Below are 60,948 nucleotides of genomic sequence, written 5' to 3'. Positions count from 1 at the left end.
ATGTAACGTAATTTTGCTTTTAAGTAATTGATTTCCACATGAGCTTGAGTCCGAGGACCATGCAAGGCCTTGGTTCTGTCCAAAACTTGTGAGATTTCTTTTCTGTACTTGGTTTCCCCATAGGCTTGAGTCCGAGGACCATGCAAGGCCTTGGTTCTGTCCAAAACTTGTGAGATTTCTTTTCTGTACTTGGTTTCCCCATAGGCTTGAGTCCGAGGACCATGCAAGGCCTTGGTTCTGTCCAAAACTTGTGAGATTTCTTTTCTGTACTTGGTTTCCCCATAGGCTTGAGTCCGAGGACCATGCAAGGCCTTGGTTCTGTCCAAAACTTGTGATTTCTTTTTGTACTTGGTTTCCCCATAGGCTTGAGTCCGAGGACCATGCAAGGCCTTGGTTCTGTCCAAAACCTTTTTGTACTTGGCTTGAGTCCCCATGCAAGGCCTTGGTTCTGTCCAAAACTTGGCTTGAGTCCGAGGACCATGCAAGGCCTTGGTTCTGTCCAAAACTTGTGATTTCCTTTCTGTACTTGGTTTCCCCATAGGCTTGAGTCCGAGGACCATGCAAGGCCTTGGTTCTGTCCAAAACTTGTAAGATTTCCTTTCTGTACTTGGTTTCCCCATAGGCTTGAGTCCGAGGACCATGCAAGGCCTTGGTTCTGTCCAAAACTTGTGATTTTTCTTTTTTGTACTTGGTTTCCCCATAGGCTTGAGTCCGAGGACCATGCAAGGCCTTGGTTCTGTCCAAAACTTGTAAGATTTCCTTTCTGTACTTGGTTTCCCCATAGGCTTGAGTCCGAGGACCATGCAAGGCCTTGGTTCTGTCCAAAACTTGTAAGATTTCCTTTCTGTACTTGGTTTCCCCATAGGCTTGAGTCCGAGGACCATGCAAGGCCTTGGTTCTGTCCAAAACTTGGATTTCTTTTCTGTACTTGGTTTCCCCATAGGCTTGAGTCGAGGACCATGCAAAGTTCTGTCCCTGTACTTGGTTTTAGGCTTGTCCACCAAAGGCCTTGGTTCTGTAAGATTTCCTTTCTGTACTTGGTTTCCCCATAGGCTTGAGTCCGAGGACCATGCAAGGCCTTGGTTCTGTCCAAAACTTGTGAGATTTCTTTTCTGTACTTGGTTTCCCCATAGGCTTGAGTCCGAGGACCATGCAAGGCCTTGGTTCTGTCCAAAACTTGTGATTTTTCCTTTCTGTACTTGGTTTCCCCATAGGCTTGAGTCCGAGGACCATGCAAGGCCTTGGTTCTGTCCAAAACTTGTAAGATTTCCTTTTTTTTTTCTTTTTTTTTCTTTTTTTTATTATTTTTTTTTTATGCTTCGAATGTAAGCCCCTAGACCAGGGCAGGGAGAGCTGGTTTGTGGCCAAAAGCCCCTAGAGCTGCCCGCGCCGTTGGCATTGCAAGGCATAGCCCCTAGCAGAAGTTTATGTCGGAGCAACAGCTGTGTGTTACAGAAGACGTAGGAAACCTCACGAACCTCTGCTTGCTGGAGAGTCGACTCCATCGCCACCTGCGCCAACGCGCAAGCCTTTCCCACAGACGGCGCCAATTGTAGGGACACAATTTCTAACGACCCAAGGATGGGCTCGTATATAAAGGGGTCCAAACAATACGATTTGTAGAGAGTGGGCTTAGAAAGGCTGGACCTTGGTTGTCGGGCAGCGATTTAGTCAAGGTTTTTCATGGGAGCCCATACAAAGGTGAGTTTGGCCTGAATGACTCAGCCTTACACGGGTGTGGCGTGAAGATCTATCTCCTCGGAATTAGTCCGAGGAGAGTCTCGTCCTAGCCACCCTTCTTTTTTATGAGTTCGTTCTTCTCCCTTTTTCTCTCCCTTCTGGGCCTCCCTCTGTTAATGCAGCAAGCTTCCCTTTTATACTAGTATTTCCTTCCCGTTCTTCACCTACGTGTCCGTTTCTCCTTGTTCTGGGTGGTTACTTGTCTTGTCAATCCTCACGTCAGAGTGGTTGGGGATAGCTGGATAGCAGGATATGAGTATGGGTTTGTCAGGCGCTGGGCTCCACATTAGGGTGCTGGCAGCCTTCTCCCTTGTGCTGTTCCTGTGCTGAATCTGTCCTTTTCTTCCAGTGTTTCTGTGGGATATTGGACGTAAAGTCGTCCTCGGCCACATTCTTGGGCCTTCGAGGAGTTTCCATTCCGCGTCCTTGACAGTAGGGCTCCTCGGCTTGGGCTTTCGGCCCTTAATACAAAGTGGGCTGGGGCCTCAGATCTCGGGCCCCACAGCTATGTACAAATGGCAAAAGTCCTCTTGACGAATTCACATAAAGAGGAAGGGAAAAGCCATACATCAAACCAAAACAACACTCAAAATACGTTCAAGATCGTCAGAACAGTTAACAGATTGTTGACGAATAAACATAGCGCAAGATACAAAGATATGAACAAGTGCAAATCAACCAAAAGGGGTAAGCATGCTTCATTTTAACCCATAACCACTGGGTGATTAACATCGTTCTCAAAATAAATGATTGTTCTAAAAAAAAAAAAAAGGGGGCCCAAAACAAGAAGGGCATTCACCAAATACAACAAAAATTTTTCCAAGTAACAGGGTCAGGTATCAGCGGAAGCGTCCACAGCGGCAGGTGCGTCAGTGGCAGGCTCGGGAGCATCACCATCTGGGGCAGAGCACTGAGCAGCCTCGTCCAAAGCCATCTCCTTATCTACCTCCTCCAAATCTAAACTCTCCATGTTGACCCCAGAAGGATGCTTGATGAGATACCTCCTGAGCAGCTCGAAACCTTTAAAATACCAACTGAAGAGTACAGTATTGTACTCGTCAGTGGTCTGGAAAGCCTCCACCGACCTGGCAGCAATAGTTGCAAGCTTCTCCTTGGCTGAAAGAAGCTGCTCATCCTTCTCTTGGGTCAACTGGCGTTCAACCCTGAGGTCGTTATCTAACGCTTTAACCTTCTGCTTCAAAGTGGTCGCCTCGTCCATGGAGGTAATCAGGTTCTTCTTCAGATCGGAATTTTCTTTCTCCAGGGCTTCCATTCGGGTCGTCAGAGATGCCACCTTGGCCTCTTGAGTGATATACTCAGTCGTAATGTGGAGGCTCTCTCCCAACACCTGGAAAGAGGTTATAAGTCGTCAATAAAAAAATAATATATATATATATATATATAAACACATATGAAAAGGGAAAACGTGGAAGAACTCCGTACCTGGACGGGCTTATGAACATGACGGGAGGCAACGTCGTTCAAAGACATGTCTGAGAGAGCCCTTAGGTCCTCTGGGGTGACAACCTCATGAGCCTTGTCCAAGGCTAACCTCTCATTGTCCCATATTGTTGACGAACAAACATCAGCCTTCTTCTTCTCCTTCCCTTTACCAGCCACGCGCTGCCTTTTTGAGCCGGGAGTAACGATCTCCTCTATTAACGTAGTTGGAGAGGCAGTTCTCGTCGTCTCCAGAGCTATGGGAGGAATGGTACTAAGGGGAGTGGGAGCAGGGCCCTTCCCGGTCACGCGCACGACCTTCTTCCCTAGATTGGACAGGGGCTCGTCCTTCTTCGACCTCATCTTCGCGTACATATCCTTGTTAAACTTTGTCGTCATCTCTGCAAGAAGAAAACACTTATCAAAAATGCCTAAGTACACAAGAAGAATCAGCAGTGACGAGGATAATACTTACTCTTTTTTCCTTCAATACCAAGTTGACGAAGAACGTAAGGCGACGGGTCGGGACCGAGGTTGTAAAATGCAAGAGACCGGGGGTCAACGAATTCGTCCCAGCTCTCAATCGTCTCTGCGTACCCGATCGCAGTCTCGATGCGCTCCTTGTAACGGCTCTTAAGCCCAGGTCGTCTCTTAACTAGGCCAAACAAAGAAACAAAGGAGTTAGCAAAACCAGAAGCTCAAAAGTAGCAAAATTAAACGACGGGGAGAAATACTGATGCACCTAAGGTCGGGGTTCCCCACCGACGGAGCAACCTCGGGATATCACCCCAATCACTGCTGGATTGAGTCTCGAAGTCGTCCCCAGACACAAAGAAAAAGCGCGACTTCCAATACCTGAAGGACGAGGGCAAGCCCTTGACAATCCTAGTCTTTCTCTCCCAGGGGACTAACTCATAATACCCCCACTCTTTGGATTCTTTCAAGCGGTACAAGTAGGTGAGCTCAGCCATCCTGATCATATCCCCGTTGGAGGCCAACCATATTTGCATACAGTTGATCACGATCCTCCACGAGTTAGGCATGAGCTGCCTGGGGACAATATCGAAATGATCTAGAAGTTCCATCAGGAACGAGTGGACGGGGAATCTAAGCCCGCAGGTGAAAGTTGACTCATAAAAACATATTTCACCTGGGAAAAAGTGGCAGGCCCTATCTTCTTCCCTGGGTAGACGAACACGAACCCTAGATGGAAACTGAAACCTATCCTTGAATCTATTTACAGTTTCAGGGTCCAGGCCACAAACCTCCTCGAGGGCGTAAAAAGCCCTAACCACCCGTTGGCTAGAGACGGCTGTATCTCCTTCAGCCGGGTCGTCACTAGAAGACAACCCAGTCTCAAGATTACTAGATCTAACCTCAGACATTGACCCTCTCCTAGCTAAACCCTCGAACCAATTCAGCGATTGACGGAGCAAGGGCAACAAGTTGCCCAAAACCACGCTCAGACAATTGCCCTCAAACACAAAATTTTTCATAAACGGATAAGTGCCCAAAGACCCCCTAGACGCGCGAAAAGGAAGGAGACCGACGGACAAGCTATCCTAACCTCCAAACTATCAACCATGGAAATGCAGAAATCAAAGGGGCAGAAAAATACGACTCAAACTAAATCCCAAAAAAGAAGAAGAAAAACAGAAACCAACAACAGAAGAAGAATAAAAGGAAACATAGAATCAGAAATTATGAAAAAAAGAAAAAAAAGAAGGAAGTGAAAGGAAAGAGACACGCACCTCCAATGGCGGAACGGCGAAAACACAGCGCAAGGTGATTTGGAGAAGAAAGAAAGTCTCAAAAGAACGCTCAGGGTACCACTGGAAAATTTTCTGTCTTTGCTCTCTGAAAAGTGAAAGAAAAAATTAAAGAAGAGAAGTTTTAAACTTAGGCCAAAAAGCGATTGAAAAACCAGCAGGAAACCCAAGGGTCATACCATTAATTCCACGGATCGTCACGCGCCACGTGGCCATGATTGCCTGTAGCGCCGCCACTAAGCATTAAAAGCGGAACAGAACCCCAAGAGTCACAAGAGAAGCTTTTCATCTTCTGTGATCGTCATGACACGTCACCGACGACCCCAGAACCTGGGGGGCAATTGATGGGAATGACGATGCTGCATCCCTAGACGAAGATAACGCTAGTGACGGAGGAAGCATCCTTGACGAAGTCATCAGGAACAACGAAGAAAGCTATCGTCACTGACGAAGACAGGGAGTCACTCAATGCAGTCAATCAATGACCTGAGCGGTTACGAAATCAACTCAGCAGACCGTTGGGAACCTCTTAAAAGTCTCATTATTGGATCAGGGGCGTTACTTGAGAAAGCATTAACCATCCCAACGGCTAGCCCCCAAGGTTGCAGGTATAAAGCTCCCACACAGTCAGTAGGAAGGTACGAAAGATCAGAACACAGATCCACATCTTGATTTTCTACTATTTTTATCATTCTAACTTTGGCATCGGAGACGTTGTGGCAGGCACCACACCGGTGACCATCGTTGAGCATATTCTCTCGCACCACGAAGGATTCCATCCGCTCACCGTTACTGACGATCCTGTGCATCATCATGAATCATATCATATCGTAAAATCGTACGTATTGTACGATATATAGAAAAATGCTTTAAAATGAGATTTTTTGTTAAAATTTGTACTTTTATTTGAATCTAACAAGTTGTTAGACTTGTTTTAAACACAAAATTATTAGATGGACAAAGTTTAGCTACAAAATTAGTTGTAACCTTAGGCTACAAACTTACTTAATATCTTTTTATTGGATGTGAATTTTGACAAATCCACCATTGGATTACATCTTCTTTTTATATCCTCCATGCTTGCAAAATTTCAAGAAAATTAAAGATCAATAGCTATGTCATCAATAAATTTTTTAAATTGCAAGTTTTTGTAATTTAAAATTATGCACAAAATATAAGTTTATAGATCATATAGTAAATGATATCCGATTGACACAAAATTTAACATGTGTATTAAGGGCGTAAAGAACATGCAATCCAACGGTTAGATTTTCAAAATATGTTGTAGTATTTATTTTATTGAGTGAGTTTGTAGCCTTAAGTTACAACCAATTTTGTAACTAAACTTTGTCCTTATTAGATTACTTAATTTAACCTAATAAAATAACATATTCTTAAGTTTTTTTTCCCTCTCTTTTTTCTACAAAATTTAGACTACACAGTACATACTTACACTTCACTTTAATATTTACAAATTTATTTTCTATACTATGAATAAGATATTAATTGAAAATATAATTATTTTTTATTTTTTTCATTATCGTTATAAGTCCTAGAAACTAGAATGCCAAGAAGAATTTTTTTTTTTAATTATTAGAATAAAAAGAACAAGAAGAGATAGTAAATGTTAGTGACGATGAAGAAATAAATTTCCAAAATGATAAACATGATGATAGCATTGACTTAGATAGGATTGATTAGCCAATATGATGAAAATAAATTAATTTTTGGGTCATTTGTAATATATTATCACTTTTGAATTTAAGTAATTTGAATGCGTATGTTATAAACACGTGCTAGTTTTATTTATTTAGTTAGCTTGTTAAATATTATTACATGAGTGATGAATAAATTAGCCATTAACTGAATATATTCAAAATTTATAATAAATATACTTATATACTCTTTATATATGTATATCTATAATTTTTTTTATAAATTTTATTAAGTATTTGTGTATCTTATGATACACGATATGATACAATACACGATACGAAAAAATAAAAATCGATTCACGATACGATTCACGTTTTGACAACTATGGTCTTGAATAGCCTGTATAGTACCCATCAGTCATCACTACACCCTTTCGTACAAGTTTTTTCTATTACTCTATATTTCCAAATACACAATTTCTATTAGCTTTCTCTCTAACATATTTTTCTATAATTTTATGGAAAGACAATATTAGAAAGTTGTTCTTAAACCTCCATGAGTGGAAGTGCGTTCATCATGGAGGTTTATGCTATAATCAAATCCTGAGAGGTTATTTGACCAAGAGTACCAATCACACTGAGTTTTGCTCTAAGTGGCACAAATCAACCTTTAAAGACAATATTTTTGTAGCGTGATTCTATAGCATTGTGAGATTGTTCTAGACTTCTTTTTTATTTTATATTCTTGTAAATTATTTGAGTTATTAATTATCAATTGTATAAAACTTGTTTATTCACTAAAATATTTCTAACATGCCAGAGTTGTTAAGGTGGTTTTTAAGTGGGTGCACCATTAACACTACTTTTATTGAACACCAAGCATGACAAATTATATTAGCAATTATGAAAAATAAAACAATTTTTGGGTCTCCACTCTTTGATCTTAAGATCTGTACTCTATGGAAAAATATAACCTGGGTGTATATTTCCTTCCCCTCACAATTGGTGGGAACCACCATTTTTTTGTGAGTCCTACTAAGAGCATCCACAACAGTGGAGCTATTTTTATAGCTATTTGACACCACAAAAAACTACTTTATTTATTTTATCTATCCACTTTACAAAACATGCTGCAGCAGTGGATTTATTTTAGCTTTCAATACAATAAAATAATATAAATATCACAATAAAATAATATATCTACTATAATAAAATAATACATCGCACAAAAGAAAAAAAACACCACAAACTGATAATGGCACAATTCACAACCACCGCCAAGAACAACCACCCACAAAAACCTTTCAGCTAACTACATCCACCTCCACCACCACTCCACTAGCAACAAACCGCCATTTCAACCACAATCCACAGTCACAACCAAACCCACAAAAAAAATCAAACACCAAAAAACCCATGCGAAGAAGAACCAAAAACACCAGCAAAAAAAAAAAATATATATATATATATTTATATATCGGAAACCCACAAACCCAGCAATCCAAAACCCATGAACCCAAAATTCCCACCGTCGTTGATCATGGCACCGTAGGGACGAGTGATGTTACTAATTACCATTGACGTTCTGCGACGAGCTGGAGTTGATGTTACTGTGGGTTCAGTGGAGAATCAACCCTGCATCGATGCTGCCCATGTTGTCAACATCCTCGCCATGCTTTGGTTTCCGATTACACTTTGATCTCATCGCTCTATTCGTACATCTCTCTTTCGGCTTGGGACTTGGGGCTTGGGATGGCGAGCTGGGTCGGTGGAAGGGATGGGTCAGAGTTGGGCAGGCGAGCTGGGTCTGTGGTGGCGTGTGTTAGCGGTGTGGGTCGGGGGGTGGCGGCGTGAGAGGTCTGAAAGTTGAGAGAGAGAGTTGAGAGTTGTGAGAAGAAAAGAAAAAAAAAAAAAGGACAAAATAATATTTTAATAAGAGGGAGAATAAAAAATTATTTTTCTTTCTAGCTTTCAGCTATAGTGCATATTAAATAGATGTATACTGTAGCAAAAAAGTAAAAAAAAAAAAAAGGTATAACTTCACTGCTGCAATTCTCTTTTTTGTGTTTTGGTGTAGTTATTTAGTTACATTGCAGTAAATGCTCTGTCAAGGGAGGAAACGTACAACTGTAAGAGGTATACTTCCTCCACGTATTCTTCATAAACAGGTGAGGCCCATTAGATAACGTTTCTATACTTTGGGTTGGGGCTTTTCAGCAACCCAGATTATCTTGTCAAGTTGGATGTGGCTTGGGGACCGTCGGTCACATGGACAGGGGACATCAGGACATGTGAATTCCCATGAATGAAAGCAATTACTTGGATCATGACACGAGCGGTGAAAAACATAGGATCCAAAGTTGGGTGGGTTCACATTCGCAGCAAGCCCACAAGTCAGAGAGAAACAGCTAGCAAAACCATTCATCCGTGTCAAATCAAATTAGCAGTATATGAATTTTTCTGGATGGGAATAGAACGTAATGGATAGCCTCAAAATTGTCGACTAAATTTGTCGTATATATAGTCATAGGACAACCAAGACTTATGTGATTCTCTTGCTTGATTCCTAAACGTCTTTCATTGGCCGTTGTTAACATTAATTGCGATAACTTAGAAGAGAGACTAGAGAGTACTAGAGGGTCATACAAAGGGACAAAATATATAGTTTGTTGCTTTTCCAATTTTTGCTTTTAGGGTTGTTCTTTGTTGTTGCTGTTACTGTCATATACAGACTAGTTTTGCTTTTGGAGAACTTAGGATTTACTTGTATATTACTGCAAGCTATATTAGAAAGATGCATATATGCTATGTGGCTGAGCACAATTCTCATTCTGATACAAACTCTCTAACAAGCAGTGCAAGCAAGGATATACTATATATGGTATATGCTATGTGCAGTGGTTGTTATTTGTTAGAGTTTGTATGCTCCTCAAGTCCTCAAAGAAGCATGTATTGTTGTTCACACGTAATAATTGCCAACCACTATACTGTTTGCCGAATTGGTCTATCCAATGCATGGTTTTGTTTTTTTTAGAGAAGAAAGAAAAAGAAAAAGAAAAGAGCTAATCAAATTATTTTATGCATATAATTAATCATATGCAAATTACGTGAGCCTATGACCCAAGAAATTGCACCTTGTGATCTAGACAGCGAGTGCCTAACCCAAATATTCAAGTACTGCAAATGGCCTAATTTATACATTATCGATCACGTGTTTTATTAATTTAGAATTTTATATAAGGTATGTGCATGAGTAAGGCCTTTATATAACATAACATGTGATCTAATTATATATTCATAACCCAAGAAATGGTAATAACTTAATTTTTTTTTTTTCAAAGATTAATACAAATGGTAATAACTTGATGTGAAGAACGATGTTCAATCAAAATTCATCAATTGCATCCATGTGAAGCTGCTATATATATGTTGGGAGATTTTGTATCTCTATTGTGCCCCCATCAAGATCCAACCTCTAAATACACTTTGCATATGAAATTAATATGTGATCCAATATTTAGGAAAATGATTAATCTATGATAATTTAAAGTATTTTCCAAACAGTATTGACTTAATGTAGCTAACCATATGGCTAGCTAATCCAAATTCATGCATCAAATGGTATCTTTGTGAAGTTATGCTTGGAGATTCGGGACAAACTCTTTGAGTATACTGCATACATGAAGAAAAGTCCACACATATATAGGTTGGTCACGTATGTTTTACAACTTTAGAATTTCAACCCTATAATAAAGGATTAGATTTATATGGAAAAAAGTTATGACGGGTAGGTAAAAAATTTGTGTCATGGATATTCGTGGAACTAAGAATAGAAATTTAATTACAAATCGATTTTATTTGTGTCAAGTCAAATAATTTAATTTTCATGTAAAATGTGATTTAATAAATGTTGATAGTCTGACTATCATCTAAATTAAAAAAAAAAAAAAATTATTAAGTGTGTGTTTGTTTAGCAACGTGTTTGTGTTATTGCTGCGTCTGCGTTTTTTGATTATTCCTATGACACTATTCATAGACCAGTCAAAACACAAAAACGTGTGAACTGTAGTAAGTGGACAATATTTTGCCTTTTAATTAATATTTTACTACAGTATTTTTAATAATAAATTTTCAATTTTTAACAAATAATAAGTATCTAAACTGACCATAAAGTTAAACAATGGTCCATCAATTGATCTTATATGATAACGAGCTAATAATTAAATTTTTAATGAGATCCACCGTTCACATGAAACGTGAGACGAGAGAGTCCTAATTCATTTAGTTGTCTTCTCTATTAAGCTATGCTCATAAGCCACTCGGTCCTATCAAAATTTAGGTGCAAAAGTACAGGCCACACATGCGATCCCCGCCACTCTTGTCCAGCATATTCTTTTCTATTAGAATATACCCAATCCCGTACAATCCTCACCCAATCACATTTCGCCACCTCACCTTATCACGTGACTCTACCTCCACATCAGCACCCGCAAATCTCGTCGACAAGTACACCCATCCCACGTGGCTACACACGTGTACAATCCAGAAAGAAAAAGAAAAACGACACACACAAAGACAATGCTAGTTCTTTCTCAGCATTTTCTCGTTCTTTCTCAGAGAGAGAGAGAGAGAGAGAATTCAATTCTTTCAAGCCCTAGAAATTTTCAAAGAACGAAGAGAAACCTTAGCATTTTCAGGGTCAGCCATGGACAGCGAGAATCGAGCAACGACGTCGTCTTCTTCTTCGTCGAATTCGAGCGCGTTCTCCATCATATCCAAAGGTTGGCGAGAGGTTCGTGACTCGGCGGACGCGGATATCCAACTCATGCGCCACCGAGCCAACTCGTTCAAGAACTTAGCGACGTCGTTCGACCGAGAGCTTGAGAATTTTATCAACTCGGCCTCGAATTCGTTTTCTGTGTCGGCGATTCGATCGCCTCCGGCGGAGATCGATTTCGTGAAGAGGCTCCAGCCGAAGCTCTCGGAGTTCCGGCGGGCGTACTCGTCGCCGGATTTCAGCAAGAAGGTTCTGGAGAAGTGGACTCCGAGGTCGCGGCTTCGGATCGATTTGTCGGCGATAAGGAACGCGATTGTGGCGGAGGTGGAGGATGGGGATGGAGTTGTTGATTTCAATAGGGTTAGGAAGAGGAACGTGGTGAGTTTCAGAGAGTTTTGGGGGGTGTGGAAGAGTGAGGTTGAAGGAGACGAAGCAGCACAGTCTAGGGATTGGGAGCCAATTCGTGTGTTGAAGACGAGACTCAGAGAGTTCGAGAAGCGAAGCTCTTCGGCCGAGATTTTCGGTGGGTTGAAGAACAGTGAGTTTGTGGAGAAATTGAAGTCAAGCTTGGTATGTTCTATCTTTCTTTGTTTTGAGCATGAATTTCTATAAAATATTAGTTGTCTTTATTTTATTGTTAATAAGTCGGTGCTGAATTAGTGATTCAGTGGAAAAATTGAAACAACAAGTGAAGCAAAGCTATGGAAAGTTGAGCTTGTGATTTTTATAGAGCTAATGAAGTGTAGCATATTCACTTTAGTATACTTGAAAATTTTTCAATATATCATTCTGGGTCCAATGAAATGTATAGGTATAGGAAGACGTCTTGTCAAATAGAGATTTTTTTCTTTTGACCATATTCAAATTGTTACTACTACAAAGAGTTTTGAAAGCTTTTGGGTATGCATGGGTTTCCAATTATTCACCTGAGAACTTCAAAGTCGCTTAGAACTTCAAATTCGGGTTCAGATGGTTGTGTCTTATTGGTGAAAGTTAGCTTTTGAAATTTGGAGCTCGAGAGAGGTTACCGATTAAAAGGGTGTATTGCTCTTTTATTCTCAATAGTCATGTGATTGTTAACTAATTTGTAGTTGATGGTGGTGTGTTTAACTATTTTAGTTGTATAAAGTCATGTTAGACCCAGCAAAAGTGGAAGCTTTGGGTACGACCTTTTTTTAAGTCATGTTAGAACAAAAAATGGAGAAAAAGTATATTGATGGTCATATTAGTTAGTTCCCATGTCCTCTCTAGGTGCAGTTTCAGGGTTCTTGCTATGAGCTTCCACACTTGTTACATGTGTGTAATATATGTTATGGGAGCTGCAGAACATTTATAGAAACAGAAATGTGTATTAAGTTGCATTAAATCACTTGAAGCTTTATAAAGAAGTAGTTGTTGTATCCTGTGACATATGCACTCATCATAAGATGTAGATCCCTCAACCAAGTGTTCAACCATGGAGCTAATGCTTCCACCTAGCAAAGGAGGTTTTTAACTTTTTATTCTATTTTATTTTATTTTTAAATTATGTGGCAAGTGGTGAATGTTATACGTCTTATCTATGATACCATGAGAGGTTGTTTTAATTATTTAATTAAAGCTTTTTCGAGGATTTCGGAACTATACAAATGTTATTGTTATACTTTGACTACTTAATAAGTGGATTTTCTCTTGTGAATGAGTTGTTAGACATGTCTCTTTAACTTGTACAAAGTTACCTATAGTTTTTTGAATAATTATTTCTAGGGGCTTGTATATATTCTGTGGTTGTTGTACGCTTTCTGTCTAAAGTTGTTAATGTGTGCATATAGACTTAAACCTATATATAATATATCCATACATCACAACATCTGATATTTATATATATAATTTTTTTTTTGCAGAAAGCAATGTGCAAGGAGTCTCAGGAATCAAAGGTAGGTCCATGTGGATGATTTCTTTTGAAGCTTTTGGCTTCATGTGTTAATAAGCAACATGCTTTTCACAAATTTTATATGAATCAAGCATTCTATCTTCTTCTTGAGTCTTCCTCAAATATTTTACTGCTGTCTTTAGTGGTATGCAGTTTGAGGTTTGGAATTCTAATTGGATTAAATAGGAGGCCTCCTATGTAGAAAATCATGAAATTCATGTAGTGAAGCCCTCACTTTTATCCAATTCCAATGGTGCTTTTCAATTCCCTGCTGCCAAACATAGTGATCATTCTTATATTTAAAGCATCATTGAGTTGGTATGCTTTTTTCCATACCATAGCTGTCACATTTCATGCATCTTATCTGAACTATACTTTAGTAGTGACAATGGAGGGTACATAATTGTTTGAGGTGCTGCAAAAATGGAGCCTAAGGACTCAAGTACTGTGGAATGCCATTTTAGTGTATTTGGTGGCTATGATAAGGATCCTCCTATTTTTCATTTCTTTATGTAACCTTGCTAGAAGAATCTTTTGTATGCATTGGATTTTGAAACCTGTTTTTTTGGATAAAAATATTACATCCAAGTTTTTAGAGGTGGTTGTTTCAGAAAGCGAGTCAATGTTTATAAGGATTCCATTTTGTTTTATGCAGTTACTTTCAGTTATAGTCTTGCAGACTTGCAAGTATTTGAATGCATCTTATCATCAATGTGTCAGCTGCATCATACCTTGCATGTCCATACGTTCATGTGTTTGAAGACAAAAATAATGTTGTTGAGCAATACAATATTCAAATCTGAAAAACTAAACAACACTGTGCTCAAGGGCATTTCTAAAATTTTAACAATGGTAAGCTACACTCTACACTTTTCTGTTTGTGTTGGGGTTAGGGAATTTGTTTTGTGGTCATGAGACTGCTTAGGTTCCAGCTGCAAGCCTGGGCGTGTTTACACCCCATTAAAGCACCGGTCAAAGATTTGGACTATGGTTCCAGGGTGTCTAATGTGGTTAGTTTGGCAGGAATGCAATACCTGTACCTTTGAAGATAAAGAGAGATCTTTAGATCTCTTAAAATCTCTTCTTTGGTACTCTGTTTTAGTGGTCTCGAGTTTTGGGTTATACGCAATGTATTTTTATTCGTGCTTTTCTTCTCTCTATTAGGTTTACTCCTTTTGTTTTATGGATTTTTTTCAAGTTTAGAGTGTTCATCACGAGAACACATACCTTTTTTATCAATAAAATTTCTACTACCTATCAAAAAAAAAAAAAAACAAAAATTTAGTCTTTGATATTTGCTTTTTGGCCTAATAGAGGGACAACATTTGCATAAACTATGGAACGAAACTTGAAATTTTGGTAAATGGAGTAATTTACCATGCTGAGATCTTTTCTTTTTTATTTCTGTTACAGGAGGTTCCACCACTTGATGTGCCAGAACTTTTGGCATATTTTGTAAGGCAATCTAGTCCATTTTTGGATCAACTTGGTGTTAAAAAAGGTAAACAAATCTTTTAATTCTGTTAATCTGGTACCTTGAAATGCATAGATGCATAGGCTTTTTTTTCCCCAATTTCACCTGATGTTCAGGGTTTAATATATATGCATATTTAGACATTAATGTTTTCTAGCCAATCAGTAGAATTGAAAAGTGCTCTATTTTTTGCTAGATATTATTTCTCAGATATCATTTAGATTTAACAAAATCTAGTTGGCATGGAATAAATGATTTTTTTTATCACCCCTGTCAAATGTTAGTTCTCTTGAATGGGAATGGATATTTGGGACCATCCTCATTTCTTATCTAATGGATGCATTGCAATTGTACATTTGTGAACGATATTGTGAATTGGTGGATGTCTTTTTCGACATTTACTCAATTTCATTTAGAGAGAGGGATAGTCAGGTCAATTAATAGGCAGCTGCAATCAGCTTTTTGGTTCAGATCTTAGGACTTAGGGTTGTTTGGAAACTCTTTTTGGAACTCCTTAAGGTGGTCTGACCCAATCTTATTCATTGGCAATAACATGTTTAGGAGGATGAAAGATTTTGCAGGCCATTGAGAGTGTATCTATTTCTGGGCAAGGTTGGTGCGAGATCTGAGGAAACAATCCTGATATGGTTGGATATTTTTGTGACTAATTAACATCAAAAACTGAAGAAGAGAAATTTAAAACTCTGAACTAAATGAAAAAAAAAGGAGGCCCCCTGCTCTGTTGATCTTCTTTTGTTCATCTTATTATTCAAGCGGGCGAAATTTAGATACAGTACTTTAGATACAGTTCTTTAGGTACCCCTTTTATAATTCAGCCACCTGTCTAATACTTAACAGAGCAAACGGCGTTAAATACCCTTAGTTTTGCTTCTATTTTTTCCTTTTTTTTTTCTTGGAAGCATGAAAACGGTCTCTTTCTTTCTTCTTTTTCTCATTATTTTTCTCTTGGAAGAAATTCTCCTTAACCCACACATGATTGTGGTAATTTTTTAGAATCCACAACTCCAATATGAAATCACGTCTAAAGTTCTCATCTTTGAGATCAAAAGCCACCATGGAATCCCCATATCAGGTTAAACAAAACACCTTTCCCATCATTACCAGTAGAATCAAAAGGCATCACCGGGTAAGAGTCTGAGAGTATGTTAGATCTGGAAAGAGAATTACAAAAAGAAAAAAATCAGAAAAGAGAGGGATGGAGAGAAGCGGAGATCAGGCGTTTAACAAACTGTTTGACTGAAGACACGATATGCACAAGCCAACCCCTCCATCCATCTGAAATCTTGATTTCTTCAAAAATTTAGAAGTTTGAGAGAGTGTGAGATGCTAGGGAGGTTGTGGTTCTGGGTTTTCTTGCTGGTTTTCCATGGTTTTTAGTTTTTAACTTTTAAGTAAAGCATCAAAGAGAAAGAGGAGGAAAAAAAAAAAAACAGAGGAAGAGTCGGACGTTTGCTCTGTCAAGTATTATACAGGTGGCTGAATTATAAAAGGGGTACCTAAGGAACTGTATCTAAGTTTTGCCCTGTTCAAGCATACAACATTTGATGTAAAAAGTCGATTAAATAGCAAGAAAAAATCTCAATCAAACAGATGGCATCCTTTCTCATTGATGATAGCTGATGCTGACCTCTTAGGGTACTATCATCCTTGGGGAAAGTTCCATTTTCTGTACTCTGCCTTTTAGACTTTTTACCTGGATATAAAAATGAATTAATTGACAAGTGATGGGTTTATTAGAAACAAACACTGCCCATTATTTCAATTATTCAAAAAATATTGCGGAGATCAGCACGTGATTTTAGTTTGCATGATTGGAAAAAATTAAATTCCACATGTTTCTATTTTTTCCTCTCACGAAATGTCCCTTACCTATTTTGTCATCTCCACCAAGCAAATATTTTACATCCTCTATGCATTGTAGCTTCTATTAACAATTGAAAATGTATTGAATCGTTATAGCTTCTCTTATATTATTAATGTTATTCTAAATGGTTGCAGATATATGCGATAAGATAGTGGAAAGCTTGTGTAGCAAACGCAAGAACCAACTTTTACGGCACTCTTCATCTGCTGGGGAATCCTCTGTTATAGGGAATGATAACATTAATGATGAATTGGATTTGAGGATAGCCAGTGTCCTCCAAAGTACAGGTCATTGTTATGAGGGTGGATTTTGGACTGACCATGCAAAGCATGACCCATCCAATGGGAAAAGGCATGTTGCCATTGTCACAACTGCTAGTCTTCCTTGGATGACAGGAACAGCTGTAAATCCACTGTTTCGAGCTGCATATCTAGCGCAGTCTGCAAAACAAAATGTTACCCTACTGGTTCCATGGCTTTGTAGATCAGATCAAGAAATAGTTTATCCAAACAGTCTCACCTTTAGCTCACCAGAAGAGCAGGAAACTTATATACGTAACTGGCTCGAGGAAAGGATTGGCTTTAAGGCTGATTTTAAGATTTCTTTTTATCCTGGCAAGGTAGCTTCTGAATATATCAGCTTATTCACTTTCTTGTTGTATCATATAATGTTTAAATTAACATCTGACATCTTTGTTCTGGTTATTTTTCAGTTTTCAAAAGAAAGGAGAAGCATAATACCTGCCGGAGATACTTCTCAGTTTATCCCGTCCAAGGATGCTGACATTGCTATCCTAGAAGAGCCAGAGCACCTGAATTGGTACCATCACGGTAAGCGTTGGACTGATAAATTTAACCATGTTGTGGGCGTTGTCCACACAAATTACTTGGAATATATTAAGAGGGAGAAGAATGGGGCCATCCAAGCATTCCTCGTAAAGCACATAAACAATTGGGTTACAAGAGCATATTGCCACAAGGTATTAGTCTATTTTATTGCATATTCTAATTATCTGTTACTTTTGTATTTTGTTTATACTATGTTGTAGCTTGGTTTGTGAATAACTGGTTAAGAACAGAAAGAGTTCTAAATAATTTCTGATATATTTTTCTTTCTGTATCATAGGGTGTTTATTGCATGGCAAAAAACTAAATTTTCTGTAATCCTTATACAGGTTCTTCGTCTTTCTGCTGCTACTCAGAATTTACCAAAGTCTGTGATTTGCAATGTTCATGGTGTGAATCCTAAATTTTTGAAAATTGGAGAAAAGGTTGCTGCAGAAAGGGAACTTGGGCAGCAAGCCTTTTCAAAAGGAGCATATTTCTTAGGCAAGATGGTCTGGGCAAAGGGATATAGAGAGTTGATAGATCTCTTAGCAAAGCACAAGAATGATCTTGATGGCTTCAAGTTGGACGTGTATGGGAATGGAGAGGATGCCCATGAAGTTCAGAGTACAGCTAAAAGGTTGGATCTGAATCTCAATTTCCTAAGAGGAAGAGACCATGCAGATGACTCTCTTCATGGGTAAGGATTTTTCAGAACTCATTTTGTTGACACTGCATTGTTTGTGTGTGCCCCCCGCCCTACTTTTCTCTCCCCTTTTCTTTTCCTTTCCTTCTGGATTTAAACTTAAAATTACAATGGAGGTTGGCAAGACCTCAAAACTACTAAAATGTTTTTTATCGGGTATATAAACACCTAATCAGTGAATTTGATTGAATTTTTTTTTTGCACACCCACCTTCCCATGCTAACTGTTGGCCTCCTTTGGACATTTCTTTGTTGTTGAAGGTACAAAGTCTTCATAAATCCTAGTATTAGCGATGTGCTCTGCACAGCTACTGCTGAGGCACTTGCAATGGGAAAATTTGTAGTATGTGCGGAACACCCATCAAATGAATTCTTTAGGTCATTTCCCAACTGTTTGACTTACACAACATCTGAGGACTTCATTGCCAGAGTGAAAGAAGCACTAGAAAGTGAACCTCAACCTCTTACTCCTGAGGAAAGATATAACCTTTCATGGGAAGCTGCCACCCAGAGATTTATTGAGTATTCTGAGCTTAACAAAGTCTTGAATTACACTGAAGATGGTGCAAAATTCAGCAGAAATAATAGAAAGATCGTTAAGAAATCAGTTTCATTACCTAGTTTGAGTCAGATATTTGATGGAGGGTTGGCATTTGCCCATTACTGTCTCACCGGGAATGAATTTCTTAGAATTTGTACTGGGGCGATCCCTGGCACACGTGACTATGACAAGCAGCATTGCAAAGACCTTAACCTTTTGCCTCCACAGGTAGAAAATCCCATCTATGGTTGGTAAGCAGATCAACCCATCTGTAAGAGCGATTCCTTGTGTATAATCCTTACATTTCATATCTAGGAGCCTGCTTTGTTTAATTAGTCTAAGTTTTCCTTGATGATGTAACCACTTCTGTAGCACATATAGTTAGATAAATCCAAGTTTTGCAGTTTTCTCATGTCAATATAGAAGACTAATGGAAATAGTGTATAAACAGTTTGTAATGAAAAAGAACTATGCTCTGTTAGGGAAGTTGCAATAATGAAGATTTTAGCTCAAGCCTGAAAAGGCTCGTTTAATCCCTAATTGGTTTTCATGTTTTTGGTCTTGCCTCTTGGGAGATTTAATTGCCATTAGCCGGTTTTGTGCAAATAAATTGAATTGACTACATTCGGTCAAAGGGCTTTGTCCATGACAGATTATATCCTTTATACATTGGGCTTTGATTGTCTCACTCTCTCGGCATACACTCTCCTACCTATCATTTGTTAAATGTGGATATTCTTGAAAAATGTGGACACAGGAAATGTGAAAAAATAATTATTCTTTTAATTGTGCACTTGTTTTACAGGTGGCAGGCACAAATTGGCCTGCCTGATTGCATGCTCAAAATTTCGATAGATAATGTGTTTCTGAATTACTTGTCATTTTTGGTAGGATGAGCCATTTAAACCTGTTTTGTGTTGACGCTGAAATTGTTTACTACTAATATTGTTGTTCTAATTAAGTGTATTCCCTGACATAAGCCTCTCGAGTGATCTTCACATTGATATATTGTTGTTGTGGTTGTGTTAGAATGATGTGATTAAATAATTAAATTTACCATTTTTTAATTGTTTAAACTTTTGGGACAATTGATAATTTAAAAAATCCTATTTATTATTCATTGTTGTTGTCCTAAGTTTGATCATTGTTCTCTCCACTTTATATCCCATTTAAAATCTTACATGTTGGACTTCACCTATTAAAAAGGAGTTCAAACTCACATGTAAGGGGAAGTACTAGAATTATGTGGTTAAATGATTAAATTTATCATATTAATATATTTTTGTGTCCAATCTATTAAAGACTTGATTTTTTTTTTTTTTTTTGTTTTCTTTCATATATCTTATAGTGTTATATATGTAGTTATTTTGAGATTTGAGCAGCTGTTACCTTATTGTATCCAAATTACATTTTCCTAAGGGGACCTGAATTTCCAAACCAAAATCTCCACTGCATTATATGATAGATTTCCGAAGAACTTGCAGTTGTCTAGCTAATGCTCCAAATTGCTTAGCAAATCTGTCTTGAGCTCATTGCCCTTGGCTATCCGCACTCGGCAGTGCCTTGATCACCAGTTCATGGTATTCTTTTTGAAGATTGTTAGAGGAGCATTGAATTTTTGAACTACATAACATGACATAATTAAACGTGTAGGACCATTTTAAGAAGAGGGAGGTGGTTCTTATGACTGGCCAACCATGGCATCTTACACCAATTATTTTTAGGGGTGTTCATAAAAACTTTCAACTTTAATTATTTTTGGGAAATTGACGATGTTGTTACGGTACTTTCAAAAACTGGTTGACTGCATTGATTAACACATATAATAGCGCTAGCATCATATTTTATAGTATTTAGCACACCAAATAGAAAAAATCATCCCATCAAATGTGTCAAATGCCAAATAAATTTGGCATGAGCCACAGTAACATTCTAATAATAGTAGTGTACAAAGAGATGTGGTATAAAATATAAATATTTGGTTATTATTATTATTATTTTTTTTATATATTCAAACTCTCACTTCATGACTGTTGGGAATTAATTAATAATTATTCAAACTTTCTCTCTCTTCTATTTCTTCAATGACTTTGGGAACAACATAAAGGAAATAATTAAAAAGAAGAAATAAAGAAATTTAAATAAAGTGGTAAAAAAATAGAATATGTGATATAAGGTGTACTATAAAGTAGTGTGCTAAAATAAATAAAGTAATTTTTTTATGTCAAAATAATATTTTTTTTAGAATGTGTATGCTTGCTCTCATCATTTTCATATTAAATCTTTTAATATAAAATATCTTTTGTGTAGATTAGTAGTTGACAATCTTTTCTTATTAATACTGGTTTGAAAAAACCTTTAGAAAGGATAATGATTTAATTGGCTAGGTGACAATCTTCTCGTATTAGCATGGTTTGGAAAAACCTTTAGAAGGATTGATTGTTGTCATGGTTTTAAACTTCATCTCTTTTAGTAGCATACACTTTATCACAACTTATACATTTATCAATGGGTAAAACTTAGATACAGTACCTTATGTACAGTATGTTAGGTACCCCTTTTAAATTGCAGACACCTGTCCAATTAAATGACTCAGTTAACGGAAGTTAAAACTTAACACATCTTTTTTTTTTTCACCGTCTCTTTCAGATCTCCCACAGTCAAATTTCTCACAGATGTGTTGAACCCATTATTAGAAAACCCAGGAGAAAAGAAAACCATCGATCCTCTTCGACTTTTCGCACTCAAAGAAGGAGAAATTTGGCTTAAGTGAAGTTTCAAAAAGAATATCATTGAAACGTCCTAGCATTCTTTAGAGGGAAAATCTGGTGCAAAGAATGAGTTCAAGTGTAAATACAGGAAATAAGGAAGACGAACAAGTCAACCTCATAAACCAACATTCATTCACCACATGAACCAAGAATACAACCAGATCTGGCTTTGCATCATAATGAAAATAATGGGATTAATGGACAATATTGCCCTTTGTCCTTCTTTGTTTGATTTCGTTGAGAAATTTGAGAGTTTAAGTGTGAGAAGTCAAATACTGTTGAAGGATTGTCAATTTAAAGAAACCATTGGATTCTTCTGAGATTGTGCAGGAAAAATCTGAGTTTTGTTGTCGATGTGATGCACACAAGCCAGTCCCTTCGCCATTATTTGCTTGGTTTTGATTAGAACTCAGAGAGTTTGGGTTTGAGAAGCATAATGGTCATTGGGTACTTTTGAGTTCTGGCTTTTGAGATTGTGCGTGAGAAGTTTCAAGTTTGAGAAGCTACAGATTTTCTCATTGAAAGAGAGAGTGAAAAAAAGTAAAAAGAAAAAAAGAAAAGAAAAAGAAAGACAGCGTTAAACTTCCGTTAATTGAGTCATTTAATTGGACAGGTGTCTGCAATTTAAAATGGGTACCTAAGGTACTGTACATAAGGTACTGTACCTAAGTTTTACCCTTTATCAATTTGTGATTGGATTACATCGCTTACACATGAGACCATCATTGATACGTGGTGAAGAATAATTCAATCACTACTTCACATATGTATAAATTGTGAAAAAGTGTGTAACAAAGTGTGTGTCCATGGACTTTTTGTTTTGTCATATTAGTTTACTCCGTATATAGAAACTGCTATAAAAATGTATGTTAGGTTTGGAATCCTAGGTGAAAGGGTTCTATTGATTTGAATCCACGACAGATTGTGTTGCTTGGTACGTGGTAGGGGTAGGAAAATCATACTTTGAACTAAAACTTATCGTCAACATTACCTCCAAACGAAAATAAAATAGAAAAGTATGGGAAAAACAAATCATGCAGAGGACGTATGGCAGACTGGCAGTCCACTAACCTCTTTTGGTTTCATATCACATGCAGCCAAACAATTTTAAAGGTCGTAGAGAGTTTACATGGTGTTAATTGGTTTCACAGTGACCAGAGTCCACATGACCTGCATTTTCTAGGACTCATGGTTCTTCAATGGAGACCACACATGCAGTTTCGTACAGAAATGGAAAAAGACAATTGGAATATAGTGAAAGTAATGGAATATACTACTCTGAACCCTTGAATGATGCCTCGAGTACGGATGTACTAGACTTTCTTTCATCTAGGATTTGAATTATAATTCTAAAAAAAAAACAAGAACCAAATATTATAATGTTTGACAAGTTCTAATTGATACCATGATTTTGTTAGTTCTTCTGACAAATCCAGTCAGCTATTCATGAATCTGACTATGATTTTATTTGTTAGTTCCTCTGACAACTTCATTCAGTTATTCATGAATCTGACATATTCTCTTGGTTATGTTAGTTAGTCCCATATATTTTATCGGTAACTGGCACATTATTTTTATAAGAGAAGAAGAATGTTCAGCTTTCTAATGTGGCTTGAGCTATGGGATTGCAGCTACTGCTTAATGTGATGAAAGTATATTCTATTGGTTGACACAAAGAACGACCATTTTCCATGGCTGTAATTGCAATGTGTTTCCCATCTTCATCTCTCTTCTGGTTAATATATATTTCTTTGCCAATCCATATGTAACAGCAAAATGGCGCATGCAGTAGAATGTTCAGCTTTCTATTCTGGCTTTAGCAGTGGGATTGCTGCCTCTGCATTACTTTGTCAAAGTCTCTGTTAATTAAGAGGAATAAAGTAATTTGCACTCGTGTTTCCCATGTTCTCTCTCTCATTGTGCACATACAGAATTTTGACTGAATTGTTTTTAGCTGACCTCCAAGTTGGTTCACTGACATAGGTTGAGCCTGACTCATACAGAGACTTCGACCTTAATTAATCAGTTCGCTTACAGACACATTCATTATCACACATAATGAGTGATCAACGAAAAGTGATTGATTCATATAACCAGTTGTAAGTGTTCACAACAACAAATTGTGAAGTTTGTCGTGCGATGGATATGTATTTAAAATCATATATAATCAATACATAATTAATATGCCTTTGCTAATTCATATGTTTAAAAAAAATTTAAATCGAATAGAAAATTTTAAATTCAATCAACTCATATTCAAACAAAGAATGCGTGCATGGAAAAAAGAAAGAGAAAGAAAAAGAAAATAAAGAAGAAGGATGTTACATTTATATTTATAATCCATGTCAGATTTTGTGCTTAGTCACATGCTCTGAATTTTTTTTTTTAATGGGTATATCCTTTCTGATTCTATACCTTATTCAGCCTTTGAAATAAGATAACTGGTGCTTATATTCTTTTTGCCTAAATTGAGTCATAAAGCATGGTCTTGAGTGGTGGACCTATATGTTAATTACTAAAAGCCCCCATTAATATTGTCTGATGTCCATATTAATAAAATATAAGCAAGTTGCACCTTTGCTTTTGAACAAAGAAAGTGGAAGGGAAATTACAAATTTAAGAGAGAAAAGAGAGGGTGGGTCATGAATGTTGTGCTAATCATAACTAGGTTCATTTTTTTAAGTGATTGTAGCTAGGAATTTTATTCATTGTAAAAGTGATATGAATAAGACACTTAAAATCGAAAGTTGAGGTCCATGTTTGCTGCACGTGTATGTTGATGGATCCAACATGCATTCAGAATTTTAGTGGGAATTCCGAGTTATACGATCATTCACTAGACCAAATAAAATACAATGAAATCTGATTTTTCTTTTTCTTTTCTTATGTCTTTCTCAATGACTTTTACTTTCAAATTTTATTAATTTATATACAATTTTTTAAAACTTCACTTTTCGACTTCGAATTACACCTTAATCACCTTTCGATAAAGTTGCAACACTTTGATCATCTTTCAATAAATAAGTGAATCAACAAAGTGTTCATCCAAGCACACATTGGCGTGTGAAAAGTGAATGGCTAAATTTGGTTTGTACCAATTGGTATTTACAGAACTTGAATGTTGTTGATTGGTAAAATGATTGAAGAGTGGGGCTAGGAGAAAGTAGATAATGATTGCTCAATGACACTGAGTGGAAAGTGAGTGGCTCAAATTTGGTTCAGCTTAGTTTAGTTTAAAAGAGTTTGTTGTATCTTGTACAAATGAGAGTACCAATATATATATATATATATATATATATATATTGAATTAGAAAATATTTTTAAAAACTTTTTATAGAAAAATTACAAAAGTAATTAATTTTTTTGATATTTTTCATAAAAATTGTATTAAAATTTTACTAAGATGATTTATTAACAAATACTTTAAGGACACTTATATATTAACCGAACAAAATTTTTTTAATGTTGGTCTTTCACTCTTTCTATGTTCATAAAGTTCATGTTTATATGACCAGTATTTTTTACTTGGTTTGAGTTTTCTCTCTTTAATTATGAAACCTATATTCGTTGCATTTATTTATTTTTCCTTAGATTATAATTTGCATGCATGGGGTTTTCTGTTTTATAAAATCAAAATCATGACACGAAAATACGATGTTTGCTCAATTCAAACAAATTCTTGGAAACCAAGTCAGAGGCATGGAAAAAAACAAAGGAAGGATTTTATGGTGTTATCCACTGCTACCTACGTTAGCAAGTATGAAAATGAGAGTTCATATAATTTTGCTAGGTTCCAATTAGCTCAACTGGTAAAGTTCGTGTTTATATGACCAATATTTTATATTTGGTTTGAGTTTTCTCTCTTTAATTATGAAACCTATATTCGCTATATTTATTTATTTTTCCTTAGATTATAATTTGCATGTATGGGGTTTTCTATTTTATAAAATCAAAATTGTGACACGAAGATACGATGTTTGCTCAATTCAAACAAATTCTTGGAAACCTAGTAAGAGGCATGAAAAAAACACAAAGGAAGGAATTTATGGTGTTATCCACTGCAATGTACATTAGCAAGTATGAAAATGAGAGTTCATATAATTTTGCTGGGTTTCAGTTAGTTCAATTGGTAAAGTTTCTAATGGTTATATAAAAGATCTGAGATTCAATCTCCGCCTACATAAAAAACTGATTGGTGTCCTGATTTGATAATAAAGAGCTATCATCAAAAGCGGACGCCATAGGTTGAAACTCTCTCTTAAAAAAAAAAAAAAAAAGAGTTCATATAATTTTGATAATTTTTCAGCACACATAAAGAGAATCTTAATTAATAGTCTTTAATTAGTGAATGTCGCAGGTTATAGTATTTTCCAACCCAATTATTGCTAAACAAGGATTATCTCTATTATTTATAAGTATTGTCTGCGTTTTCCTTCTTCTTCTTTTTTTTTTTTTTTTTTCACGCGTTTCAGGGAGTAATGTGGCTACTGTTCATGAATAGTAGTCGCAAATGTTGACTTTTCAATGGTGAACAGTGTATCCGTGCACTGTTTATGGACTCACAAATTCCATTTTTCAACAACTTTTTCATTAAAAATGGGTCTTACGACACTATTCATACATTTAAAAATTATTTTACTATAGTGTTTTCAGTTTCAGCAAAAATAAGTTCAATCCAAACAGACCCATTATGGCGATATTTAATTTTGGCCACTCTATCTAATTTTGGACAAATTTCCCTGAACTTACTGCCTCTATATTTGGAATTGGAGACAACACTAGCTCGCATGCATGGGAAATCAAGTGGGAAACAACTCAAACCCCAACTTTGAAATCTTATTTTTCATTACTTTTCAGTTTTCCTTTTCTCTGCCCTGTCTTGAGCCAAGAACATGTTTTCTGAGTTTTCTCTAGACCAATTGCTTGTAGAGATAAGTGCCCTTTGCTATCTGGCTGATCATAGCTCATGTTTTCTAGACCCATTAGCTTGTAGAGATGAGTGCCCGTTGTTATCTAGTTGATCATAGTTGGCAAGTCTGTTTGAGAAGTGTTACATCCATAATATTTTTACAACAAATTTTAAATAATATGTTTTTATTAGTTTTAATTTGAACATATTACTGAAATTACTTTTTTACTTATTAATTATAGTCAATAACAATTTCTCATCTAGTATTTGTTATGAAAATTTTGTGTACATAAAGTCCATAAACTACGTTTGGACCAGTTTCCATGTCTACACAATTTTGAAAGAACAATACCATATGTGAATAAAAGAGTTCTCCAATTTTTTCCCCTTTCAAATGGGTATATCATATTTACAAGGGATGCGACCGAATTTATTGTTTTTTTTTTTTTTAGATAATCATAAGAATAAGAATATGAGGCTTATACGTAAAACCTTGGTGTATATTCTAACCCTTAAAATATGCACTTTTGTTTTATAGGCCTCACCCTTTTTCTCAGCTACTTCTTACAATTACATTGCAAGAGACCATGAACACAAAATTTATTGGTAAGAGAGCTATCACATTACGTTTTGCAACAGCGACACCTAAGTTATACTAATGAGTTTTGTTTTGATCCTAAAACAATGGGTTCCTGATTAAGTCTGTCAATTCTTTGTAATTCGATAAAATTCAAGTGGTAAAATTTATTTCCCACGCGTTTTGATCCCAAAACAATGGGTTCCAAAATCCTAATGGCTAATGGTCAACAACAATAATATCATTTTCAGGCATTTTGCGTGTCATCTTTGTAAAATATTTTCTTCAAAGCTCAACTAGGCTAGGTCCGAGTGAGCGTTGGTTCTTAAATAACCTTACCGGACCTGGCGGACCGTTGTTTTTGCTGAATGATTTTTGGGTGTTGCAATACAAAGTGAGTTTCTCTACGTTCAAGTGAGTTTTATCAGTATTACTTAACAGAGTTGCAAATCCAATTTAAGGATGCATGGGCTTATCCACAAGTTGGGTAGTGTTTGCTACGCACAACCTGATAATTTGTTATACACGCACTGTTATACATCTATTCTTTGAACTGAATTCATGGATTGAAAACACGATTTCACTAAAATCATGTGTGTGTATACGTAATAGGGTGTGTGAAGCAGTTTTTATTTTTACAAGTTATATTGTACCTCGGGTTTATTTTGTTTCCTACTACATGACCTTTAAGAGCTTATACTAAATCAACCTGTGTGCCCCCGGTTTGGTTGTAAAAGAGCAACCCATCTATACCCAATAACCTAAAACACTTGAACCACAATAGTAGATAAATTTAAAAAAAAAAAAAAAAAAAAAAAAAAAAACTAAAGTTATTACTAATTTTACAGTAAAATATTTACAAATTAATATAATAATGATTATGATTAAAATTATAAAACATTAATATTATTGCAGTAAATAACATCACTGCTGGATATACAAAGTGGAGGACAACACCAAACTTTTTAGAAATTCAGTGTTGATCAAGCTTGTCAAAAGATCTGTAAATTATTGTATTTTGACAAAAAATACTAATCATGCAATTACTCAACTTTTGGAGATTCAGTTGAAAAATTAATGCCTCATATAACCTAATTGAAATCGTATTCAATTCAAAAGGATAAATATAGTAATATTTACTAATGACTAGGAGTGGAGTTAGAAATTTTTGTTTAGGGGACTAAGTTACAGTATTAATATATTTATCGAAATAACCCTCCATACACACATATACACACACACACATACATATATACACTTTTTTATTTGATAAGTTATATATATACACACACCCAACAAAAAAAAAAAAAAAAAAAACTTAGTATTTTCAATTAAAATTATGTTTGATGGTTATCTTTCATAAAATAAAATTCATTTTTATCATTTTCATAGTGAAATTCTTAAAATGTTTTATTTTCAATACAAATTATCAAATTTTATACTAAAGTAAAAAATCTTTCAATTGAACCTGTAAGGACGCGATTCGTGGCGGACCGTAACAGTGTCGGGTTCGCACGTAAAAAGGCCCCTAACAATATCATTTGTAGAGCGTGGGTTTGGAAGGCTAGGCCTTGATCGACAGGCGGCGGGTTTTCGCGTTGTTCGTACGAGTTTAAGTTTTCCTTCACCCCTGGAGTCTTACTCCTGGAGGTGGGCTGGGAGGCTCTGGGTTTTGGCCATTTTTCCCAACTCCCTCTATAGATTACTTACTTTTCCTTTTATACTAGCTCGTGTCCACTGTCCTTCGTCCACGCGTAGGGTTAAACTTTCCAAGATTGATACTTGTCCCATCAGTCCATACTCAAAGTCGTTAGGGATGGTTGTAAAAGCCAAAGAATGCGGCTCTGTCAGGTTCAGAGCATTAAATGGCAGTAACAGCAGCTTTCCCTGGATATTTTAGATCTTTCTTCCAAGTTTCAGTCCTATACCGTCTTTACCCCTCTTTTAAGGGGGGGAACTTTGGGTCTGCCGAGGACTAAGCTGTCCTCGGCGGTATCCATAGGCTATTTTGTCGAGTTTGAGCCATAACCCTCCTCGGCTTGGGCCTTCGGATTCTCCCCGGGTAGATGGGCCTGACCCATAAATCATTTGGGCCCCACAATAGCCCCTCAAAACCCAGCTGTCCAACCTCTTGGTTGGAAAGGGGGGTTTTGGTGATGTCCAACCTCGTCCTACGGCCCAATCAATTTGGCCTATTAATAATGCTGGCAGCTCTTCATCTGTCCAAGAAATGCACCGGTCTATGAGACAGTTTTTTGATTTCGCGCTTGATGCGTTCTTATCGTTTGGGTATCCAAAACGCGCTTTTAATGACCACTATTCACGAGACTACTTTAATTCGGCGGTTTGTTTTGATGGGGTGGAGAAACGGAACAGGCATGTTTGTGTTGGCAGATTCCTTTGGAGATCTGAACCTATTAAATGTCTCCCGCTCCACCCTCTGTATAAGAAGGAAGGGAGGAGGTTATTGTTTTTTGTAAAGAATTTATTTTCATCCTTCTGAGATTTGAAATACTTGGCCTCCCCTAGGGTTCATTTTTCCCACTGGTTCACAAACTAAATCGTGATACACTTTACCTTAACAACGAGTGATGCAGGAGCCAGACCCCTCCCATAAACGCCATGTTCCAGTAAAGCTCATTATGGCTCGATCGGGACAGGGATGGCGAAGACTCAAAATCAACCTCATCCTTCTTTCAATCAAAATCCGAAGCAGGGACTCGTCACGTCAAACTTTTGGCGTGACCGAGTCGAGGACACCCATCATCAGTACCAACCGCTCTCCTATGAGCATACCTAGTATGGCTCCAGTGTGTTGGGAGTCAAGATCGAGGCAGGGACTAAGTGTCTCTACTTCTTCCTCTCTTCCTTCACTGGTGCTATCCTCTGTCTCCCTTTCTTAGTCTTCCCAGCACCAGATCCATCCTGGTGCTTTCACTTCTCCCTCTTTTGCTCCTTTTTCTTTCTTTTCATCTCTTCTCTCTTCTTCTCCTCCTTCTTTACTCATGTCCTCCATCTTCTTCATTCATCTCCTCCATCTTCTTCATTGATTTCTTCCTTACTATTTCCTTCTCCTTCATTTTTTCCCAAAGAAGGTTCTTATCGTAATATGAGCAGTATTGAGGCAGAGATTGGAGAGACTTTGAGACGAGTTTAAAAGACGCCTAACAGTTTACTTATCTGTACTACGGATGTAATTGTTGCTTAAGCAGTTCACATTTTGTATAGGCTCGTTTGAGCCCCTCTTTGTACGTTGTAATAATTTTTCGTATTAATAAAAATTGTTGTTATTTTATTTCGCATGTTTTGTCTCTATGTCTTTTTTTTTAAAAATTTACAAACGCTGCTCGGCACAATAATATAGCATCTAAATCAATGACGACTAAGACCAAAATACTTGATAATAAAAAGATGTCGCCATAACTTTAATAGAAATGCTTGGCACAATAAGGCCGACCAGTGAAAAGTAATACTTACCCCATGCTAGCCGAGGAGTAAAACGAAGGTTTGATGCCGTGTGAGGAATAACCCTTTGAAGATATATCACCCACCAAATGAACAGCCTTCTTATACGACTAAATGCTGGGGCGTTCCACCACCTTCCTTACAACGTTGTTAGTCTTAACCTTTTATGGTGTTTAAGCCGTGGATGAAGTGACCTGACATTTTTATCAAGTAACTCATCTTACGAAATTCAAACCCTTTCTTATCCAAGTATTTGGTTTCCCCATTGGCTTGGGTCCGAGGACCATACAAGGCTTTGGTTCTGTCTAAAACTTGTAATAATTATAATTTTTGTACTTGGTTTCCCCATAGGCTTGAGTCCGAGGACCATGCAAGGCCTTGGTTCTGTCTAAAACTTATAATAATTATAATTTTTGTACTTGGTTTCCCCATAGGCTTGAGTTCGAGGACCATGCAAGGCCTTGGTTCTGTCCAAAACTTGTGATTTTTTCTTTTTTGTACTTGGTTTTCCCATAGGCTTGAGTCCGAGGACCATGCAAGGCCTTGGTTCTGTCCCTGGGCCCATATGCTGAACGGGCTTGGGCCGCGAATTTACTGGGCCCACGAATTGAGAGGTATTTCCGTAGTCTTAGATCACGCGGTACTTTTTGGCGTCCCAGTGTTCGAGGTGCGCCTTCTCGAGACTCCTTTAACCTCAGGGTTGCAGACGACGTGGGAAATCGAGTCAGAGACGTTTTGTCTGTAGCGTTCCTTGGGACGCTACGTGAATTAAATGCCACCGGTTTACTTCTGGGTATAAATGGGATAGAGGATCACTTCCCTTGCACATGACCTCTCCTGTTCCCTTCAGAACCATATTTCTTCCATATCCGCGATCTCTCTTTCTAGTGCCACTGCCTCAAAGCAAGATGTTTGAGGCGCAGATGGGGATGAAAGGTCTCCGCACGCTCCAAAGGCACCGAATCCTCAAGGTGATATGGTACGGACAAGGATGGCACAGATTCAAGCCAGTCCTCCGTCTTGACAGGAGGAAGATGGTATTCCTCTTTTTTTTAGTCAAAATCCGAAGCAGGTTCTGGTCACGCCAGATTTTTGGTAGGTCAGAAAAAGGAATTTCCGCGATCAGCGCCGTCTGCCCTGTGGCAGGCAAATTTTTGCGGGGGCTCCCCAACTTCCGGCTCCCTGCACCCTTTCTGTAGATGGTGTTAGCCTGAGGTCAGGTTCCCTGCACCTTTTCTCCACCGGTGCAGGCCCCGAGTTGGGTTCTTTTGCTGCCTGAGTTATGGGCGTGTAAAGGCATTGAGGAGGAATAAGGTCTCGAGGCAGTAGCCAACTTCTCCTCTGTGCTACCTCCTCGGCTTTATCTTCACTCTCTTGTATTTTTCGTTACATATGTAGTTAGCTTCAGTGTAGGCTTTGTTTCAGCTTTTCATTGTACACTGTACTGTTCCTTTGTCTTAATAAAATATGTGTCTATTTCTCTATACATATCTTTCTTCTCCGTAACAACTACTTTATGCATGAATATTAAATATAAGCTTGCCCTTAATGATACTCCGGGCAGAAAAATGCTTTAACACAGATTCCTATTGGTTTAAACTCACAAGTATTATCAAGTATAACAATGGTAATCCTCAGTAAATTAAACTCTTAGAACTAACCGGGATAACTGTTGAGTGCTGCGCGATGCACGCTAGACCAATGTCCAAAACTTAGCTTTCCTCCTCCAAGTAGTTGGTTTCCCCATAGGCTTGAGTCCGTGGACCATATAATGCCCTAGTTCTGTCCAAAACCTAGTTTTCCATCATCCAGGTAGTTGGTTTCCCCATAGGCTTGAGTCCGAGGACTTTACAATGCCCTGGTTCTGTCCAAAACCTAGTTTTCCTCATCCAGGTAGTTGGTTTCCCCATAGGCTTGAGTCCGTGGACCATACAATGCCCTGATCTGTCCAAAACCTAGTTTTCCATCATCCAGGCAATTGGTTTCCCCATAGGCTTGTGTCCGAGGACTTTACAATGCCCTGGTTCTGTCCAAAACCTAGTTTTCCTCATCCAGGTAGTTGGTTTCCCCATAGGCTTGAGTCCGTGGACCATACAATGCCCTGTTCTGTCCAAAACCTAGTTTTCCATCATCCAGGTAGTTGGTTTCCCATAGGCTTGAGTGACCATACAATGGTTCTGTCCAAAACCTAGTTTTCCTCATCCAAGTAGTTGGTTTCCCCATAGGCTTGAGTCCGAGGACCATGTCCAAAACCTAGTTTTCCTCATCCAAGTAGTTGGTTTCCCCATAGGCTTGTCCGAGGAATGCAATGCCCTGGTTCTGTCCAAAACCTAGTTTTCCATCATCCAGGTAGTTGGTTTCCCCATAGGCTTGAGTCCATGGACCATACAATGCCTTGGTTCTGTCCAAAACCTAGTTTTCCATCATCCAGGTAGTTGGTTTCCCCATAGGCTTGAGTCCGTGGACTTTACAATGCCCTGGTTCTGTCCAAAACCTAGTTTTCTCATCGTGTGGGATCTTGGTTTTAGGGGAGTTAGCTCCTCAACCAAGCCCCTAGAGTTTATCCATACGATTAACGCTATCAAGTGCCTAGTTTGCTCTTTACGGGAGACCTTGGCTTTAAGGGAGTTAGCTCCTCAACCAAGCCCCTAGTCAAGAAACGTAGCCCCTAGCAGAACTTTATACTAGAACTCTATAACCAACGGTTAGAAATAACGAAGAAACTCTATCGACCCACATCCTATACCAACACACAAGCCTTTCCCCACAGACGGGGCCAATTGTAAGGACGCGATTCGTGGCGGACCGTAACAGTGTCGGGTTCGCACGTAAAAAGGCCCCTAACAATATCATTTGTAGAGCGTGGGTTTGGAAGGCTAGGCCTTGATCGACAGGCGGCGGGTTTTCGCGTTGTTCGTACGAGTTTAAGTTTTCCTTCACCCCTGGAGTCTTACTCCTGGAGGTGGGCTGGGAGGCTCTGGTTTTTGGCCATTTTTCCCAACCCCCTCTATAGATTACTTACTTTTCCTTTTATACTAGCTCGCGTCCACTGTCCTTCGTCCACGCGTAGGGTTAAACTTTCCAAGATTGATACTTGTCCCATTAGTCCATACTCAAAGTCGTTAGGGATGGTTGTAAAAGCCAAAGAATGCGGCTCTGTCAGGTTCAGAGCATTAAATGGCAGTAACAGCAGCTTTCCCTGGATATTTTAGATCTTTCTTCCAAGTTTCAGTCCTATACCGTCTTTACCCCTCTTTCAAGGGGGGGAACTTTGGGTCTGCTTAGGACTGAGCTGTCCTTGGCGGTATCCATAGGCTATTTTGTCGAGCTTGGGCCATAACCCTCCTCGGCTTGGGCCTTCGGATTCTCCCCGGGTAGATGGGTCTGGCCCATAAATCATTTGGGCCCCACAGAACCAATAAAATTTTCAAAAATATGAATGATTCAAAACTTGGAGAAATAAGTTAGGGTTCAAACATATTTGAAGATATCTTATTTTACCCATTATGTGGCAACTAAAGAGATATTTTATGTGTAGTTTTAGTGATAAGATTTTTTATAATGAGTCAATAACTTGTTAATCGCCACCTAACGAGAACAAGTTGAAAAAGATAGACTCAAACATATTTGGTGTTAAACTTTATCAAATATTTAACAGATATAAGAGCACATTTTATTATAAAAAATAGAATTGTGAAAAATAAAATTATATCTCTATATCTACTAAACTAATTATTTTTTTTTAAGAGCATAATTAATAATGCTAAATTCAAATATTTGAGGGGCCAAACTTTTATTTTTGTATACTAAATTTTCAAAACATTAAAATAATTATATATATATATATATATTTCAAAACCCCCACCTTGTACGGTTGTACCTAGCTCCGCCCCAGTAATTACTATCAAGATACCTTTTTTCGTGTTTGACTAAATAAACCATCAAGATACCCTGCATATATATCTGGAAAACTGGCATATAATAAGTACGTGTAAACATGATCTGGGTCACCTGGCATTGTCTTTTCGTTGGTAATGAAAGTTATATATAGTTCCATCTCACATTGTTTTTGTCGTTGTTGGTTTTTAACTTATTTTATTTTTATCATTCTTTATGCTGTGCTTGTGCATATTTTATTTCCGGTCCAACAATTAGTTCTTTTTTTTTATCATTTAAAGTTATATATATATATATATATATATACAAGACAAACATAAGTGGCAAATTCAAATTTGAAAAGAACTTTGTTACAAAAGAAAGGAATACATATAATTAAAGGGAAAGATTTGCTAACATGTATAATTTCTAATTCCCTCTTTAGCAGTTCTCAACAATTTGTGAGAAAAATACTAGATTAGAGATGATTTTACTCAAAAGGTGAAGTACAATTAAGTTGAGCAATAAATGTAGGGTCATGTTAATGGATACTCTTAGAACAATTGTTAATAAACTATATTAATAAAATTTAACACAATTTTTATGCGAAGTATAAAAGGCTATCAACATAATCAATTGCTTATCATTTTTCCATAAAATATTTTTAAAAATAATTTCTAAACCAATACCCTTAAGGTATTTGTTAACGTTTCACATAAATGTAACTAGCTACTCATTAACAAATATTTACACTTCCAAGTCATGATTGCCCGGGCTTTGGTAGCTGAGGAAATTCAGTTTGTAAAGAATATTCCTCGTTTGTCACATGCACTGTGATTATAACATGGTCATTATCACCATCCAAAACAGGTTTAATGCTTCCACAATGAAGTACTAGTAGTTGTGCTTGTGGTTTCTCTGGTGATACAGTGGATTCAACACTAGTACTCTTGAATTCTGCTAGGCAAGAAAGCTCATGGACTGATTCATAGATATTCTCCACACATTTTGTGATTTCTGTTAGTATTGAAGCAACTGAGGCAATTGGTACAATCGCTAGGAGGTCTGCATTCTCTAGTGAGACAGCTTTGAGAACCAATTTGAGTTCATCAATGGCAGTTTTAGAATTTTCCACATGGGATTTGGCTGTTGAAGGGTCTGTCATTGTTTTGATTGATAATGCTAATGCTTTTAGTGCCTTGCTGGCTTCTGAGCACATCTTTTTGCTTGGCTTTCGAATTTTATTTCTGAATTCCATTGCTGCCTGCAGAAGTATTATAAATTAGTAAAGCCCACAAATTTTAAATTTTATAATTTTGTTTAGTAAATTAATCATAGTCTTTTGTTAGTGATTCAAATAGTAAAAATAAAAAGTTTTCATGTATGTTTCTACTAGGTACATTTATTTCGAATAAAACTCTTTTGTCTCACTTTTATAGTATTTTATTTTATACTCCACTAAAGCAACCAAAGTTATATATATATATATATATATATATATGTATATATGTCATATTGCAGTTAATAGAGTATAAGGCAAAAAAGAAAAAAAAACAGTAGGATATGTAGAAGATTTTTATCCATTTCTTTTGGGACAAAAGTTAGGTATATAGTTTGTACGTAGAAAGAATCATGATGATGTACCTGTAAATCAGAGTTGAAGTAGCCATTAAGAGCATCAATCCGATAAGCACATTGCCTAGCAAGAACTCCAATCTTCAAATATTGTTTCCATGGATGACAAAAGTGAAAACGACCATGTCCTGGTTCCCATCTTGCAAAATTTGCCTACAGATAGTGTGTTATAGGATCACTAATCATCATTCTGGCTTAAAAAACGTAGTAGTAAAGTAAGAGCGAAAAGCTCAGCAAAAAGTGCAGATGTAAGTGGCATTTCATAAAGGTATAAGATTAGTGGAGGAGAAAGAAAATGCTAAAGGCGCTTTACTCACCAAGGATTCTTCAGTATTTTTTGAATTGAGGACACTTTTATACCCTTGAAGAAGTGCCTTGTCACCTTTAGAGGCCATAACATTCCCTTCATGATCCTCAGGATCCGCAAAATATTCACCTCCAAAACCTGTCAATGTCTCTCTACTTGTTAGTATCATTTCAAGATCAAACAGTAAAGTTTAATGAAAGAAAGAAAGAAAATTCAGGTAAATTTAGTTACGAGCAATGTTAAAGACATAAAAAGTTTCACAATTTATTGAGGTAACAAGTTATGATTAATATAATATCACTTTCATAATATGTGTGCTTACCACGCACTTACATTACTTTTAATTAATGTACACTAATCACAATTTTAGTTTATTAATAATTGTGAAAAATGTTATGAAATTCTATGTATCACCAGCCCATACTGAACAGGTGATACATAGAATTTATTAATAGTTACTAACTTGCAAGAATTTATTAATTAATGTTCACCGATCACAATTCTAGTTTATTAATAGTTACTTATGTACCTTCTAGATAACTTGCAAGCTTTTCTATATTGAAAGCAATCAACTTGTGAAGGTCTTCACCGGCCCATACTGGGCAAACAAATATGGATACAATTATGCAGGTTGCTCCACCTATTCCAATTGTTGAGAGTCTTTCATTTGCCAGCTCTAAAATTTTGTCAACCCGATAACCCGTGACTGATACCAAGCTAAATGTCAATATAAAAATCAAGACCCCATAATCATATCTTGCCTTAATCCGTGGAATGAATCGTGTGAATGATGAAGCTGCAGCTGCACACACCAAAACAACTTGCATAAATAAACCAACCTCAGAAAAATGCTTTATTTTGTACTTCTTTTCTGTTGCAAAAGAATACGAAAGAATGGGAAACTTGGGATTTCACAAATATTTAGTATTGAAATATATATTAGGTAGAGTCCAAACTGTCCTAGGATATTTCTAAATAAAGAAAATGTTAAAATTACTGTAAATTTTACTACACAAATTTTACTAACTACGTGATGCGGCCGACAATAAGAAAAAGTTTCAATTATATTTTATGTTAGAGGTACACATTAATTTGTAAAACTTACCGAGTAAAAAGACAAGGAAGGCAAGGACAATGGGCTCTCCTTTCTCTCCAAAGAGACGTGCTAAGTGGTGAGCTCCACACCCTAGAGCACCAGCGGATAATGTTGCACAAGCTCTATTCAAACCTTTGCTGAGAGTAGCACCTGGACAGGAACAAAAATAAATATGTACATTAATTGTTGCTTAGATATTTAACCATGTATATGATGGTTTGGTAAATCTTGCTAGTGTCTTAAATAACTTACCAACAGTGAATTCAAAGACAACTACCACTGTTAGCACAGCCCACATTCCTGAAACCCCAAAACCATTATATAGAGGTCTCCAGTAGTATAACAAGGACACCAGTGTGAGAGCCAGTCCTACTTTTAGTGAGTGCATGACTCGTCTTGGGTCGTCTTGTCCTAGCTTCTTTGTTGTCCTTACAAGGTTTACAGCGATGTTCTTGAAATTCAAAGGCAGGGCCTTAACCCAGTCCCAAGCAATGGCTAAAGGCCCAGCCTTCTCTTGTGTTGCTGACTCAATCTCCATAGCTATAATAGAGTTGGTGGAATTAAAGCTTCTTATAATTAACTGATGCAAAGGTTAATTACCAAGTCAAAAAAAGCCCAAAGCTAAACTTTTTGAGGTGGTTTTGTATTGTAAGTACCTAAAGCGAGGGTGAAGAGAAAGCTAGATGCTTGGAAGAAAATGGCTCTTCGTGGGTGTCTCTGTCTCTCACTGTGGCCAAAATATATATAGGAAGAGAACTTTGGTTTCGTGCGTTCTAGATTTTTTTTTTCCTTGATGAAGTTAAGAATATTTTATTGGACACCTGTGTTTGTGTCTTTTGCACAAAGATTTTCATAAATAAAGGGGCTTCAAAAAAGTGGTTAACTAGGCCTTAATTGGATCTGAGGTTTGTAATGTATTACCACAGTCCAGAAACAGCAGCCCACGAATCCTTGTAAAAGAATTCGGCCACTCTTCCAAACAAATAGTATTTTAGAAACCCTCCATTTGTTGGTTTCCATGGAAATATTTTTTGAAAAACAAAATTTTTTTTAAAATTGAAATTTTATTTTTATTTTTTGGTATTTGATTGCACCAACCCAAAAATGAATAAAAACTATTTTCTATTATTTGACTTGCACTAATATGCTCATGTCACTTGTTGGTCGGACTTAAATTGGGGGTTTAACTATTAGACATGATCTGATTGACTTAATACTTAGAAAATCATGATTAACCTCAACCCTTTTGCTCAAAATAATCTATAATCCCTAGTGGGTTGGGTTTGTCGAGCCCTCTTACTTGTTAAGCACTCTTAATTTTCATAGAAAATCATTAATATTTCTTTTAATTTTAAATAAAACAATGTTCAAATTCAAAATCTACTTAAATAACTAAGTGGGAAAGTGATGGGAAAACAATTAATTTGAGAAGAAATGTCGTATTGAAAAAAACTTAATATTCAATAAACATTGGTCAATAACTTTTCAAAATAGTTAATCACTAAAGAGATAGCGCAAAGATAGAAAAGTTTTCATTAACATGGTTTTATTTATTTGTGGTGTGGAATTTATTTATTTATTTATATTTTTTTGTAATATGTCTAACATTTAATAGTGGAAAACATTTTAGTTATTTATTTATTTATTGGACTTAATTAGTTTCCACTTTCCATCCACTTCATAAAATCAGTTTTCCATTTACTTGCCTTTTCTACTGTATCACTAACAAAACAAAAGTACTAATACCACTTTTTTTTTTTTTTTTGGCTGAAAAAAAGTACTAATACCACATAAAAAACAAATTTGCATAACTTTTATTATACCTTATATGTGACGAATTGTGAAGGATAGGAGAAAAATGTGGTAGGTCGACATCTAGAGACTATTTACCCACAGGAAAAAGTTTCCATGAACGCGTATAAACGTTGGCATCTGGCTTGTTGGGTCTCATTCCCATGCAAACTTAAACAAGACTAAAACGGAAAAACCTAAATTCCCTTAGGCAAGACCTACCTAAGTCCACGACACGCATCGTATTTTGTATCCCAGGGTTCACGAGCTCGATATGCTGCATGGTTTGGACTTCGGGTTTTGGCCCTCAGGAACCAGATGGTTGACTCAGTTTGTAGATTTAAATTTGAAACTGTAAAGTAAAAATTTGTGACTATCTGCTACTGCTAGCAGATTGACTAAGTTGACTGTGTTCATTTGCATTAATTAATGATTATTTTAGAATCATTAGTGTACATATTTTCTTTCTTTTCTCCTTTTACCTTTTGATTTTCCCTTTCTTCTCTCAACCTGGCTCCCTTTGTCCTCTTCTTTCTTGGACTGACCATGGGTTTGTATATTCTAAGTAGAGGAGAAATGTGTCATTGGCTTCCATAGAATATATATATATATAGAGGGGCGGAACTATAGCCAAGGGTGCCCCATATTTTTTTTTAAATCCTTTATATTACCTATAACTATTAAACATTTTTAAAGATATAGCCCATAAAAATAGGGTCAGCCCCCAAATGTGCTCATTCTACTTCGCAATAACCTAGAAATTCCCAGATGCTTGCCTATACTAACTTGAAGTTTACTTCTAGTCAAACAAATTAAGACATTATTCTTCTCTGAGTTGCAAATGTGAAAATAATTTTGTTTAATTCATTAGGTTTTCCCTTCTTGTTCAAGTGCAATATATAGCTGAACTCCGGTGGCCTTCTTCAGGGTGTGCATGGTTGGATACAATTTGAGACTTAATGTACTAACTTTAAGTGAAGCATATAATAAGATACAACATTAATATTTTCTTTTATTTATTTATAGTTTTCATCAAGAATTTATATATACATATATATATATATTTGAATATTATTATGAATATTTTCATTGTAATCTTTTTCCTTGATAAATTTGTTAATATTAACCAAATATAAAAAACAAACGAAATTAGATAAAAATCTCACAAATGAAAAAAAAATTATCAAAAGAGTTAAAAGATAATGAAATTATACAATAATTTACAATATAAAATTAAAATATAATTAGAATAAAATAATTTTAAAGTGAAAAACAATAATGCTGGATTATTTATCAGAGTAATTGTGCTTGTGTTCAAACTTTGTTAGATTGCTTTGATCTTATAAATTGATGTGTATAGCACTTTGTGTTCGACTTTGTAAGTTGCATGGTTTGGCACGTGTTCACCTCCTCACGCCTCTCTTTAGTCAGTAGTCGACATATAAGCAAAATAACAAACAATCATATAGTTAAGAATGAGTTGATTATATTTCATATATTGAGACGTATTTAAGTTATATTTCATGTAATTTTAAACAATATTATACCACTCAATATTTTTTGATAAATTCACAATTAGATTACTTTTTCTTACTATATCTTTCATGTTTGTAAAACTTCAAGATTATTAGAAATCAATAACTATCGCATCTATAAAATGTTTAAATTTTAAGTTTTTTTATTATAAAATTATGCATAATAGATGAGTTTATGGATTAAATAATAAATATCATTTGATTGGCATGAAATTAAGTTGATATGTGTGTTAAGAATATAAAAAACATATAATCTAACAATGAGATTTTTAAAATATTTATACCATAAAAAATCACTAGGTTGAATTTTCTTAGACAAAATTTAGTAAAATCCAAAAAAAGACCCTAATTAGAGAGCCTTAACCAAGATGTCGATTTCCCTTTAATTATCCATTTCAACAATAAATCAAATCCATACAAACAAATCTTACAAAACAAAATCACCAAATCAATCTTACAAATTGGTTTTGTGTGTGTTTTAATTTGATACCAATAATTTGCAATTTAATTTATCATTTTTTTAAAAGAGAATCATATACCCTCTTTAGGGTAAAAGAAAACTTAGAATCCCCTAGAATACAAGCTAGTGTAGTTGTATCAACTACCTTCTCAACTTGTTAGTCCAAGTGGTACATTTCCATGTGGTGCATGGGGGGGGGGGGGGGTGGTGTTGTTGTTTAGGTCAAGTAGTAGGAGATGCTAATTTCTAGCCATTATTATAAATAAATACTAGTACCACTGAAAGTGATGCTGCTTAGAAGTTAAATTGATACATCCCGTGTAAGTATTACATGTAGATAACCTGTTGTTCATCATGGATTAGAGATTAGAATTATTATAATAATGGTTGAATGATTATATTTACTATTTTCTAATAAAAGTTCTTGAAACAAATGGTAATTTATTATGATATCAAAATTGTTATAATATAGGTTAAATGATTAAATTCATTATTACCTCACAACTAAAGCTTTTGGAGCAATGATAATTTATCATATGTTTCTAAATTTAAATCTTGTCTATACTTTATTTTCATTTAAAAAGTTTAAAATTCTGTGTTGGATGTTGTATATATAAGTATATACAAAATAAGTTGTAATATGTAACCCTTTCGATAGGTACCTTTATACTTATATATTAAAAGTGCTTATCGAAGGACCATAATCCTTTATGTATAAATAATGTTTATATTAATTTGGTAACTAATTATTCCCTTTTAGTAGAACCTAATAAACTTGGTTATATTATGAGGAGTGGGGACAATTTTGCAGTAATCTTTTAGTAACTTTTGTGTAGAGGAAAATATTGTCTAAGAATAGCATTATATTGTGTCTTCAAATTATCAAATTTTCTGTTTGCTTATTGAATCGCTTTATTCTTTCATTATTACTACTTTATATTTCAACATTGGATTGCATTTATTAAGAAATAGTCTCATTTAAGTTTTTGTAACAATCGATAATTTACCTATAACGAACTTTTTTTTTTTTTTTTGGGGAAAGAAAGAAATTTATCACGAACTTGAACTTGAACAAATTTGGGTTGGAGATGGATGTAGGTTTTATTTATTTATTGAAGAGATAGATGTAGTTGGAATGGCCCGCATGGGGTCCATTTTTTATTTCCTTTGTTGGCACCGTATTAAATTCATGAATAAGTCCTTAATTCGGCAATAAAAAACTCGGCTCCGACAAACGAGGTTCCAGTGAACTGATTAAAAAAATAAATGCGTGACAACAAAACTTAGTGTATGACTGCATTCCATAAGAAAAAGGAATTAAGATCTAAGTGATCACTATACTTTAAGTGTGGTAGTGCCTCAGATTTGGTCAATAGTGACATTAGGATGACAATGGAAAGAAAGGATAAAGCAAAAAGAAAAGAAGATAATAGGCAGAAATATACTAAAATTGTTTCTCAGAAATGCTAAATGCATCTTTTTCAAATATATTAATACAGAAAAACTTACATGGATAACAAAACTTATATTTAAGTCCTAAAAAAATGCAACCTTTTAATCATTTAATTATCTCTATACTAACCTAACATTTTGTTCTCTTAATTTATGGGCTTGATTATCTACTAAACCCATGACCTATCCATGACTTATTCATACAGATAATTTAGATAGAATCGAATCAACAATTTCAGCAATCACTATAGTGAGTGGAATCTGACTCGGTCATATGGTTCTTTCATCTTGGTTCCCAGCTTCCCTTCATAGAAAATAGTGAACAATATCGAAGATTTTGAGCTTTCATGCACATGGAAAAGATAAAAGCATAGGGTCATAGTTGATGCTTTAATGTGTACTACATCTTTTCTTTTTCACATTCTCATCCCAAGTTGTTGCATAATTGGTTGGCGGCCATGCCTTACGAAACAAAAGTTTAATAAAGGTTACTAATTTGTATATATGTTCTTCCCCTTTTCTATATATTGAAAGGAAAATAACCTTTCCATAAGTGTAAGTCCAAATTTTCTTTTCTATGCTTTTCTTCCACACTCAAAATTTTGCCAAATTTTCAGAGCAACTTGCCTATAATATGGATGAATCAGCACGATAAGTTATTGTAAGAGGGAAACAGCTAGCCATGCAAACTAATGCTTAACTACTAAATATGTGTCTCTTACACCTTTATCCCAAAACACATACAGTAATGGTTTCTTTTTTGTGCTAAAATCCTACATAAGAATGGAAACCATTGAATGGCCGAAATCCCATATAGAAATTGGGTCCATTTTTTGTTCTCTTTCAGGAATTCTCTTGATTTTGATTGATAGAACCTTGAGGACTTGTACGCATTTCATTGGAATTATTCTCTTATAGATATATCTTTTTCATAAAATATTCCTTTACAGCTTTCAAGATATAAAAAAGATATCTCCAACTTATTTAACTTTAGGTTTAAAATCGTGAGATTATTTTTGTGCATAGATAAGAATAAGAAATGAATTCACCAAATCAAAATAGAAACATTTAGGCTTTACCCAACTATTTAGGTATGGATTAGTACACTTATTATAGTTTATCCATATCTAAAGGGATATCTGAAGGACTCAGACAAACATTCCCATTACCAGTGTACCTTATTTCTCCAAATGGTATAACTTTCTTAAATAGAAGAAAAGAAAATTTGCACACGATACCTATGCTTATAGTGCTCTAGAAATACAAGTGTGAGTTTTAACGTTTGACGTCCGCTCTTGATAATAACTCTTTGTCATTAGACCAAGACACCAATTGGTTTTTGGTGTAGGCCGGAATTGAACCACAGATCTCATATTCAACCATTAGGAACTTTACTAGTTGAACTAATTAGAACCCACAATGCGTGTAAGACAACTAAAAAGTAAATAAATCCTAAAAGTTAAAAGACATAATTCCCCGACTGTAACAAAGTATGTTTCAATCCAAAGTGAATTAAAATTTGTGGGCAAGGTTGATCAAACAAGTTTATGGCATGAGAGATGAGATTTTTCTCTCTTTACTTCTCTAAGTCAAATCCTTCTTCTCATAATACTTAAAAGCATGAACATATATAAACCCCAATTGTCATGAACAACCATTATTGAGCCCTCAAATTTAGTTAAAATCCATAATGACTGCTTTATATATTTATTATTAAACTTAGGTATAATACTTTCAATACTAATGAAATTCACCTAGGTGAATTATTAACTAATGCAACACAACCATATGATGTATTGGTTTAATGACCAACGCATTTTCTTGTGTATAGTTATAGCTTCCAAGACTACCGGGTTGAATTTAATTGGGGAGTCTAAAGTAAAGTACATATAGTGCCTCTTAAAATTCAGTTAGGTAGTTGGGCAGGGGCAGCGTTAAGTGTTGTTTAGGGAGTTCAAATGAACCCCCCTAACTTGAAAATAAAAATATTATATATAAAAAAAATATTTTTTTTATTAGCTTACTTTACTTAAATAAATATTTTGAATACCCTGAATGAAATTTTGCATACCCTAATCATAGATAAGTCTAACTCAAAAGTCAAAACTAAACAATAACACAGGCCAACCCAGTCCAAAACTAAAACAACACAGATCAACCCATCCTAAAACCAAACAACAACACAGATCATATAGATCTCTCTCTCATGAATCTCATCTCATCTCAGTTAATTATCTGATTATCTTGATATCTTTAACTCTAAGAATAAAGAGTGAATATTTGTGAGTTGCGAGTGTCTATTTTATTATAAATTTATATTATATGTGCGAGTGTGTTTAATACTAATTATGAATATTTTTTTTTAATAAATTTTTTTTTTGTGTGTGAGTTGTGATGTATGCGAATGTGTGCATGCATAATATAAACATGATATAACTTTATATAATTTAATTTTTAGGACATACAAAGGATTTGTAATGATTCAAAATATGAAAACTCGTAGATAGAAATTGTAAAACTTTATGCATTTGCATGTTTTTTTGTTGGAAACTCAATATAGCTAAGTTTTATTTTAATTAAATTTTGTTTTAACTTATATTTCTTAATGAACCCTTTGGGTAAAATTCCTAAAGCTGCCACTGTAGTTGGGCAAGTTTTTTAAAATAAAAAGGTCATGCTACATCAAGTTCAAAAGCTATTATTACCATGTCAACGCTTAAGTGCGTATGGTAAGCCCCCAACCCCAAAAAAAAAAAATAGTCAACCTTTTGACCTGTTACTTTGGCGATCCTACACCAAAGAAAGCCTTCTTCTTTTTTTTTTTTTTTTTTTTTTTTTTCCTTTGTTTTATTTTTTATTTATTTTTATAGTACTTTCAACAAATAAACAATCAGTAAAATGCATCCAAACATATGATTAGTTGAAAAAAGTAGCTAGCTTAAAAGTAAAATGTGTTGTTTCAGTTACTTGTGTTAGCATAAGAACTTATTCTAAGATAGAATTATGTGGAATGCACATACTAAACCTTCACAAATGATGGGGATCACAATTTTGGAACTCTTAAAGCTAGCTTCAGATATATAATATATATCTTTTCATAATATGTTTACATAACAAAAATAATATCGATTTAGTCTTTAATATCATGACCAAAGTGTGCTCTTGAGAAAGGGATGGCCATACCCATTGGGTAATGGATATCCAACCCTACCCGATCCAAATGTTTCGGGTAATACCTGATTTTTCATGGGTAGAATTTAACCGGGTAGGTATGAATATTACCCGAATTGTTCGGGTAGGGTATGGATATTATCCAAACCCGACCCGTATTAAAAAAAAAAAAAAACAAAACCCTAAATCTCTCTCACCGTCACTCACACTCTCTCTCTACCTCTCCTCAGTCCTCACTATCACTCTCTCTCTCTCAGAGAACTCAAGTCTCTGCCTCTCCTCATCGTCACTCTCTCTCTCTCTCTCTCTTTCTCTCTCTGTCTCTATCTCTCCTCTCCGTTTCGATCGAGGCCAACGACTTTTATAGCGGCAACGAAGACGACGATGAAGATGGTGAGACCACCAACGCTTTTGCTTTCAATAGTGATGACGATGCTGACGTGGCAGACTATGAGTTCATCGACAGCGATTCCGACGACGTTGTTTCACACCGCTACCAGGTGGCTGTTATGTAATTTTGTTAATTGGCTTCCATTTGGGTCTATTGGATTTTTTTTTTTTTTTTTTTTTTTTCGCTTTAGAATATTGAGCTTTTTTTATTGGTTGTTTCATAATTTTGTTAGATTCCATTTAGGTTTATTGGAATTTTGAGGTTTTTGCTGTGGAAATGTTGGATTTTTAGAATTTTGGATTTGTTGATTTTGATTATTGGATTTCATTTGGGTTCTCAGATTTTTGTTGCGGTAATGTTGGTTCTTATCACTTTTTGGATTTTGGTTTTTGTGGATTATTAGAATTTTATGTTTTTATTTTTAATTGTTTTTGTTGTTGTTTAGATTTGGCTATGCTTGATTTTAATTATTAGGTTCCATTTGGGTTATTGAAATTTTGAGGCTTTGTTTTTTTTTTTTTTTGGTTAAGAGTTAGCTCTGCTTCGTTCTTGTTTTTTTCATCTAGTTTGGGTCATTGGAATTGTGAAATTTTATGTTTGTGGTAATGTTGATACTGATTTTAATTTTTTGAGAGTTAGCTTCAGTTGGGTTTAGTTAGGGTTATTGGAATTTTGAGATTTAATAAAATGAATTTTTGAACTCTATGAACAGTTATTTGTGGCAAGTTTTGTATTTTGCTTCCATTTGTTCTTAATAAAATTTTCTTACAACCAAGTGATGATGAATGGAATATGAATTTCTACGTTCTGTTCATTTTTATTTTTGGTTTGGTGGCATGTGGATGTGGATGTGAGTAAAATCTCTGTCTCTCCGTCGCATTGGTTTTTTTTTTTTTTTTTTTTTTTTTTTTTTGTGTTGCGTTTTGTGTTTTGGTGGTCATTTTGTATCGTATAAGAATGTCAGAGTGTTTAAATAGGTAGTACTGCTGGCTTGTAAAAAAAGGAAAAAGAAGTTAGGGTAAGATTGCCTGGCGAAAAAACATAATATATAATTAGTAGAGGATAAATTAGTTCTGAGACGCCAGGAGGTGACGGGCCAAGCTTGACAAGGGTGACGAGATGAAACGTGCCGTCAGCATTTCTTCAATACTGACGGAGGCATGAAGGAAGAGAACACATGAAACTGGGCATCCTGAAGCTGACGGAAGTAAAATTGAACAGACGGGAGTAAACTTGGGCAGACGGGGTAAACCTAAACTGACGGCGTCAGTCTACGGATTGATTGATCTGTGCGTTTACGTATATAAGTAAAATAACTTGCTCCCCACGTTTCATGGAACCTAAGGACTCCTATATGGAAAGAATCCCGTAAAATACGTCCAAGAAGACTCCTATAAGGAAAAGACTTCTACTCCAAGGAAAAGAGGTCAATCATCTACTACTATAAAAACCCAAGCACCCTCACAAACCAAGGTACGCATAATTTACCCTCTCTAGCACTCTAGAGCAGCGAGAATAGTACTAACTTGACCTTCGTTGGGTGTTTGGCCGGTACCACACCGGTACTCTCTACTGGGTTATTCCCCTTTGTTGTGCAGGTGCCATTGGCGATCGTACGAGGAACGTGTGACTCATTGGTGGTATTATTTCCGGCATCATCAGTTGGCGCCGTCTGTGGGGAACGTTGTAGCATATCCTCGCTTCCTACACACAAGAGTTACATGGTACTCACTCGCTCAATGGCGACCATCAACGACGTTCAAGAAGAAGAAACCCCTATGACTGCTCTTGAGCGACAGGTCAGGACGCTCGCCACAACCGTGGAGCGCCTCACCAAGCAAAACCACGACCTAGAAAAGCAGCTGCGCCAGAAAAATGCGGCGGTCAATAACCAAGGAGCGGATCAAGAAGGAACCAGCGCTGAAAGGAGGAATCACGAAGGACCACAGGAGAGCAACGCCCCGAGCAGACCAGTGCGACGGGACACTAGCATCCCTTCCCTGACAAATACGGCTCCACCACCCGTCATCACGGAGATGCAGGCGATTAAGGAATAGATGGAAGTGATGATGAACGCTCTCAAGGGGCGAGTATCCAGTGATCTTGACGACCTTGTCAACCGGATTGACTCGCCATTTACGACAACCGTCAACTCCTTCCCCCTGCCGAGTAAGTTCCGCATGCCAAATATGGATAGTTACGATAGAGTCAAGGACCCTCTAGATCACCTAGAGACCTTCAAGACCCTGATGCACCTTCAGGGAGTGGCAGACGCAATTATGTGCAGGGCCTTTCCTACAACCCTAAAGGGCGCAGCACGGATTTGGTTCAGTCGGCTAGCACCCAACTCCATCAGCATCTTCAAGGAGCTAAGCGCTCAATTCACTACGCATTTTATTGGCGGACATCGGTATAAGAAGTCCACGGCTTGTTTAATGAATATTAAGCAGCGAGAGGAGGAGACTTTAAGGGCTTACATATCACGCTTCAACAAGGAAGCGCTCTCGATTGACGAAGCCAACGACAAGATACTGGTAGCAGCATTCACAAATGGGCTCAAGGGAGGCAAGTTTTTGTTCTCCCTATACAAAAATGACCCAAAGACCATGTCGGAGGTACTTTACAGGGCCACCAAGTACATGAACGCTGAAGACGCGCTATTAGCCCGAGAAGATAGACCCAAGAAAAGGGAGAGACAAGAAGAACCCTAACAGGACCAGGGGCGGAAGAAAGGCAGGATGGGAGACCGAAGGGAAGAGAGACGTCCAAAACCCATGAACGGAAGGTTCACAAGTTTTACCCCGTTAACCACTCCGATAGACCAGGTCCTAATGCAGATTAAGGACGAAGGGGCCCTGACATTTCCGAGAAAGCTGAAGAGTGATTCCAACAAAAGATCCAGAAAGAAATATTGCCGCTTCCACCGTGACCATGGTCACGACACGGCCGATTGCTACGACTTGAAGCAGCAAATCGAAGCCCTTATCCGACAAGGAAAGCTGCAGAAGTTCGTCAGCAAGGAGAAAGCGGATTCCCCCGCACAAGACCAACACCCCCACCGGGACAATGAGCGACCAAGGCCTCCGATTGGAGATATAAGGATGATCGTAGGAGGAACGGCTACCGCCGGGTCATCCAAGAAAGCCCGTAAGACCTATCTTCGGATGGTACAAAATGTTCAGCTGACGGGAGTCGGGCCGAAGATAGCTCGGAGAGAAGGTCCCATAATCAGATTCTCAGAAGAAGACGCGCGACGCCTTCACCATCCACATGACGATGCGCTCGTCGTCAGCCTGCATGTGGGAGACTACAACATGCACCGGGTGCTGGTCGACAATGGCAGTTCAGCAGATATTTTATACTACACGGCGTTCCAGCAGATGAGGATCGACAGGGAGCGATTGATCCCAACAAACGCCCCGCTTGTTGGCTTCGGCGGGAGCCGGGTATTCCCATTGGGTGCAGTCATATTATCTGTCATCGTAGGCGATTACCCTCAACAGATAGCCAGGGACGTGACATTCTTGGTAGTCGATTGCTCATCAGCCTACAACGCTATCCTCGGGCGACCCACGCTCAACTCATGGAAGGCAGTAACTTCCACCTACCACCTAATGATAAAGTTCCCGACTAATTACAGAGTAGGCGAACTACGCGGGAGTCAGATGGCCGCACGCGAATGCTACATAGCCATGATGGAAATGGAGGATCGGGTTCAGGCTTTAAGCATAGAAGAGCGCCGGACGGTAACAGAGCCGGTCGAGAAGTTGGAAGAGATACCCCTTGACAGTTTCGATCCTAGCCGAACGACCAAAATTGGAACGCTCGCTAACACCACGATCCGTCAGGAGCTCATAACCTTCCTCAAACACAATCGAGACGTATTCGCGTGGGATCATGAAGATATGCCGGGAATAGATCCTTCAGTCATGGTGCATAGGTTGAACGTATCGCCCGCCTTTCCACCTATCAGACAGAAGAAGAGAGTGTTTGCCCCCGAGCGAGACCGAGCCATAGCAGAAGAAGTCAGAAAGCTACGGGAAGTAAGTTTTATTAGAGAAGTATACTATCCCGACTGGTTAGCAAATGTGGTGATGGTCAAGAAGGCGAGCGGGAAATGGCGGATGTGCGTGGACTTCACCGATCTCAATAAGGCCTGCCCCAAGGATAGCTACCCCCTCCCGAGGGTCGATATCCTAGTAGACTCTACGGCTCGACACCAGCTGCTGAGCTTCATGGACACCTTCTCGGGGTACAACCAAATCCGAATGCATGAAGCCGACCAAGAAAAAACGTTGTTCGTAACCAACCAAGACCTCTTCTGTTACAAGGTGATGCCCTTCGGCCTGAAGAACGCAGGCGCAACGTACCAGAGACTCATGAACAAAATGTTCGCGCAGCAGATTGGGAGGAATGTCCAAGTCTATGTGGACGACATGTTGGTAAAGAGCCGAAGGGAGGAAGATCATCTAGGAGATCTCAAAGAAACATTCGACACACTTCGCTCCTACAATATGAAGCTTAATCCAGGAAAGTGTACCTTTGGAGTAACGGCAGGAAAATTCTTAGGATTCATGGTGTCTCAGAGGGGCATCGAAGCAAATCCGGACAAGATCCAGGCCATCCTGGATATGACACCACCAAGAAATGTGAAGGAGGTGCAAAGCCTCAATGGAAAGATAGCAGCACTAAACAGGTTTGTGTCAAGGGCCACGGACAAGTGTTTACCCTTCTTCCGAACATTGAAGAAATCCTTCGAGTGGACTGACGTATGCCAGCAAGCGTTCGAAGAATTGAAGGTTTACCTTTCTTCCCCACCATTACTAAGCCCGTCGCAGCCAGGAGAAGAGCTTTTTCTCTATCTAGCCGTCTCCCCCGCGGCAGTTAGCGCGGCCTTGATCAGAGAAGAAGAAAAAGTGCAAAAGCCCGTGTACTACGCAAGCCGAGCGCTTCATGGGGCCGAAGAAAGATACCCGCCCATGGAAAAACTTGCCTTTGCATTGATTACGGCAGCCCGCAAGCTCAAACCGTACTTCCAAGCCCATACAGTGAACGTCCTGACTGACAAGCCTTTAAGGCGAGCAATGAGCAGTCCCGAGGCCGCGGGATGATTGGCATTATAGGCTATAGAACTGAGCGAATTTGATATTTAGTACCGCCCACGGACTGCCATCAAGGGACAGGTCGTCGCCGACTTTATAGCTGAGTTCACTCATGATGAAGACAAGGGGGCAGCAGAGTCCCCACAATGGAGTATATATACGGACGGGTCATCCAACAGACAAGCCGCAGGGGCCGGCATTGTGTTATTATCGCCCAAAGGAGACACCATTGAATGTATGGTCCGTCTCGACTTCCCTGCCACCAACAATGAATCAGAGTATGAGGCTCTGATAGCAGGGCTCGACCTCGCCAAAGCGGCAGGAGCCGCGAGGGTAGTCATCTACTGCAATTCACAGGTCGTCACTAACCAAATAAATGGAGACTATGAGTGCAAGGGCGAAAAGATGAAGAAGTACCTTGGTGAAGTAAAGGCGAGAGTGGATGACCTAGAAGCCAAAGTTGTCCAAATTCCTAGAGAAGAAAACGAGCGAGCCGACCGCCTCGCGAAAGCTGCCTCAGCAGAACAAATGGTCATCCCTGGTAATGTACTCTCCTTCATACAGCTTTCTCCGCTAATAGACCTCAGCAACATGCAGGAAATATGCTCCGACAGAAGCTGGACGACGACGCCGTTAGTTTCATACTTGAGAGACGGGGTCTTACCAGACGAAAAGGAAGCCGCAAGGAGACTTAAGGTCCAGGCAGCGAGGTTCGTCCTGATAAAAGACGTCCTTTACAAAAGAGGTTTCTCCCGACCATATTTAAGATGCTTGGGTATGGAAGAGGCAGACTACGTCATGAGAGAGGTGCATGAAGGAATCTGCGGAAACCACTCAGGGTCCAGATCGTTGGTACACAAGCTTGTGCGAGCAGGGTACTATTGGCCCACCATGCAGAAGGACGCCGAAGCCTATGTCAAGGCCTGCGACAGGTGCCAAAGGTTCAGCAATATTATTAGGCAATCAACCGAAGAGCTGACCCCGATGACGGCCCCATGGCCGTTCGCACAATGGGGCTTAGATATTATGGGACCCTTCCCTACAGCAGCACGACAGCTAAAATTCCTGGTGTTAGGCATCGACTATTTCACAAAATTGGTGGAAGCTGAAGCTTTGGCCACAATCACGGAGAAGAACGTACGAAGCTTTGTTTGGAGATGTATCATATGCAGGTTTGGCATTCCTAGAGTCTTTGTCTCGGACAACGGACGGCAATTCGACAACGACCCCTTTCGATATTTCTGCTCACAACTAGGAATAAAGAACCACTATTCCTCCCCCGCCCACCCTCAGGCTAATGGCCAAGTCGAAGTAACGAACCGATCCTTGCTCAAGATTATCAAGACTCGGCTCGAGGGGGCAAAAGGTATATGGCCCGATGAATTACCAAGCATATTATGGGCTTACAGGATGACAGCAAGGACACCCACAGGAGAAACATCATTCCGACTGACGTATGGAGGCGAAGCGGTCATTCCAGCAGAAGTTGGGCTCACAAGCTACAGGGTGCACAACCACGACGAAAACAAAAACGAAGAGGCTATGCGACTACAGTTGGACCTAATAGACGAGATCAGGGCAATAGCAGAACAAAGGCTCGCTCGGTACCAGGACCGTATGGCTAAACATTACAACTCCCGGGTTCGACACAGGGACTTCCAAGTTGGAGACCTTGTTCTTAGAAAGGTCATGGGCGCCGCTAGGGACCCTACCCAAGGGAAACTCGGCCCCAATCGGGAAGGACCCTACAGAGTCACGTCGTGGCAAAGGAAAGGCACATACCATCTAGAGACGTTGGAAGGAAAGAAACTGCCGCACCCGTGGAACATTGAGCACCTACGAAAATACTACCAGTAGGAGCGACAACACGAAGTTCAATTTTTTCTTATTTTATTTTACATTCCAGCAAGACTTTAGTCTCACTCCTCAGAACTATCAGTTACTTTGATCTTTTGCAACAATTCTTCTTTTTAGCCCAAGGGGCAGGATTTGGTTTTAATTACTTTTATTTGAATGCATGGCAATAAGAGGAGTTTTTCAGAAATTACTGAAGTGTATTTTTTCTACGGTCTACTAAGTTCGCGGCCAAAACCGCTAAGTCCATAACATACGGACCAAAAAGATGTCAAAGACATCAAGGCTAAGGCCGACGGTCCAAAAGATGAAACAATCATCGTATGGACGAGGTCCTAAAAACTAAGGACTAATGAAGGTGTTAAATACATCAAGGCTTAAAAAGCTGACGGGCCAAAAAAAAAAATGTCAAAAACATCAAGGCTAAGGCCGACGGTCCGGAAAATCTAAAAAGCCGACGGTCCAAAAGATGAAACAATCATCATATGGACGAGGTCCTAAAAAACTAAGGACTAATGAAGGTGTTAAATACATCAAGGCTTAAAAAGCTGACGGGCCAAAAAAGATGTCAAAGACATCAAGGCTAAGGCCGACGGTCCGGAAAATCTAAAAAGCCGACGGTCCAAAAGATAAAGCAATCACCATATGGACGAGGTCCTAAAAAATTAAGGGACTAACGAAGGCTTAGAAAGCTAACGGGCCAAAAAGATGTCAAAAACATCGAAGCTAAGGTCGTGAAAATAACGGTAGGAAAAAGCTAAAGGCTAAAAAGTTGACGACTATTAGATGAACCAATCATCACATGGACGTAGCCCTCAAACCAAGACATACAATAATGAGTCATCAAAGTGACGGATTTAAGAGATTGACGACCTTAAAACAGTAACTAACAGCAAGAGCTGTAAACCAACGGTCACCAAGCCGACGGAGCTTGGAGCCTAGGCACGACATCATGCCAACAGGGGCTGCCAACAGTACAAAATAGCTGACGCAATCCAAGTAGACGGGAATAATTACCAAAACTTCGTCTAAAGCCACCATCAACAAAGGAATATAAAAGCTACGGAAATTAAACACAACAGTACACAAACAAAAGCCCGAAGGAAACAAAGAGAGCACTTAAAAATTGTTTGAAATTACGACTATTTTATACATGGCCAAAATACAAAATAAAAGCTAAGGGGCAGGAACGTCAGCATCCTTGCCGTCAGTTCGATGGTCTTCAACATCCACAATCACGGCAAGAGAATCAGAAGCAGCAGGATTGGCAGCAGGCTGGGCTAGGACCACACTGTCGTCATGCCTCAGAGTAGGCTGACGGAGGCTGTCGTCTCCGTTATCCATGGTGATCCCAGATAAATCCAACTCCGGGTAGGCCGACGCGACTTGCTGAAGGCAATCTTCAAACCTGGTGCCATAATATTCACCACACGAGTTAAAGAAGGACTGCGACACTTTGAAATCTCTAATCGCGTCAGCCCCCGCCGTCTGCAGCTTTTCACCTAGAGCCTTCACCTCTTCCTGGAGTTTATCATTCTGACTACTGATCTCCGTCAGCTTCTCCTTAACTTCCTGCAGCTCCTTGTTGAGGGTACAGACGACATCCTTGTACTGAGCTTGCTGGTTCATCAGGTTGGTATTATGATTGCGAACTCGAGTGACGACTCCCTCCTTCGCCGCACAACGATCTTGAAGGGCCTTGACACGCACCAAGGCCTAAGAAAACATATCTGTCAGTTGAAAAGTATACCAGAGCAAAGCAAAGCTTCCCCAAACAAAATTTTAGTAAACATACCTTGGTGAGGTCAAAAAGGGCTGACGCCCCTAGGTCCTCCGTCCTCACCTGGTCACAAGGTTCAATATCCGTCGGTTTTATCAGGGACCCAACCTCCCCGACGGCATAATCCTTGTGTTTCAGGAGACGGCAGGGGCCCTCACTGACGAGACCGGTGGAGGTCATCACCCCCTTGCCCGCACCATGACTAGGCTTAGGAAGGGACTTCTCTTTCAGCGGTTCGTCCCTAGGAGTGACGGCAGCTTTCTTTGAGGGACGGCTGTCATCACCATCAGGCTTCCTCTTCGTCACCTTAGCGACAACCTTTGGAGTTGACGAGGCCTCCCCTGCTGCCTCCTTATTTTTTCTCTCCTCCTTTTGACGGGCGGTGGCAGCCCTTATCCTTTGCTTCGCAGAGTCCATTTCTACAACACAAAGAACACCTTTAGGGCAGGGAACGGAGGAATAAAACTGACGGGATAAATAAAAGCTTACTCACGTCGGCGTGTAAACTCTTCCAACCTTCGAGCTTCCGCTGACGGATCTGGACCCCCACAATATAAGTGAAGGGTGTCAAGGGTGATCAAATCCCTGCACTTACGTTCTTCCAAAGGAATTTCCAGAATCCGTTGGATGAACTCCTCCTGCTCGTCAGTTATGCGCAGACGGGTATAAGCTGAAAGAAATAAAGTGTTGTTAGCGTCGCCTCAAAAAACACGAGCCTCATAGGTGACGGGATTAACCTGAGTCCCTGACGAAGGCCCAGGTGTTGTCAAAGTAACCACGGGGCATCGTCGCCCACTCCTCCTGACGGCAAACCCAATCCGTCTCCTCAACAAAAAAATACCGACTCTTCCAGTTCCTATTTGAGTCTGGCATATCTGACACTAGCCTTAGCCCTTTCTCCCGGGCATTAAAGTGATACGTCCCCTTAGACGAGGCGATGTGGTGAGGCCTATAACAATAAAAGAATTCTCCTAATGTGAGCTGACGGTGTCCTCCACTAAGACTGCCCCAAAGGATTTCAGCTCCTATAAAAGTCCTCCAGGCGTTTGGGGCAATCTGGGTGACGGATATTCCAAGGAAGTCAGCGAGTTGACGGTGTAGAGCCGTTAACGGTAACCTCAGACCCGCAGCAAACATGGCATCATACATGCCAACGTCAGCTGTCCTCCCGGAGTAACACCTCTCATCCTCTGTAGGGAGATGGAGGGGGATGTGGTCGGGGATTTGATAACGAACCCGTAACTCCCTAAAAACTTTACCACTCATCCCAGGCGAAAATTTGTTGACGGCCCAATCCTCAGGAAGGATGAAGGGACGGTTATCTCCGGGACCTTCCGAGGTTCCTTCACTGGATCTCTCATCCCCGTCACTATCCTCTCCGTCAACATCCATTCCATCTCCGTCGTTTCCATCCCCTCTTCCCTCATCCTCATCTCCCTTGGCAAAACTCTCATCGTCGTCAGGAGATTGGGCTGACGACCCTCTCTCTGACAGAAGGGAGAAGTTTGACTCATCTCCAGAACCAAAGGTTTCGTCGTAGCCCGCTCCTTCGCGGACTGACGACTCCTCACAAGACGCGTTACTTGACATCTGACTACCTACAAGTGACGGGTTTAAGCTAAGTACCTAGGCTGACGACCATACTAAGGAGGCAAAATAAAAAAGGGAAAAGAAGAAGGAAGGGAAGAGAAGATGAAAACTTACCGGTATGGAGGCCTTCTGGACGACTCTAAAAGACAGCGACAGATAAGCCGACGGAAGTGAAGCTGACGAAAGGAGGGCGACGGTCTTTCTCTCCACAAGATCAGCAAGGATGAAATAGTGAAAAATGAGGGGAGGTGCTGTTTATATATGAAAAAAATGGCGCGGAAGACGAGGCGACGTCTCGTCGAATGCAGAGCCAATAGGAGCAAGCCACCTGTCCAAGGCATTAAATGCACAAGATCCATGCGAACGATATCCCTATAAAACAAACTCCATAACCCGTCAGTATAAAATCTGACGGAGGTATGGAGTAGGGGGCAAGTGATGAGGATAAAATTAGTTAGACAAGAGTGACGGGCCAAGCTTGACAAGGGTGACGAGATGAAACTGTGCCGTCAGCATTTCTTCAATACTGACGAAGGCATGAAGGAAGAGAACACATGAAACTGGGCATCCTGAAGCTGACGGAAGTAAAATTGAACAGACGGGAGTAAACTTGGGCAGACGGGGTAAACCTAAACTGACGGCGTCAGTCTACGGATTGATTGATCTGTGCGTTTACGTATATAAGTAAAATAACTTGCTCCCCACGTTTCATGGAACCTAAGGACTCCTATATGGAAAGAATCCCGTAAAATACGCCCAAGAAGACTCCTATAAGGAAAAGACTTCTGCTCCAAGGAAAAGAGGTCAATCATCTACTACTATAAAAACCCAAGCACCCTCACAAACCAAGGTACGCATAATTTACCCTCTCTAGCACTCTAGAGCAGTGAGAATAGTACTAACTTGACCTTCGGAGGGTGTTTGGCCGGTACCACATCGGTACTCTCTGCTGGGTTATTCCCTTTTGTCGTGCAGGTGCCATTGGCGATCGTACGAGGAACGTGTGACTCACTGGTGGTATTATTTCCGGCATCATCATATATATATATATATATTGATCAGTTTTTTCTTTTTTAAGATTGGTCAGTTTTTAAGTTAAAATGTTTTGGATTAAAAAAAAAAAATTTAAATGGGTTTCGGGTAGGGTATGGATATCCATGGATAATATATTCGGGTAAGATTTGGGTATGGGTACTAATAGGTATTGATAATCGGGTATCTATGGACAAACTTTTCGGGTAGGGTATGGGTATACCCGATCCATATCCTATCCATGGCCATCCCTACTTGAGATTGCGACCAATATGGATTCAATATCAGACAATGAAGCTTCGATTAGAAATGATAAAGTACATGTTAAGACCAAAATGTGGTCTCAAAAAAAAAAAAAAAGAGTACACAACAGTACCAAATTTTCTAATTAAACCACAAATCTACTTGATTTTCTTCTTTTGGCCTTACACTAACTGTTTAACTAAGACAAAAATCAGACTTTAGATTAGATTTGCAATCACGAGAACATATTTTTGTATTTGTACCCATACTTAAAATGCATTTGGAAGATTGTTCTCAATACGCATTTTCACGATCTCTTTTAAGGAATTTAATTAGGTAGCGCTTTCTTGGATTCCTATGCCAATGAAACAGTTGTTAAAGAGGGTTTACCATAAGAAACATATTTAGAGGAGCATGTGAAGATAACAACAATATTTCGGTTAAGCTATATTCATTTTTCTAACTTAGATGATGAGTTAAGAGGAATACGATGATTTAATTAGTTCTTTCAAGCATGCATATCCCAAAATCTTAAGCCCCCAAAAATAATTATTTCCATTCCATTATGTTAGACATATTATGGCCCAAAACAATTGTTGACCCATGTACTTATAGAATAACTTAACCTCGGGTTAATTTATGGTTGGTAAAGGTTAGTCAACTATTTTTTAGTAAATAAACCTTACATTAAGTTCATTGTAATACAACTGTTTAATATCAAGATGTAACTGTTCAAGAACTTTCACACTGTGAATGTAGGTTGTTAGGCTGAACCATGTAATACAAACCTTCATATATATATATATATGGCATACACTTACAAGCAATAAGGATAACAAAATTTATTAAATCTCAATGAGCTTTAACTCAAATGATACTTCTTACTATAATACTTGAATGAAAGGCGAAGTCATAAGTTCAAAGATCCATTTGATGCATATATGACTTATTAATAAGAAAATGAAATGATTAGATCCTCTCTCTCTCTCTCTCTCAAATAATTTTAATCCTATTGATTAAAGGGATTGGAGTCCATAACTCTATATGGCCATTATGTGTCGTCACAAAAATCACAAGGCCATTGAATAAACTTAATTTGAAAGTGATGATTACGTCAGGAAAAGAGCAATATATAGTATTGAATTTAAATCACAAGAAGCACAAAACAAATTTCGTAGCGTGTGTGAAGACTAATGGTCAAATTCCAAAAACGAGTTAAATCACAAGCACACGATGCCATACACTTGATTAGAGGATACTAGTATATGTCACTAATTAGTAGTAAAAGTTCCTTGAACAATATTGTTAATCTTAAATTCATTATGAAAAGATTTGCAACAAGATTGTTTGTCTTGATGTGTTAGGTTTACAACCTCATCATATCAAAAAAGAAAAATTAAAAAAGGATGTGAATCTTGGAAGTTGAAAGTGCTGTAATCTCAATCAACAGAATTGAATATAAAACATGTGCATTATTATAAAAATAATTTTAGTACTTTAAAACTTTTTTTATTAAATTAATATTCTTTTTTATCTGGATTTAGTGTATCTATTAAAGTACTAATCAATATTTAAATGATAAAAATAATGAATTGGGAAAAGAAAAGTGATGGATACCCGAAAAAGAGAAGGGAATATAAAAGAAGGAAAAAGCTAATAGTACTATAATAATCTATTGGTATCATTTGACCAGAAAGAAATGGTTTAAAAGGTATAATATTAGTGACGGCAAACGAGTTCAACCAGCGGATCGGTTCAATGGGCAGTAGTGGTTAGGGACTATGCCCAGAAATTTGCCGCATTGGTGTGGGTTTGGCCCATGTTCTTTTCCTGCAGCCTAAGGCAACTTGCAACCATTTTAGGACCACTATCAAAAAATGACAAACCAAATTAAATATTTTGAACCTTCGATGTACATGTAACTTAAAATTTTTTCTACAACCAAAAACAAAGTTTAGCACCCACAAAACATTCATATATGGCCAAAAATCTTATAACTCAATTGACACGTTCTGATATTTTAATGGAGATATGTAATAATTTAGGGTTCAAAAAATTAAAATTAAAATTCATACATGATTTTAGCAGCCATATTAGCTAACTTGGACACCTCCACAGAAAGCCTACGATGCACTACATCTTTTTCTTTTTTGATAATTCGATATTTGGGAAATAGAAATTTTGAACCTTGGACATTTTCATTGCAAATGTCAAAATATGCCAATTGAACTACAAGGTGTATGAGTTGCACTTACATCTACTGACCTACATGCATACTAAATTGATCAACTGGTTGCTAAACTATCTTATGTCTTCACTATACAATGAAATGGCAGCACCCTCTACTTTAAACAAAACAATAGCGGTACTCTCTCATCTAAGCAACCTCTCAATTTGCACCTAAACTTATGGTTCATTTGGATTGAGGGGAAAGGAGGAAGGGTAGAGTAGAGTGGAATAGATTTGGCTCAAAATTAGCTTATTTTCAGTTAACTCGACTCTACTCTTCTTCACTCCCCATTCTTCCCCTCTCAATCCAAACGGACCCTTAGTGTGCGTTTGGGAAGCGCATTTTGTGCTTCCCATGTCCTGTGTTTGCCTCTCTCTTTTTTAGCGCCTCTTGCATTGTTCATGGGACATGAATAGTGCATTTAGGCACGTGAACAGTGCAACGCGCATGAACAGTAACTTTTTTATTTATTTTATATTATTTTTAGTTTTCAGCAAAATAAGTGGTTTCCAAACAAACACTTAGATTCAAATGAGAACTTTCCTTCACTTTCCAAACTAAGTCTACCAAAATTTTCAAACTTTAAGTATCCTTTTGGATCCGCGTTTGCATATCCACGTTTGCTTTTTTTTTTTTTTTTTTTTTTTTTTTTTTTTTTCCAGTCGTATGTTTTGACTTTTCAGCAGTGAATAGTGCACTCATACACTGTTCATGGGTCTCACAAACTTCATTTTTCAGCAATTTTTTTTATAAAAATGGGTCTCACGTCACTATTCACACATTTAAAAATTATTTTGCTACAGTGTTTTCAGTTTTTAGTTTCAGTAAAATAAGTTCTATCCAAACGGATCCTAAATCAACTTGTTTGGATATATTGGTAAATAAGTGATGTAGGTACGATGAGGGAAACGGCAAAGCATACTAATACTTGGATTCTATATATAAATATATATATATAT

The 60,948-nt window shown here is 37.9% G+C and overlaps 2 protein-coding genes across 2 annotated transcripts; one reads left to right on the top strand and one right to left on the bottom strand.

Moving 5' to 3' along the window:
- The first annotated feature begins 11,172 nt into the window (after nucleotides 1-11,172).
- LOC115952815 (digalactosyldiacylglycerol synthase 1, chloroplastic) lies at nucleotides 11,173-19,356 on the top strand. The gene is made up of 7 exons (XM_031070101.1): nucleotides 11,173-11,951; nucleotides 13,265-13,297; nucleotides 14,707-14,794; nucleotides 16,787-17,271; nucleotides 17,365-17,631; nucleotides 17,827-18,176; nucleotides 18,443-19,356. Exons 1-7 carry the CDS (start codon nucleotides 11,310-11,312, stop codon nucleotides 18,975-18,977), a joined length of 2,400 nt encoding a protein of 799 aa, XP_030925961.1. The 5' UTR covers nucleotides 11,173-11,309; the 3' UTR covers nucleotides 18,978-19,356.
- A 15,630-nt stretch (nucleotides 19,357-34,986) lies between these two features.
- On the bottom strand, nucleotides 34,987-38,054 carry LOC115953641 (aluminum-activated malate transporter 8). Its single transcript, XM_031071379.1, has 6 exons — nucleotides 37,611-38,054; nucleotides 37,368-37,508; nucleotides 36,792-37,064; nucleotides 36,273-36,400; nucleotides 35,965-36,108; nucleotides 34,987-35,584 (listed from the first exon to the last, which is right to left on the bottom strand). The coding sequence occupies exons 1-6, from the start codon at nucleotides 37,894-37,896 to the stop codon at nucleotides 35,081-35,083; spliced, it is 1,476 nt and encodes a 491-aa protein (XP_030927239.1). The 5' UTR covers nucleotides 37,897-38,054; the 3' UTR covers nucleotides 34,987-35,080.
- Between the last annotated feature and the right edge of the window lie 22,894 nt (nucleotides 38,055-60,948).

This window comes from Quercus lobata, chromosome 7, assembly GCF_001633185.2.
Source record: "Quercus lobata isolate SW786 chromosome 7, ValleyOak3.0 Primary Assembly, whole genome shotgun sequence".
Taxonomy (NCBI): domain Eukaryota; kingdom Viridiplantae; phylum Streptophyta; class Magnoliopsida; order Fagales; family Fagaceae; genus Quercus; species Quercus lobata.
The sequence above is the reverse complement of the archived record's forward strand: the minus strand, read 5'-3'. Positions and strand labels throughout refer to the sequence as shown.

Excerpts from the sequence above, each read along its gene's own strand:
- LOC115952815 (XM_031070101.1), top strand. The coding sequence starts at position 11,310 with ATGGACAGCGAGAATCGAGCAACGACGTCGTCTTCTTCTTCGTCGAAT. Across the intron at positions 14,795-16,786 it reads TCAACTTGGTGTTAAAAAAG|ATATATGCGATAAGATAGTG; the intron begins GTAAACAAATCT and ends AAATGGTTGCAG. Across the intron at positions 17,272-17,364 it reads TTTCTTTTTATCCTGGCAAG|TTTTCAAAAGAAAGGAGAAG; the intron begins GTAGCTTCTGAA and ends GTTATTTTTCAG.
- LOC115953641 (XM_031071379.1), bottom strand. The coding sequence starts at position 37,896 with ATGGAGATTGAGTCAGCAACACAAGAGAAGGCTGGGCCTTTAGCCATT. Across the intron at positions 37,065-37,367 it reads CTTCCTTGTCTTTTTACTCG|CTGCAGCTTCATCATTCACA; the intron begins GTAAGTTTTACA and ends TGGTGTGTGCAG. Across the intron at positions 36,401-36,791 it reads GCTTGCAAGTTATCTAGAAG|GTTTTGGAGGTGAATATTTT; the intron begins GTACATAAGTAA and ends AGACATTGACAG.